At 44.8% G+C, this 72,089-nt stretch overlaps 2 protein-coding genes and 1 long non-coding RNA gene across 3 annotated transcripts; all 3 read right to left on the minus strand.

The window, feature by feature from the left end:
- Window positions 1–19,914: 19,914 nt before the first annotated feature.
- On the minus strand, window positions 19,915–20,414 carry LOC147970655 (uncharacterized). The gene is made up of 2 exons (XM_087523547.1): window positions 20,084–20,414; window positions 19,915–20,039 (listed from the first exon to the last, which is right to left on the minus strand). Exons 1-2 carry the CDS (start codon window positions 20,412–20,414, stop codon window positions 19,915–19,917), a joined length of 456 nt encoding a protein of 151 aa, XP_087379673.1.
- Window positions 20,415–21,152: 738 nt separating this feature from the next.
- Window positions 21,153–22,373, minus strand: LOC125555771 (CASP-like protein 2B1). The gene has a single exon (XM_048718626.2). The coding sequence runs from the start codon at window positions 22,356–22,358 to the stop codon at window positions 21,687–21,689; it is 672 nt and encodes a 223-aa protein (XP_048574583.1). The 5' UTR covers window positions 22,359–22,373; the 3' UTR covers window positions 21,153–21,686.
- A 12,844-nt stretch (window positions 22,374–35,217) lies between these two features.
- Window positions 35,218–38,303, minus strand: LOC147970656 (uncharacterized). The gene is made up of 3 exons (XR_015603250.1): window positions 37,914–38,303; window positions 36,838–36,912; window positions 35,218–35,539 (listed from the first exon to the last, which is right to left on the minus strand). It is a non-coding gene; the product is annotated as an uncharacterized LOC147970656 (long non-coding RNA).
- Window positions 38,304–72,089: the final 33,786 nt, after the last annotated feature.

Genomic DNA, 72,089 nt, shown 5'->3' on the forward strand with positions numbered 1-72,089 from the left:
TCTAATAACGATAACAGTGGAAGGCTTGGAAGATAAGTGAGTCCATCAACTCCAACGGCATCACTGACTATAGAACCACGACCTAAAGGCACCTTAATTGTCGTCTCAAAAGTCTGCAACATTAACGTTGCAGCCCGAAATGGGTCAGCACATGGAATATGCTAGCAATGTAACACATAGAGAGTAATGGAATGAAATAGACTATTCTATATGCATATATGGCTGGTGGAAAGCTCTATGGTTACATTTCTGCGTAAAGCCAATTTTTCCCTACTGCAAAGGAATAAATTTTATTTAACTATCATGGTAGTTGTTAAACATTGAGAATGGTTGACAACATTCTCAATCCCAATTAAGCATCATCATTAAACAAAACCGAGCAAAATTAATTTTAGAGTAACATGTTGAGATTCACATGATAATCTAGGTACTAGATACTCAAGATGTCCATAACCGGGGACACGGCTAACCATGATTAGTTTATACACTCTGCAGAGGTTTGCACACTTTTCCCCACAAGACTCGATCTCCTCCGTTGGATTTCTCGCACTACAAGGTGTTTGAGAAACGGATGACTGAGACATAGTGTTTCAGAAGCGCTAGCACCTTACGAACGAGTAGACCGTACCAACCTACATCGTCTACATCTGCTAGTCTACCACTATAAGAGTTCGCACGACTTAGTCAACTATGCTAGAGCCTTTTCTCAAAAACCGGCCGGCGGCTACCTCGGCGGCGGCAGGCGGCTACCTCGGCGGCGGCGCTCTGGCGAGGCTCCAGCAGGGCGGCGGGTGGCGCGAGGCGGCGGGGCGGCGGCTCCGGGCGGCACGGGGCGGCGGCAGGCGGCGCGTGCGGCGGCGGTGGTGTGGGGTTGCAGGGGGGCGGCGCTTATAAAGGGGCGGGGGAGGTCGACTTGGGAGAGGGGTCGACCTCGGGAGGCATGTCCTCCCCAGACACGGCGGCGGCGGCGGCCGGGACTCCGGTCCCGATCCGGCTGGAGGCGGCGGTGGCTGGCTGGGCCGGCCCGCTCGGCTGGGCCCTTGGCCCAGTCGGGCGCGGGGTTTTTTTAAACAATTTCGCTGCGCCTAAAAAAATTCTAGAGAAATAAATAAAAACCTAAAAATGCCAAAACAAATTTTCTCTGTCTAAATAAAATATTTAGAACAGGATGAACATTTTTTGGCTCTAAATGCAATTTTTGAAAACGTGCAATTTTTCCTAAATTCAAATAAAACCACGAAAAACTCCAGAATAAAACCCTATTTGATTTTTTTATTAAATCCTCAATATTTCTTTATTTTTGGGAAAGTCATTTTATTCCCTCTCTCATATTTAGATAATAGAAATAATTGAAGATAAAATAAATAAAATCAAATGATCCTATTTTCAAAATTTGAGAAAACTCAAATATGAAAATAACGAAATCCCCAACTCTCTCCGAGGGTCCTTGAGTTGCATAGAATTTCTAGGATCAACCAAAATGCAATTAAAATATGCTATGCAATGATGATCTAGTGTATAACATTCCAAATTGAAAATTTGGGATGTTACAAACCTACCCCCCTTAAGATGAATCTTGCCCTCGAGATTCGGGTTGGCTAGAAAATAGGTGAGGGTGGTCCTTCAGCAATTCTTCCTCTCGCTCCCAGGTGGCTTCATCCTCCGTGTGGTGGCTCCACTGAATTTTGCAAAACTTGATAACCTTGCTGCGGGTGACTCGACTGGCATACTGTAGAATCTTAACTGGTTTCTCCTCATAGGTCAAATCACTGTCCAACTGAATTGCTTCCAGCGGCACCGTATCTCTCAGCGGTATATCAGCCATTTCTGCGTGGCACTTTTTCAACTAGGAAACGTGGAATACGTCGTGAACTCCTGACAATCCTTCGGGCAACTCCAACTTATAGGCTACTTCTCCCATACGCTCCAAAACTTTGTATGGGCCTACAAAACGTGGCGCTAATTTTCCCTTAACTCCAAAGCGCTTAACTCCTCGAAGTGGTGATACTCGAAGATAAACTCGGTCTCCGACTTCGTAAACTGTCTCCTTGCATTTTGAATCTGCGTAGCTCTTCTGCCTGGACTGAGCTACCTTGAGCCTATCGCGAATCAATTTCACTTTCTGTTCAGACTCCTTAATCAGTTCCGGTCCAAACAACTGACAGTCTCCAACTTCATCCCACAACACTGGGGTCCTGCACCTCCTTCCATACAAGTCTTCAAAAGGGGTCATCTTCAAACTGGATTGATAACTGTTGTTGTAAGAGAACTCTGCATATGGCAAATTCTCGTCCCAACTAGATCCATAATCTAGCGCACAAGCTCTTAACATATCCTCCAAAATCTGATTGACTCTCTCGGTCTGTCCATCTGTCTGCGGATGGAAAGCTGTACTAAACTCCAGTCTGGTACCCAAAGTTTCATGCAACTGATTCCAGAACTTTGAGGTGAATTGGGTTCCTCTATCTGATACAATGCTCCTTGGAACTCCATGCAGACATACGATTCTGGTCATGTATATCCTTGCCAACTTTGCACTGGTATAGGTAGTCTTGACTGGAATGAAATGAGCTACCTTTGTCAAACGATCGACTACAACCCAAATCGAGTCATAGCCTGAATGAGTTCTGGGAAATCCGGTGATAAAATCCATGCCTAACTTATCCCACTTCCATTTGGGTATCGGCAATGGCTGTAGCAATCCTGCTGGCTTCTGATGCTCTGCCTTTACTCTCTGGCATACATCACAAACTGCTACATATTCCGCAATATCCTTCTTCATTCCGGTCCACCAGAAAGTATCCTTCAAATCCAGATACATCTTGGTATTTCCTGGGTGAATCGAATATGGTGAATTATGGGCCTCTTGCAGAATTAACTTCCTGATCTCCGAATCATTAGGCACATAAACACGGTCTTCAAACCATAAGGTATCGTGCTCATCCTCACGAAATCCCTTAGCTTTTCCTTTGCTCATTTTTTCCTTAATAGAAGCGATCTCTTTGTCAGTCCTTTGAGCTCCTCTAATCTTATCCATCAAAGTAGACTAAATCTCCAATGCTGCTACATAGCCTCTCGGAACTATCTCCAAACATAGCTCACGAAGATTCCCGGCTAACTCCCTTGGTAAATCTCCCATCATTAAGGTGTTGACATGACTTTTACGGCTCAACGCATCAGCTACTACGTTAGCTTTTTCGGGGTGATAATGCAATCTCATATCATAATCCTTGATGAGCTCCAACCATCTCCTTTGCCTGAGGTTCAAATTCTTCTCCGTGAAAATATACTTCAAACTCTTGTGATCTGTGTACACCTCACAATGGTTTCCAATGAGAAAATGTCTCCAGATTTTCAATGCATGCACTACGGCTGCTAACTCCAAATCATGCGTAGCATAATTGAACTCATGAGGCTTGAGCTGTCGTGAGGCACATGAAACAACTCTTCCTTCTAGCATAAGCACTGCTCCAAGTCCTCGACGTGAAGCGTCGCAATACACCTCATAATCCTTGGTCTGATTTGGCAAAATCAACACAGGTGATGTAACCAAACATTTCTTCAACTCCTGGAAACCGGCCTCACATTCCTCAGTCCATATGAACTTGGTATCCTTTTTCAACAACTCCGTCATAGGCTTCGCAATTTTCGAGAAATTCTCAATGAATCTCCGATAGTATCCTGCGAGTCCAAGAAAACTCCGGATCTCTCCAACTATTGTTGGGGCTTCCCAATTGGTCACGGTATCAACTTTAGTGGGATCTACTGCTATACCTTCTCCCGATATAACGTGTCCAAGAAATCCAACTTCCTTCAACCAAAACCCACATTTGCTAAACTTGGCATATAATTGATGTTCTCTGAGCTTTCCAAGAACCAAACGCAAATGCTCCTTATGCTCTTCTTCATTCTTCGAGTAAACCAGGATATCATCAATGAACACTATGACGAACTTATCCAGAAACTCCATGAACAGCTTGTTCATCATGTTCATAAAATATGCAGGTGCGTTAGTCAGACCAAATGACATAACAGTATACTCGTACAGCCCATACCTGGTAGTAAAAGCTGTCTTAGGTATATCCTGTTCTCGAATCTTCAACTGGTTGTATCCTGATCGCAGATCGATCTTGGAAAATACCTTAGCTCCTTCCAATCGATCAAACAGATCATTGATCATCGGTAGTGGGTACTTGTTCTTGATGGTTACTTCATTCAATCCTCGATAATCAACAACCATCCTTAACGATCCATCCTTCTTCTCCACTAGAAGTACTGGCGATCCCCAAGGTGAAGAACTTGGGCGAATATATCCTTTATCCAGTAACTCCTTAATCTGCTTCTTAATCTCCACCAAATCCTTTGCGGGCATCCTATATGGTCTCTTTGATATTGGCCCTGTGCCTGGCAAAAGCTCAATCAAAAACTCAATATCTCTATCCGGTGGCATGCCTGGCAATCCTCTGGAAATACATCCGGAAAATCCTTCACCACTGGTACTTCCACCTGCACAACTCCTGTTAAACAATTTACTTGAGTCTTCTTTGGCACATGCCGGGATACATATTTAATCCTTCTTCCTTCTGGGGTGGTAAGCATAATTAACTTACTGGCACATTCAATATTCCCTTCATACTTTGATAACCAATCCATGCCTAATATCACATCCAATCCATGAGATTCCAACACTATTAGGTCTGAGGGAAATATGTAGTTACCAATCCTTAATGGTAGCTGATCACACCATAGACTAGCCATATACTCTGCTCCAGGCGAGGTTACTAACATGGGTGATCTAAGGGCTTGGGTTGGTAGTTTATACTTATCCACAAATCCCGTTGATATGTAAGAATGCGATGCACCAGTATAAAAAAGAATGAGCGCGGTAAATGACTTAACCAAAAACTTACCGATTACTGCATCCGGCTACTCTTCAACCTCCTCCACGTTAACGTGGTTCACCTGTCCCCTGTTGAAAGGGTTCAGCTTCTTCCCAGAGCTTCCATTGCCATTTCCATTCTGGGATTCAGGACATTCATTGGCATAATGTCCGGTCTTCTGGCACTTAAAGCAAGTGACTTGGCTCAGGTCTTTCTTGGCTGGGGTTGATGGGTTGGTGCGGTTCTGGCCGTTGCTTCCTCCATTCCCATTACCATTCTTGGTTCCATTGTGGTTGTGCGAGCTACCTCCTCCATGGGTATGCTGAAAATGTCCCCCCGGTCTAGGGGTAAAACGTGGCTTCAGCTGAGCTCCTGAATTGTACTTTCCTTGCCCATACTTCCTCTTGCGATTCTCAATCTGCTGCTGCTTCCCTTCAACCATGAGAGCACGATCTACCAACTCCTGGTAGTTGTTGAAGGTTGCTACCATCAACTGCATGCTCAACTCATCATTCAGTCCTTCCAGAAACTTCTCCTGCTTAGCTGCATCCGTAGCAACGTCATCTGGGGCATAACGTGATAACTTACTAAAGTCCTCCACACACTGGCCAACTGTCCGTCCTCCTTGGCGCAAGTTGCGAAACTCTCGCTTCTTCATGGCCATAGCTCCTGCTGAAACATGGGCAGTACGAAAAGCCTGCTGAAACTGGTCCCACGTGACAGTGTCGACAGGGAAAGTGGCTGTGAAATTCTCCCACCATGATGCTGCGGGTCCTTCCAGCTGATGTGCGGCAAACTTCACCTTTTCCGCATCCGTGCATCCTGCTGTGCTCAACGCCCTTGTTGTCTTACAGAGCCAATCATCTGCTACTATCAGCTCGGTGCTACTGGAAAACACCGGTAGATTCAGCCTAAGAAAACGGGCTAAGTGATCAACAGGTGGTGGTGGTGGTGGGTTGTTGTTGTTGTTGTTCCCCTAATTCTGATTCTGGACTAGCAACTGCATCAATGTGTTCTGCTGCTGGATCAACTGGGTGAGCTCCGGTGGGAAGGTAAATCCGGGGTCACGTCTCGGAGGCTTCTGAGGGTTTAGAAAAGATGAGATTTAAGAATAGAGGAGGGTCTAAAGAGAAAACACTACCCATATGCACATGAGGCAAAAGCAAACAATTCACTTCATTCAATCAATCAAACAAGGGCATACAATCGACCTAACTATCGCAAAAGTGCTCGGACTACTATATTTACATGGTGGACTACTACTACTGTTGTGGTGGTCTATTAGAAATATTCTTCGGTTGCAGACTCCATGATATCTGCTCCAGCTTCATCAACATAGTCATCATCGCTATCATATGGATCTGAGTCGGTATCGTCGATGATGATGTAGTCTTACGGGCGAATCTCCTTGGGTTCTTCGTCTTCTTCTACTGGGGTAGGGTCTCCCATGAATATTCCAATCTTCTTGATCAGATCGTCATTCTTCTCCACTAATACTTCGATTTCCTCTTCATAATCTTCACGTGTAGCCTTGAGTTCTTCCTCTAGTTCCTTGATTCTTGTCCATGCCTTCTTCAGATCTATCATGTCGGCGCACATCTGGTTCTCTTGACGTCGAATGTGTTGGTTTAACTCCTGGATAAAAGCTGCAACTGATCTATCCTTCCTGGTGCTGATCATCTCCCAGTGCTCATCTCGGTGCCCACAAATCTGGTAGATAGTATCCTTGAGATCATTGCGGTAAACTTCTCCAATGCGTCCCATGGCGATGTGAGCTGCCATGCTCTTTCCGAGACTCCAAGTTGGTGCGTCAAAAGAAAACTCTATGTGCTCAGTGACTGGCATGGATGTCCTTCCTGGAACTTGAACTTGAATCATCCAGCGCTCTTCTTCAGGTAAAGTGGCGTTGTAAGTCCCGGTGAAGCTTGGTACTCCTATGTTCAGGTATCTAGTGACTTCATTCAAGTGACGTCCAAAGGGTGTATCTTCATCTGGTTGCGTGAACTTGTTCCTTGCATCCGCCATCCAAAAAGAGTAGAAAAGATGAGAAGTCAGAATGAGAAGAGAGTGAGTAGTGATCTAGGTCTTTAGCTTAGTGGTCGTGTCCTACAGTCAGCGTGTGCTCTGATACCATCTTGTAGCGACCAAACCTCAAACGGTCTAATCTCTGTGCTCAGGTGTCATCCCTGGATCAGTAATGCTGACACCACACAGTACTTGAAGGATTTATAACAGAGTAGCAATCACACACTTATTACATCGAGTGCCTCAAAAGAGAACTTATTACAATAAATATGGCTTAAGGCCATCTAATAACGATAACAGTGGAAGGCTTGGAAGATAAGTGAGTCCATCAACTCCAACGGCATCACTGAGTATAGAACCACGACCTAAAGGCACCTTAATCATCGTCTGAAAAGTCTGCAACATTAACATTGCAGCCCGAAACGGGTCAACACATGGAATATGCTGGCAATGTAACACATAGAGAGTAATGGAATGAAATAGACTATTCTATATGCATATATGGCTGGTGGAAAGCTCTATGGTTACAGTTTTGCGTAAAGCCAATTTTTCCCTAATGCAAAGGAATAAATTTTATTTAACTATCATGGTAGTTGTTAAACATTGAGAATGGTTGACAACATTCTCAATCCCAATTAAGCATCATCATTAAACAAAACCCAGCAAAATTAATTTTAGAGTAACATGTTGAGATTCACATGATAATCCAGGTACTAGATACTCAAGATGTCCATAACCGGGGACACGGCTAACCATGATTAGTTTATACACTCTGCAGAGGTTTGCGCACTTTTCCCCACAAGACTCGATCTCCTCCGTTGGATTTCTCGCACTACATGGTGTTTGAGAAACGGATGACCGAGACATAGTCTTTCAGAAGCGCTATCACCTTACAAACGGGTAGACCGTACCAACCTACATCGCCTACATCTGCTAGTCTACCACTTTAAGAGTTCGCACGACTTAGTCAACTATGCTAGAGCCCATAGTAGCTTCTGGCTGCACACGGAAGTTTCTAGCATGAATAATCTCATGATCCCTTTGAGCCTGGGTGGCGGTCCAAAAGAAAACAGGCAATCACTGGAATACCCAGGTGCCTCAATCCACCCAGATGTGTATTTAAGTTGCCACCTTAGACAAACCATTAATTTAACAATCTCACATCTGTCATGTATTTCACTCACCCAATCCACGTCTACTAGCATAGCACGGCATAATAAGCAAACGTAGAAGTAACTCCCAAAGGTTTGATAATAAACATGTAATAGGTTCTACCTCAACTACTTCCCAAACCCACAATTTAATTAGATCCTAATCATGCAATGTGTGAGGATTGATCTAATGCAATAAAACTGGGTAGTAGGAGGTATGATCAAAGTGTTACTTGCCTTGCTGATGATCCGCAAAACCTAGAGATTCGAAGTAGCAAGCGGCGCACTTCGGGTACTCTATCGCAAACAAACAAGCATACAATAAGTACTCAACTAATGCACAGGTAAAACTCGAATAAGAGATCTAACCAGAAAGTTCAACTTAAGAACTCCGGTTGGCAAAAAGAATCAAAACGAACGAAGCAACGAAAGACAAACGGCAAAAGAAACAAGCTTCATTTACTATTCTGAATCTAGAGAAATTTTTACAGTGGCAAAACTTATTTAAGTTGATTAAACGGAAAGAGGGTTTCGATACGAAACTCCAGGCGCTTGAATCGCCTGATTCCGATAAACGAGTGAAAAGTTAAACTAAAACGAACATCGGATCAGAGATCGCAGTCAGAAAAACCGCGGATTTAATCCGAGAAAAAGAAAAACGACAAACAGGTTAACGAACGAACGTTCGTTAACAGGAACTAAACGAAAAACGTGTTCATTAAAATGAACGGACAAGCGGGCGTTCGCTAAATAAATAAACCGGAGAAAAACCGATCTATTAAAAAAACGAAAACTAGGGTTTTCGAAAAAAAACTGAAACGACCTTTTCTCAAAAACCGGCCGGCGGCTACCTCGGCGGCGGCGCTCCGGCGAGGGTCCAGCAGGGCGGCGGGTGGCATGAGGCGGCGGGGCGGCGGCTCCGGGCGGCGTGCGGCGGTGGCGGGGCGTGCGGCGGCGGCGGTGGTGTGGGGTTGCAGGGGGCGCTTATAAAGGGGCGGGGTGGTCGACTTGGGGGAGGGGTCGGCCTCGGGAGGCGTGTCCTCCCTAGACACGGCGGCGGCGGCGACCGGGACTCCAGTCCCGATCCGGCTATAGGCGGCGGCGGCTGGCTGGGCCGGCCCGCTCGGCTGGGCCCTTGGCCCAGTCGGACGCGGGGTTTTTTTTAAACAATTTCACTGCGCCTAAAAAAATTCTAGAAAAATAAATAAAATTCTAAAAATGCCAAAACAAATTTTCTCCGTCTAAATAAAATATTTAGAACAGGATGAATATTTTTTGGCTCTAAATGCAATTTTTGAAAACGTGCAATTTTTCCTAAATTCAAATAAAACCACGAAAAACTCCAGAATAAAACCCTATTTGATTTTTTTATTAAATCCTCAATATTTCTTTATTTTTGGGAAAGTCATTTTATTCCCTCTCTCATATTTTGATAATAGAAATAATTGAAGATAAAATAAATAAAATCAAATGATCCTATTTTCAAAATTTGAGAAAACTCAAATATGAAAATAACGAAATCCCCAACTCTCTCCGAGGGTCCTTGAGTTGCATAGAATTTCTAGGATCAACCAAAATGCAATTAAAATATGCTATGCAATGATGATCTAGTGTATAACATTCCAAATTGAAAATTTGGGATGTTACATGATGATGCAGGTGGTGAAGGTGGAGGGTTATGATTGGGTGTCGGCAGTGTAGGGGCATTAGGTTGGGATGGTGGTGAAGAGGTATTTGGAGATTGAGATTGCAGAAGAGGAGCTGATACGTCTCCAACGTATCTATAATTTTTGATTGTTCCATGCTATATTATATCATGTTTTGGACATTATTGGGCTTTATTATACACTTTTATATTATTTCTGGGACTAACCTATTAACCGGAGGCCCAGCCCAGAATTGCTGTTTTTTGCCTATATTAGGGTTTTGCAGAAAAAGAATATCAAACGGAGTCCAAACGGAATGAAACCTTCGGGAACGTGATTTTCGGAACGAACATGATCCAGAGGACTTGGACCCTACGTCAAGCAATCAACGAGGAAGGCACGAGGTAGGGGGCGCGCCTACCCCCCAGGCGCGCCCTCCACCCTCGTCGGGCCCACGTTGCTCCACCGACGTACTCCTTCCTCCTATATATACCTACGTACCCCCAAACTACCAGGTACGGAGCCAAAACCCTAATTCCACCGATGTAACTTTCTGTATCCACGAGATCCCATCTTAGGGCCTTTTCTGGAGCTCCGCCGGAGGGGGTATCGATCACGGAGGGCTTCTACATCAACACCATAGCCTCTCCGATGAAGTGTGAGTAGTTTACTTTAGACCTACGGGTCCATAGTTATTAGCTAGATGGCTTCTTCTCTCTTTTTGGATCTCAATACAAAGTTCTCCCCCTCTCTTGTGGAGATCTATTCGATGTAATCTTCTTTTGCGGTGTGTTTGTTGAGATCGATGAATTGTGGTTTTATGATCAAGTTTATCTATGAACAATATTTGAATCTTCTCTAAATTCTTTTATGTATGATTGGTTATCTTTGCAAGTCTCTTTGAATTATCAGTTTGGTTTGGCCTACTAGATTGATCTTTCTTGCAATGGGAGAAGTGCTTAGCTTTGGGTTCAACCTTGCAATGTCCTTTCCCAGTGACAGTAGGGGCAGCAAGGCACACATTGTATTGTTGCCATCGAGGATAACAAGATGGGGTTTATATCATATTGCATGAGTTTATCCCTCTACATCATGTCATCTTGCTTAAAGCGTTACTCTATTCTTTTGAACTTAATACTCTAGATGCATGCTGGATAGCGGTCGATGTGTGGAGTAATAGTAGTAGATGCAGGCCGGAGTCGGTCTACTTGTCTCGGACGTGATGCCTATATACATGATCATACCTAGATATTCTCATAACTATGCTCAATTCTGTCAATTTCTCAACAGTATTTTGTTCACCCACCGTAATACTTATGCTCTCGAGAGAAGCCTCTAGTGAAAGTTATGGCCCCCGGGTCTATTTCCCATCATATTAATCTTCCAATACTTAGTTATTTCCTTTTCTATTTATTTTACTTGCATCTTTATTTCTCTTTACCATAAAAATACCAAAAATATTATCTTATCATATCTATCAGATCTCACTCTCGTAGGTGACCGTGAAGGGATTGAGAACCCCTTTATCGCGTTGGTTGTGAGGAGTTTATTTGTTTGTGTAGGTGTGAGGGACTCGTGCATGGCCTCCTACTGTATTGATACCTTGGTTCTCAAAAACTGAGGGAAATACTTACGCTGCTCTACTACATCACCCTTTCCTCTTCAAGGGAAAACCAACGCAGTGCTCAAGAGGTAGCAAGAAGGATTTCTGGCGCCGTTGCCGGGGAGTCTACGCAAAAGTCAACATACCAAGTACCCATCACAAACCCTTATCTCCCGCATTACATTATTTGCCATTTGCCTCTCATTTTCCTCTCCCCCACTTCACCCTTGCCGTTTTATTCGCCTCTCTCTCTCTCTCCTTCCCCCCCCTCTTTCTCTATTCGCCTCTTTTTGCTCGTTTCTTGTTTGCTTGTGTGTCAGATTGCTTGCTTGTCACGATGGCTCAAGATAATACCAAATTGTGTGACTTTACCAGTACCAACAACAATGATTTTATTAGCACTCCGATTGCTCCTCTTACCGATGTTGAATCTTGTGAAATTAATGCAGCTTTGCTGAATCTTGTCATGAAAGATCCGTTTTCCGGCCTTCCTAGTGAAGATGCGGCTACCCATCTAAACAACTTCATTGATTTGTGTGATATGCAAAAGAAGAAAGATGTGGACAATGATATTGTTAAATTGAAGCCATTTCCTTTTTCTCTTAGAGATCGTGCTAAAGCTTGGTTTTCGTCTTTGCCTAAAAATAGTATTGATTCGTGGAATAAGTGCAAATATGCTTTTATCGCTAAGTATTTTCCTTCCGCTAAGATCATCTCTCTTAGAAATGATATTATGAATTTTAAGCAACTTGATCATGAACATGGTGCACAAGCTTGGGAGAGGATGAAATTAATGATACGTAATTGCCCTACACAAGGTTTGAATTTGTGGATGATTATACAAATTTTTATGCCAGATTGAATTTTGCTTCTAGAAATCTCTTAGATTCGCCCGCGGGAGGCACTTTTATGGAAATCACTTTAGGAGAAGCTACTAAACTCCTAGATAATATTATGATTAATTATTCTCAATGTCACACTGAAAGATCTACTAATAAGAAAGTGCATGCGATAGAAGAAATTAATGTTTTGAGTGGTAATATGGATGAACTTATGAAATTATTTGCTAATAAAAGTGTTTCTTATGATCCTAATGATATGCCTTTGTCTATTTTTATTGAGAATAATAATGAATCTTTGGATGTGAATTTTGTTGGTAGGAATAATTTTGGTAACAACGCGTATAGAGGAAACTTTAATCGTAGGCCATATCCTAGTAATTCCTTTGATAATTATGGTAATTCCTACAACAATTCTTATGAAAATTTTAATAAGATACCCTCTGATTTTGAATCTAATATTAAAGAATTTATTACCTCACAAAAGAATCTCAATGCTTTGATTGAAGAAAAATTGCTTAAGATTGATGAGTTGGCTAGGAATGTTGATAGAATTTCTCTTGATGTTGATTCTTTGAAACTTAGATCTATTACTCTTAAGCATGATATCAATGAGTCTCTCAAAGCCATGAGAATTTCCATTGATGAGTGCAAAGAAAGAACCGCTAGGATGCATGCTAAGAAAGATTACTTTATAAAAGCGTGTTCTTCTAGTTTCCATGATAATAAAGATGAATATCTAAAAGTTATTGATGTGTCACCTATTAAATCTTTGTTTTGCCATATGAATATTGATAATGATGGGACTGAATATGATCCACCTTTACCTACAAGGCGTTCCAAAAATTCGGAGTCTTTAGATCTTGATGCAAAAATTGTTAAAAGTGGGATTGAAGAAGTCAAAACTTTAAATATTAATGAACCCACTATTTTGGATTTCAAGGAATTTAATTATGATAATTGCTCTTTGGTAGATTGTATTTCCTTGTTGCAATCCGTGCTAAATTCTCTCATGCTTATAGTCAAAATAAAGCCTTTACCAAACATATCGTTGATGCTTTGATGCAATATTATGAAGAAAAAATTGAGTTGGAAGTTTCTATCTCTAGAAAAATTTATGATGAGTGGGAACCTACTATTAAAATTAACATTAAATATCATGAATGCTATGCTTTGTGTGATTTGGGTGCTAGTGTTTCCACGATTCCAAATACTTTGTGTGATTTGCTAGGTTTCCGTGATTTTGATGATTGCTCTTTAAACTTGCACCTTGCGGATTCCACTATTAAGAAACCTATTGGAAGAATTAAGATGTTATTATTGTTGCAAATAGGAATTATGTGCCCGTGGATTTTATTGTTCTTGATATAGATTGCAATCCTTCATGTCATATTATTCTTGGTAGACCTTTCCTTAAAACGATTTGTGCAATTATTGATATGAAGGAAAGGAATATTACATTCCAATTTCCATTAAGGAAAGGCATGAAACACTTCCCTAGAAAGAAAATTAAATTACCTTATGAATCTATTATGAGAGCCACTTATGCATTGCCTTCCAAAGATGGCAATACCTAGATCTACCTTCGCTTTTATGCCTAACTAGGGGCGTTAAACGATAGCGCTTGTTGGGAAGCAACCCAATTTTATTTTTATTCCTTGCTTTTTGCTCCTGTTTATTAATAACTAATTTATCTAGCTTCTGTTTTGGTTGTGTTTTTTGTGTTTAATTAGTGTTTGTGCCAAGTAGAACCGTTGGGAAGACTTGGGAAAAGTCCTTTTAATCTTGCTGTAAAATACAGAAACTTCAGCGCTCACGAGAACTGCTTCCATTTTTATTTGGAAAGTGCTATTTAGTTAATTATTTTTTCATATGATTAATAGATAAATTCCTCACGTCCAGCAATTTATTTTAGAATTTTTGGGGTTCCAGATCTTGCGTTAGCTACAGATTACTACAGACTGTTCTGTTTTTGACAGATTCTGTTTTTCGTGTGTTGTTTGCTTATTTTGATGAATCTATGGCTAGTAAAATAGTTTATAAACCATAGAGAAGTTGTAATACAGTAGGTTTAACACCAATATAAATAAATAATGAGTTCATTACAGTACCTTGAAGTGGTGCTTTATTTTCTTTCATTAACGGAGCTCACGAGATTTTCTACTTTAAGTTTTGTGTTGTGAAGTTTTCAAGTTTTGGGTAAAGATTTGATGGATTATGAAACAAGAAGTGGCAAGAGCCTAAGCTTGGGGATGCCCATGTCACCCCCAAGATAATCTAAGGACACCTAAAATCCAAAGCTTGGGGATGCCCCGGAAGGCATCCCCTCTTTCGTCTACTTCTATCGGTAACTTTACTTAGAGCTATATTTTTATTTACCACATGATATGTGTTTTGCTTGGAGCGTCTTGTATTATTTGAGTCTTTATTTTTTTAGTTTTCCACAATCATAATTGCTGCACGCACCTTTTTGAGAGAGACACTCATGATTCGGAAATTGTTAGAATACTCTATGTGCTTCACTTATATCTTTTGAGTTATATAGTTTTGCTCTAGTGCATCACTTATATCTTTTAGAGCACGATGGTGGATTTGTTTTATAAAAACTTGTGTTCTCTCATGCTTCACTTAGATTATTTTGAGAGTCCTACAAAACAGCATGGTAATTTGCTTCAATTATGTTAGGCATTCAAGATTAATAAAAAAATTCTTATGAGTGTGTTGAATACTATGAGAAGTTTGAAACTTGATAATTGTTTTGAGATATGGAGATGGTGATATTAGAGTCGTGCTAGTTGAGTAGTTGTGAATTTGAGAAATGCTTGTGTTGAAGTTTGTGATTCCCGTAGCATGCACATATGGTGAACCGTTATGTTAAGAAGTCGGAGCATGATGTATTTATTGATTTTCCTCCTTATGAGTGGCGGCCGGGGACGAGCGATGGTCTTTTCCTACCAATCTACCCCCCTAGGAGCATGAGCGTAGTACTTTGCTTCGATAACTAACAAATTTTTGCAATAAGTATGTGAGTTCTTTATGACTAAGTTGAGTCCATGGATTATACGCACTCTCACCCTTCCACCATTGCTAGCCTCTCTAATACCGCCCACCTTTCGCCGGTATCATACACCCACCATATACCTTCCTCAAAACAGCCACCATACCTACCTATCATGGCATTTCCATAGCCATTCCGAGATATATTGCCATGCAACTTTCCATCGTTTCGTTTATTATGACACGCTCCATCATTGTCATATTGCTTCGCATGATCATGTAGTTGGCATTTTAGTTGTGGCAAAGCCACCGTTCATAATTCTTTCATATAATTCACTCATCCATCATTGCTATCCTGGTACACCGTCGAAGACATTCATATAGAGTCATACTTTGTTCTAGTATCGAGTTGTAATCATTGAGTTGTAAATAAATAGAAGTGTGATGATCATCATTCATAGAGTAATGTCCCAATAAAAAAAGAGAAAGGCCAAATAAAAAAAGAGAAGGCCAAAAAAAGAATAAATAAAAAGGGGCAATACTACTATCCTTTTTTCCACACTTGTGCTTCAAAGTAGCACCATGATCTTCATGATAGAGAGTCTCTTATGCTATCACTTTCATATAATAGTGGGAATTTTTCATTATAGAACTTGGCTTGTATTCCAACGATGGGCTTCCTCAAAATGCCCTAGGTCTTCGTGAGCAAGCAAGTTGGATGCACACCCACTTAGTTTCTTTTGTTGAGCTTTCATAAATTTATAGCTCCAGTGCATCCGTTGCATGGCAATCCCTACTCACTCACATTGATATCTATTGATGGGCATCTCCATAGCCCGTTGATACGCCTAGTTGATGTGAGACTATCTTCTCCATTTTTGTCTTCTCCACAACCACCATTCTATTCCACTTATAGTGCTATGTCCATGGCTCCCGCTCATGTATTGCATGAAGATTGAAAAAGTTTGAGAACACCAAAAGTATGAAACAATTGCTTGGCTTGTCATTGGGGTTGTGCGTGATTTGAATACTTTGTGTGGTGAAGATGGAGCATAGCCAGACTATATGATTTTGTAGGGATAACTTTCTTCTGCCATGTTATTTTGAAGAGACATAATTGCTTAGTTAGTATGTTTGAAGTATCATTATTTCTATGTCAATATTAAACTTTTGTCTTGAATCTTTCGGATCTGAATATTCATACCACAATTAAGAGAATTACATTGAAATTATGCCAAGTAGCATTCCACATCAAAAAATCTGTTTTTATCATTTACCTCCTCGAGGACGACCAGGAATTAAGCTTGGGGATGCTTGATACGTCTCCAATGTATCTATAATTTTTTATTGTTCCATGCTATATTATATCCTGTTTTGGACATTATTGGGCTTTATTATACACTTTTATATTATTTTTGGGACTAACCTATTAACCGGAGGCCCAGCCCAGAATTGCTGTTTTTTGCCTATTTTAGAGTTTCACAGAAAAAGAATATCAAACGGAGTCCAAACGGAATGAAACCTTCGGGAATGTGATTTTCGGAACGAACATGATCTAGAGGACTTGGATCCTACGTCAAGCAATAAACGAGGAAGGCATGAGGTAGGGGGGCGTGCCTACCCCCCAGGCGCGCCCTCCACCCTCGTGGGGCCCACGTTGCTCCACCGACGTACTCCTTCCTCCTATATATACTTACGTACCCCCAAACTACCAGATACGGATCCAAAACCCTAATTCCACGGCCGTAACTTTCTGTATCCATGAGATCCTATCTTGGGGCCTTTTCCGGAGCTCCGCCGGAGGGGGTATCGATCACGGAGGGCTTCTACATCAACACCATAGCCTCTCCAATGAAGTGTGAGTAATTTACTTCAGACCTACGGGTCCATAGTTATTAGCTAGATGGCTTCTTCTCTCTTTTTGGATCTCAATACAAAGTTCTCCCCCTCTCTTGTGGAGATCTATTCGATGTAATCTTCTTTTGCGGTGTGTTTGTTGAGATCGATGAATTGTGGGTTTATGATCAAGTTTATCTATGAACAATATTTGGATCTTCTCTGAATTCTTTTATGTATGATTGGTTATGTTTGCAAGTCTCTTCGAATTATCAGTTTGGTTTGGCCTACTAGATTGATCTTTTCTTGCAATGGGAGAAGTGCTTAGCTGTGGGTTCAATCTTGCGGTGTCCTTTCCCAGTGACAGTAGGGGCAGCACGGCACGTATTGTATTGTTGCCATCGAGGATAACAAGATGGGGTTTATATCATATTGCATGAGTTTATCCCACTACATCATGTCATCTTGCTTAAAGCGTTACTCTGTTCTCTTGAACTTAATACTCTAGATGCATGCTGGATAGCGGTCGATGTGTGGAGTAATAGTAGTAGATGCAGGCAGGAGTCGGTCTACTTGTCTCGGACATGATGCCTATATACATGATCATACCTAGATATTCTCATAACTATGCTCAATTCTGTCAATTGCTCAACAGTAATTTGTTCACCCACCGTAATACTTATGCTCTCGAGAGAAGCCTCTAGTGAAACCTATGGCCCCCGGGTCTATTTTCCATCATATTAATCTTCCAATACTTAGTTATTTCCTTTGCTATTTATTTTACTTGCATCTTTATTTCTCTTTATTATAAAAATACCAAAAATATTATCTTATCATATCTATCAAATCTCACTCTCGTAGGTGACCGTGAAGGGATTGACAACCCCTTTATCGCGTTGGTTGCGAGGAGTTTATTTGTTTGTGTAGGTGCGAGGGACTCGTGTGTGGCCTCCTACTGGATTGATACCTTGGTTCTCAAAAACTGAGGGAAATACTTACGCTGCTCTACTGCATCACCCTTTCCTCTTCAAGAAAAAACCAACGCAGTGCTCAAGAGGTAGCAGGAGCATAAAAAGGGAAATGAGTGGGAGGGTGGTTAGGTGGGGAAGTAGTGAGTTGTGATGGAGAAGTATGTTGAGCAAATGGAAAGATATGTTCGGCAAAGGTGACATGCCGAGATACAAGAACCCGACAGGTGTATAAGTCAAGGCAGCGATAGCCTTTGCGTTCATCCGAAAAACCGAGGAGAACACACGGGAGAGAGCGGGGAGAGATCTTATGAGCGGTGGTAGCGAAAGTGTTAGGAAAGCAGAGGCAACCAAAAACATGAATGTCGGAGTAGTTTGGATGACACAGAAACAGAGAAAAGTAGGGGGTGACGTTGGGATTGGCTTTTGTGGGACAGATATTAAGAAGATATGTAGCGGTGTGGAGAGCCTCAGCCTAGTATTGGGAAGGCATGGAAGATTTTAGAAAAAGGGTACAATTAATATCATTTATTGTACGAAGAGAACATTCAGCTTTGCCGTTTTGAGGAGAAGTGTAGGGACAAGAAAAACGGAGAAGAATGTCGTGGTTAAGAAAGAAGGTATAATTTTTAACATTATCAAATTCACGACCATTATCACATTGTATGAAACGAATAGGGAGAAAGAAGTGCACGAAGACGTATCGCTGAAAATTGAGAAAGAGAACGTGAACATCGGATTTGTTGCAGAGAGGTAAGGTCCAGACAAAGTGTGTAAAATCATCTAATATAACAAGATAGTATTTAAAACCAGAGACACTAGCAATGGGCGATGTCCAGAGATCACAATGTATTAATTCAAAGGGTTAAGTGCTTGATGCGCTAGACGAACTAAAAGGAAGACGCACATGCTTGCCTAATTGGCATGACTCACAAACGAAGGAATCATGAGAATCTCTATTACAAGGTACAGTAAATTCACTAAGAACAGATGCTAAAACTGCAGGGTTGGGATGCCCTAGACGCCTATGCGAGAGATCAACAGATGCCATCATGGAGGTTGGAGAGGCAACGACAAGAACACCATTGAGAGAGTATAAGTCACCGGAGCTATTGAACCGCGTGATCTCGACCTTGGTCTAGTAATCCTTCACAGATAAGCCAAAGGGGTCAAATTCGACAGAAACAAGATTGTCACATGTGAATTGACGAACAGAGATTAAATTTTTGATAAGGGCAGGAGCAACAAGTACATCACGAAGAATAAGAGTTTTGGTGGTGGAGGGAAGTTGAGCCTGACCAACACAATAGATGGGTATAGAAGAACCATCACCGAGGGTGATGGATTTAAAAGTGGTGAAGTGCAAGAGGAGAGAAACGTACTAGATGCAGACATATGACTAGAAGCACCGGAATCGAAAATCCAAGCCATAACTGTGTTGCCTTGGGAGGCAAAATTGTTCGGCCTGGATGAAGGCGGCTTGGTCCCAGCTTGGTGGTGTAGCAGATGTCGGTGTAGGCAGCAGGGCCGGCTGGTACGGCGGCAAGGGCAGTAGAACCGACGGTGGAGGTGATGGCAGCAGGGCCGGCTGGTACGACAGCGATGGCAACAGGGCCGGCTGTGGGGTGTAGTAGTGGCCGCCGTCAGCATAGTAGGAGCGCCATATGATGGAGCAGCATGGTAGGCGTGAGTCGGCGGGCAAGGCGTGAGGAGTCCTGGGGTACCAGTATGGGGCCGCACGCCGGGATGCCAGGCACCGGTGTAAGCCGGTGGGGCGCCGAGGGGAGCCGGAGAGGACCATGGCATGTGCCAAGCTTGGACGAGCCCCGTCCAGGGATCATGTGGAGGACGCCAAGGCGTAGCTGCTGGTGGATTAGCTATTGTTGGCGCACTTGGGGCCGGCGAAGGTAAAGGAGTGAGCACCGATCGCGTCGTAGGCGGTCGGTAGACGGGGTTCTTGCCGCGATAATTAGGTCTGGGACGCCAGCCTGGCGGTGGAGCGGGCGCGGCCGAGGAAGAAGGCACCGCTGGTGAAGGGGGCGTCGCGGGTGCTGGACCGCGCGGAACAGTGGCAAAGAGCTGAGGGCGAGCGTCCTTGTTGGTTTGAGCACGGTCGGCCCAATGAGGATGGATCGCACCTCGGCAAAGGTTGGCTGGGGGCGCATCATGGGTATGAAAAGAAGCCTGCTTGTCGAACTGTTCACTGAGCTCGATGAGGAGGATGTTGATAAGCTGCCGGTCTTCAACGGGATCACCAAGTTCACGTAGTTCGTCGGCGATGGACCTGAGGCGTTGGCAATAGACACTGAGGGAGGAGTCGCCTTGCACCGTATTCCTGAGCTCGGTATGGATTAGATTGGTGCGAGCATCGACGTTGTCTTGGAACAACTGCTGAAGGGCCGCCCAGAGACCGGCGGCGGTGGCGGCTTCCCGAAAGACGAGATTGAAGATCTCGGTGGAGACACGCATGTAGATCTATTGGATGATAGCGAGGTCATCCTTGACCCATTGGGGATCATGGGATTGCGGCACGGCGGTGGCGTCGACGTGGGAGCGAAGATTGCAGCGCCCGAGGTGAACTTCGAAGAGGTGGCGCCAATGGTAATAGTTGTGGGAGGTGAGATCGAGGGTAATGGGGATATAGGGACTAATATTGGAGATTGTATCGGTGAAGGAGAGCACCGGAGACATGTGTGGTGGTGGTGGTAGAACTAGGGCAGAGGAGGAGGAAGCCGCGGCAGCGGCGCGGGCGTGGGTAGCGGCCAGGAGCTCGAAGTAGCCAGACGGTGGCAGCGGTGGTGGGGTGGGCGGCGGAGCCATACCCTAGGACCAGAAACTCTAAGATACCATGTAAGATTGAATAAAACTATTGTTGATTGATTATTGCAGCCGCATAGAACAGTATATATAAAAGATTTACAAGTCAACTAGATCTATTACAATACGACTAGGACTAGATAACTTGAGAGGCAAGTAATAATCTAACACACGCGTCCGTTTGCATTGAGTTGCTCTAACCCCTCCCCGGCAGTCGCAACCGCTTGTACACGCGACGCCGCCGCAGACGTTGGCGTGACTAGACACGGGGCCACGGGAGGAGCGACATTCTAATCGCTGAAATGATATACAACCCCGCCGCAGACGTTCTGCCTGCTCATGACATCCCAATCTACGCCTTCTAGTGTTCGTACTTTGGGCATGCAACAATGAAACTCTGTAACTCTCTTTTCCCTATCAATAAAATGATACACAATGTCGCCTATTAAACCTTTCGCTGCGATTTACATCATGATCTTCTTTTCCCGAAGGGTCAGTGGACTACCAGCACGCGTGTCTTGCGGTAGTGCACTAGTGCGTGCTCTACGAAAAGTGGGCCCTTTCACATATACACGAGCTTCACGCCAACACCATATTTTGATTCTAATTGGAAAGGGAACTACGTATTTTGGTGCAGAACACCAGGGTCCGAAGTCCTAACCTAGGAGCCCCAATGCTTTAGGATCGATGTCTTCAGTTCAGCTTGTTGAAATCAAACCAGGAAAAGTTAAGAAGGATTCACCGATCGATCTCATGATCCACTCTACATTCTGAAATCGGAAGTACTCCCTTCGTCCACTTTTATAAAATTTTGAAGACATTTTAGACTAGATGTAAAATAGCTTATTTTTAGTTGTGTGAGACCACTTATAAAAGTGAACGGTAGCTGAGATCGATTTATCTTCACTGACTTGACTCTCTATCCTAATACCACGTTGCGCGGTTTCTAGTACTACTGCTTCCCTTGTTGCCGCCGTAGAGGCGGAACAGGTTGAACGCGGAGAAGGATGCGAGGAGCACGGCGGCGAGCCCCGCGACGACGGCGCACGCGATGCCCGCGCCGACCTGCCTACAGAAGGCGCCGTAGAGGCCGCAGATCCCCATCCACTGCAGCTCCGGCTGGCCGAGCTTCCCGAGGAGCGACGACTGCAGCGCCGCCGCCGTCGCGGCCAGCATCGCGTACGCCAGCAGCTGGTCGCCGGAGAAGACCGACCAGGCGAGCGCCCTGCTGCTCATGACCAGCGCGCCGCCTCCCCTCGCCATCGCCACGGCGCAGCGCGCCGCCTGCAGCAGACTGTACCCGACGGCAGCGCCGTTGGCGGCCACCAGGAGCACCAGCGCCTTCATGTCGGTGTACTTGGCCCTCCGCTCGAGGGAGAAGAAGTTCCTGGTCTGGCTGTCGGTGACCACCAGCGCCGCCGCCACCGCGCCGAAGCCGCCGACCAGGCACCGCAGCACCAGCTCCCACACCTTTATCTTCCTCTCCGCCGGACCCGCCATGGCTGCCATGACACCCACGTCTAGAAGTGCGCGCGTGTGGAGGTTCGTTGTCGTCGAGACGAGTGCTGGCTCCACGAAGTTCTTCTCCATGGCCATTTTATTTATAGGGGAAGAGTTCCACTGAACAAGTAGTGGGAATGTGGGATCCTCCGTGGCGCTAAGATTTCCTCCGGCTACTTAGGCCAACTCCACCCTTGGATCCCAAAACGAATGTTGGGTCTGACCGAATTTTGTCTCTTTAAGGTGACAATGGATTCGTTTGTGTCCGCGTCTATTCGATAAATCGTGGGTGCGTTCAGCACGTGGCTGCACCTCAAATCTTGTTCACGTGGACGTGTTTAAAAAAACATAAAAACTTAAATAAAATGACTTTAAAAAGTAAATAAACGCAGTTTAAAAAATTTAAAAGGGTCTGGCCACAAAACGGCCTAATTTTACGTCCAACTTAATATAATTAAACTAAAAAAGAAAATAAAAAACGGCCGCCGCCAGCACGCTCCTGCCCGTGCCTGTTGATGCCGTCGCCGTCGCCGTCTTCAGTGGCCGCCGGCGTTGTCGTCGTCGCTCCTGCCCGTGCCCGTCGATGCCGTTGCGCCACCATCTCCAGCTCGGGGATGGCTACCTCACCGGCGGCGGAGCAGGCCATCGTCTCCTCCAGGCCCTCCCACTGGCGCTCATTGTGCGTTGACATGGAGTCTTTCATGACACACGCCATGCGACGAGCCTCCTCCTCCTCTGTCATGCGAGGAGGTGGTGGTGGAGACGGCGAAGGCGACGACGACGGCGTGGGCGTGAGACCGCGCACCCGCCTATGCCCGCGCTCCTGGGGAGCGGGCGCCGCGCGCTCCCGACATGGCCGCCGCGGCCCAGACGCCGTGCCGGCGAAGAAGCAGGCACGCCGCACGCCGTGCTCGTCCTTGAGCCAGGTATCCCAGAGGGAGGAGTCCGGGGCGTACCTGTCGTTGTAGTACAGGTCGTCGGGGAGGAGGCGGCGGCGGCGCTTGGTCTCTTCACGACACGCATGGCCGCTCGCCGGGACGGGCGAGATCGGCACACGGTCGTCGGACAAGTGCCAGTTGTTGGGGAGGTGGACGTCGCTCCAGGGGAGCGGCGTCCTCGTCTCCCAATAACGGCGGCACACCGACGCACGGATGTAATGCCGGTCGTGCTCGCCGGCGGATGTGGGGGCGATGAAAAACGCGGGCGGCGCGGGTGCCCGGCGTGGTGGTGATGCGGGCTCCTCCTTCACGAGCCGGCGCGGCGCCTCGACGAGGAGCCGGCCTCGCGGTCGTGCTTTCCCTTACGGTTCCAGAAGCCCATGGCTTCGAGGTGGCTGGCAAGCGAGCTCGAGGACGGAGGAGGCTAGGGTTTTCGCGCTGTCGGGTTTCGAGAAGGCCGCGAGATAGAGTGGGGCAGTATGGACGACGACCGGTCCACTGGTTCCCCATTTAAGAAAGACGGCGACCTTCCACTGGGCCGATGACAGGTGGAGCTAGCCGCCCGTGTGCATTGATGTTGGCGGGTGGGAGGTAGGTGGCCGCCTTGTCACGCGGCCAGACGCGGACGAGCGGCGCATCCGTTCAGGTGTCCGCGGCGACCCAAACCCGGCGCAAATTTGCGTGCGAAATGAGTTGATCCAGACACAAAACAAACCAAATGAGTCTGGACCGTTGCGTGCTGGACCACCTCGTTTGTCTGTTTTATATTAAACGGACGAGGCCGAACAGAATAAGACCGCGTGATGAAGTTGGCCTTATTACTGCCATCATTCCTGGAGTGCTTTCGGAGCAGCAAGTGCGTCGTCTTTCAGGTGTGCATGCCACGACCCACTTTGCCGATATGGGTTCACATACCATCCCAACAAACTCTAGGGACACGTATATAGGTTGCCATTTTTTGATAAACTGGTAGTGGTTTTTAAGCTCACCCAGAAATAAGATGACCAAACTAGTAGTCACCATGACCACGCGCGCCGTTACCTTTCGGTGCGGCGACTAGCATGCGTCACCACTCACTTGTAGCGGTGTAGGCAAAGAAATAGAAACTCTAGGTCACTTCAAAGAAGATGATGGCATGTCATCAAAGATTACCACATTTCAAAAAGAAAATGTTTTGGCACAATTCGTAAACAACAAAAGGTTCCTTTGTCAATTCGTAACCGGTCTTCATAGTTACTTTTGTTTTCGCGGAAGAATTCTTGTATTACTCAATTAAAACACATGTAGAGTCACGCTTAACAGCATTCAAAACGACCTCCGGTGCAGACCCAAGTCATACAGCAGTTCGGCCTCAAGTCCTCCCAAAATTTACAAAACATGACTAGAATTATTACAACTTCGTCGAATATGAGTAATACAAGAACTATATTCGATCATACTATCTTTAATTTCTCTAACAAGAAAGGCGTATTTCGATCTGTTTGTACCTTCACTTTTCACCATGTTGGCTGTCTCCAAACTGCCGCTTCCAATATCAATTGGTAGATTGCTTCATTGTAGAGCTAGCAATAGTCCTTCTTGGATCGCTAAGATCTAAACCTCCAATACATCATCGCAAGAAAAAAGATACTTGGAAGAACTGAATATGATAGTTACTAGCAGGTTGAGGCGCGGCAGCACGCCGCGCCCGTGGTGACGCCCATGTGTGTGGCTTCATTATTTTTCTTGTAAAAGAATAAGAGACAGTGGGTAAGCGAGGTAACAATTGGTAATGTACAAGCCAATTTAAGTTAGATAAATGCCAAAAGATACCAAAAAACAACAACTCATCCATGGTTACAAACATTCAACTATATATCTAAAATTTCTAGGCAAAGCTGTTCCTACCAAGATAGTCACAGTTTGAAAATCGTCGAGTGCAACCAAAAGTTGTACAAAATGAAGCTCCTGCCAACCAAAGGAAAATTGCTCCAGTATACATATTAGAGATCAGAATTTTACAAATAATAACCCATCCTGCAACAGATGGAAATTTATATTAGTGAACGAAGCAAAATACATAAGAAGGAAAAACAACATAAAAGGTGAATTAAAAATAGGAAGGATTAACCTTTATACAAAGGTCCACTATTTTAGGCTCGGTGTCTGCAGCTCAGTCAAAAACCCAACAATGTCATTGTTTCATGTAATGCATACAAATTTTAGTTCACAAAACAACATAAATTGAAGGAAATACTCTAGTAAAACGATAGAACCTTTGAAATTAAAGTGCATTGACAATTTCTTTATACATGATATTTTGAGTAATATCTGTTGCATCTCGTTACCCTTAGTCGTGAAAAATAGTATGCATGAGCAACGGAATTAGAGATGCATCATCAATCAAAATCAAGCCTAATTGTCATAGTCTAAATGGTACAAACATGGATACTCTAAGCAAATAATTTTCTTTGATTTCCTTATCATGTGGTGTCCCACAAAAAAGAAGTTGCTAGGTATCGCGTCATAATTAACCTAACTTTATTTAGAAGGTAGAATGAGTAAAAATGATAAGTTGTGTATTATTCATAGTCTTATAGGGATAGAGAGTGTGTGTGCGTTCATAGAGATGAGTGTATATGCGTATATGTGAGCATCTGCGTTGTACTATTTTGGCGCTCGTGCTCGCATTTTTCTGGACTTATTTCAGACTCTGTAGCGACATTTGTTCAGTTGGAGGAGACGTTCATGTCGACTACGAAGGCGTCTGCGGTGACTTTCTCAATCTCAAGATGTTGTGTCGACTCAATATCTTGAAGATTCTCATAAAGGTAGAGTGTGCCTTCATAGGTGTGTGTGTGTAAGCATATGCATGCATTGTTGATTTCTTTATACAAGATATTTTGAGTAATATGTGTTGCATCTCGTAACTCTTAGTCGTTAAAAATAGCACGCATGCGGATTGGAATTAGAGATGTGTCATTAATCAAAATCCTAACTCTCATGGTCTAAATGGTACTAACCTGGATACTCTAAGGCACATAATTTTCTTTGATTTGCTTGTCCTATGGTGGACTGTATAAAATAAATCTGGATATCGCTTCATAATTAACCTAACTTTATATAGAAGGTAAAATGAGCAAAAAATGATATGCTTTATACTACTCACAACGTTATAGGGGTAGGGTTTGCACGCGTGCGTTCATAGGGATGAATGTATGTGTGTATATAGGAGCATCTGCGTTGACTGTGTTAACACTAGTGCTCACATTTTTTTGAATTTATTTCATGCTCTCCGACAATATTCGTTCAGTGGGAGAAGACTTTCCTGTCGACTACAGAGGCGCCTAAGGTGACTTCGTCAATCTTAAGTTGTTGTGCTGGCTCGGTATCTCGAAGGTTATCATAAAGACAGGATGTGTGTGAGTGTGTATTCATAGAGATACCGTGTTAAGAAAAGATAACGAACACAATAGAAAAGGCCAGTAGTGAACCAATTAAAAAGCGAACGCGCATCAACTAGGAAGCACTCACGCAAAAGTACTTCAAACACATGGCAGCAACGCTAGCTTAGCAGCTTTAGTTCTTTTATATATGGTCGCAACGATGAGAACCCTCATAACTGAAACCTACTAGATTTGCTTTGATGTTTTTTGTATTAATCGATTTATAACAAAAACAAGTCCATTTTATTCCCTGAACAAAATCGATGGTTCACATAACCTCCTAAAGTATAAAATGGTTCACTTAACCACTTGACAAAACCAACTCATTCGGTACTCACCCAAAGTGGATTTGGTTGGGTGGTTTTGTTGAGTTGGAATCGGTCGAGGCTGTTTCGCTAACCGTGGGGTCTCCTCCTCCTTACTTGTGAAGCCTCGGGGCTCTCCGGCTGGCGAGGCACGTGGCATGGCCACCGGCGTTGACAGATGCGGGGAGCCTGGACCAGTGGCGGCGATCTGTATGTTGGGTTGGGGCTGAACAACATGTGCTCCGATGCCGACCTCAAGGTTGCGTTCCGAAAGCTCACCATGGTGAGCAAGAATCAAGGTCTCCTTTCCCCTTCCTCCGGTGTGCAAATTACCACGTTTGCCTGAAATCTTCGTCTGCATCCGTTGGCGGTGGCAGCATACAACACCGACAGCACCCATGGAAGCGCATGTCTCCTTTCCCCATATTACGCGTATGAGTACAACTCGTTTATTTATCCTTCAAGGACTTTTATATATTACCCTCATATATACCCCATGTAATCGTATCTAAAAACAGTTTGTCATATCATGCTTGTAATACTACTTCACATCGTGAATTGCGCCTTCGTGCGTCCTTGTTTTTTTCCTGATAGCATTTTTCACGTTAAATCTGTGTCTCTAGTGTCTCATTTAATTTGTTTTATCTAACAAGTGGTATTAGAGCAAGGTTTGTATATGAGATCGAGTTCAAAAGAAGTTAGGGTTGCGCGTCCATGCAGCGACGATCTGTCAATCACAGGTTTCACCGAGGCGGACACAAACTTCCGCTGTGCCACCGCCGTCAAATCGCTAGTACACAGGCCATAAAGACATCAACGTGTACCATGTGTACACGCGCGTCAGTTTCGAACCAGCCGTTGCTCCGCTGCTGGGTGTTTCATCGCGACCACGTCTTCCTGTCCACATACATGATCAAGTCCTGAGGAGATTACAGGTTGTTGCTGCTACTAGCAATTACAATTTTTTTGAGCCGAAACCGTAGAACAATCGTTTTACTGTATTTTCTATATTAATAAATAAAACAAAGTACAATTACAAAGGCTAAAAACAGTCAAACTAAAGTGTATCAACCAACACCAGTTTTGGGAATCATGGAAGAAATTAAAGATTTTGTACTATCCAACTGGTAATAACATCAGCTTTCTTCTGCTTTGCTCAAAGTCTAGAAGTTTCAAGTCCTTCTCTGAGGTAATGCTTCCATGTTCCATAGTGAGTCACTGCCTTTCTGAAGATTTTGTCATTCCTGGTCATCCAGATGCTCCAACAACCCATAATCACCACTTCCATAGCAATATCATTTGAAATTTCACGAAGAATGAATATGATCTCATCATACATAGATGTACCTTATGACGCCCCCGGTTTGACCGTACACTAATCATACACGCAAACATGTACGATTAAGATCAGGGCCTCACAGGAAGATATCACAACACAACTCTACAAATAAAATAAGTCATACAAGCATCATATTACAAGCCAGGGCCCTCGAGGGCTCGAATACAAGAGTTCGATCATAGACGAGTCAGCGGAAGCAACAATATCTGAGTACAGACATAAGTTAAACAAGTTTGCCTTAAGAAGGCTAGCACAACTGGGATACAGATGGAAAGAGGCGCAGGCCTCCTGCCTGAGATCCTCCTAAACTACTCCTGGTCGTCGTCAGCGGGCTGCACGTAGTAGTAGGCACCTCCCGAGTAGTAGTAATCGTCGTCGACGGTGGCGTCTGGCTCCTGGGTTCCAACGTCTGGTCGCAGAAATCGAGTATAGAAAGGGGAAAAAGGGGAGCAAAGCAACCGTGAGTACTCATCCAAAGTACTCGCAAGCAAGGAGCTACACTACATATTTATGCATTGGTATCAAATGGAAAAGGCTATCATATGTGGACTGAATTGCAGAATGCCGGAATAAGAGGGGGATAGCTAGTACTATCGAAGACTACGCTTCTGGTAACCTCCATCTTGCAGCAGGAGAAGAGAGTAGATGGCAAGTTCACCAAGTAGCACCGTGTAGCATAATCCTAACCGATGATCCTCCCTTCGTCGCCCTGTGAGAGAGCGATCATCGGTTGTATCTGGCACTTGGAAGGGTGTGTTCTATTAAGTATCCGGTTCTAGTTGTCATAAGGTCAAGGTACAACTCCGGGTCGTCCTTTTACCGAGGGACACGGCTATTCGAATAGATCAACTTCCCTGCAGGGGTGCACCACATAACCCAACACGCTCGATCCCATTTGGCCGGACACACTTTTCTGGGTCATGCCCGGCCTCGGAAGATCAACACGTCGCAGCCCTACCTAGGCACAACAGAGAGGTCAGCACGCCGGTCTAAATCCTATGGCGCAGGGGTCTGGGCCCATCGCCCATTGAACACCTGCACGTTGCGAGGGCGGCCGGAAGCAGACCTAGCCTAGCAGGCGTTCCAGTCCAATCCGGCGCGCGTCGCTCAGTCGCTGACGTCACGAAGGCTTCGGCTGATACCACGACGTCGAGTGCCCATAACTGTCCCCGCGTAGATGGTTAGTGCGTATAGGCCAGTGGCCAGACTCAGATCAAATACCAAGATCTCGTTAAACGTGTTATCTTGAATAGTGCAAGTGGGTCCCGTGTGTCATAGACAGTTCCTTTTAACAGGGTTTTAATTTAGGTTTAATTAACGAGGGACCCACTGTCAGTGTCTGATTAATTAACAGGTTAATTTTAACTTATAAAACAGTTTAATTAAGCGCGGGGCCTACATGTCAATGAGAGTTTTAGGGTTAGGCTTAGTGGCTAGTTAGCTGGTTAATGACCTGGGCCCACCGGTCAGTGGCCCAGGCGACAGTTTAGACCGCTCGGGTCCAGCGAGGCAGGGTGTGGCGGTGTGCTACAGGGGCGCAGGCGACCCACCGGAATGCGCCCCCGGCGACCAAATGGGCCTCTACGACCACCCGCGGAACCAACGCGGCGCGGCAAGCGCAGGGGTGCGAGTCGTTCATGTGGAGACGGCCGAAGGTGGCCATGATGACGACATCAGACGGCGGTGACGATGTGGCCTCGGCTACATCCGAGCTACGGGGTGAGGGGAGAAGGGGGAGAGGCCACACAGGACCGGGAGCTCACAGTGAGCACGGGAGCACGCCCGACGAAGATGGAGAAGCAGTGGTGGTGGTGGGTCGTCGATGACGACCGGCGGGGCAGAGGAGGTAGACGCGACCGATCAGGCGTGGTAGGGGTTCGGGGAGCCCCGACGAGGTCCGGCGATGAAGAGGTGGCCGGGATGAGCGACGACCGACGAGCGCCGAGGCGGCGAGCCTGGCCCCTGCGCGGCCAGGCGCGCAGGCAAGGGGGAGGCCAGGGTGCGCGAGGTCACCGGCTTGGGTGCGGCATCGAGGTGGCGGGCCGGCGTCGGGGATGAGCGACCGCAGGGCGCGGGGTCGTTGACGGCGAAGGGGTTGGGTGGCGTCAGGGGGGCTACGATCTGGGGCGATCCAGATCGGGCGGGGGAAGGGGATCGAGGGAGTGTGGATAGAGATTAGGGTTTCGGGTGCGGGGCTTAGTAGGCCAGGGGCGTGCGGGGCTGGGCCGACAGGCCGCTCGGCCACACGGCCAACTGGGCCAAGGCCCGGTCGGGGTGGGGGAGTTGTTTTCCTTTTACTTTTTTTGTTTCAGTTTTATTTTTTATTTACAAAAGCTAATGACTTTTAGTTAAGTATGAGAGTTGGCCTAAATTAGGATAGCCATTTTAGGCACTGCCACAAAAAGGTTTGATGAGCATTTGAATTGTGCATAAATGAAAGTGGATTAATGAGGTTGTTTTGGTCACCGCTTTAATTGTTTTAGGGTAATTAAATATTTTATATAATGTTGGATGCTATTTGATAATTAGTTAGTCCCCTTTGAACATTTTTAATTCATTTTTTTAAACTATAATTTGACTTGTTATTTGAATTTGTATTTGAACTAAGTTTTGAAACATGTGAGGTTTAGCAAAATTTAATCACGATGACCTGGCATCATTAACAAAGGTTTACTGTAGCTTAATTACCCGGGCGTCACAATTCTCCACTACAAGAAATCTCGTCCCGAGATTTAGGAGGGGAGTAAGGGGGGAGGGATTGGGTTACGAAAAATCTAACGGATCTTCTCGGTCTAGGTTGCTCTTCGAAGAGGTCGACCCATTACATTGATGTCTTCATTTCTCTTCTTCAGGTCATCGTGATGAAGTTGGCATCCTTTCTTCGGGAACTCCATCGTACTTACTAAAGAATAAGGGGTATACCGAAAGAATGGAACTCTGCACGGTTGACTATCTGGTAGCTAACATCGGGGAAGGAGGCGGAAAGTAACTCTCGAATTAAACCCTTCGAAAATATCGAGAGCAAAGTAAGGAGGTATTATGGGAATTTTCGAGCGGCCAGGCAAGCGTTCGATGCCTGAAACAGGGCGTGAAAGGGGCTCAAAGCAACAGGAATAAGTATTGTGTCTGATAGCACAATTGATGATCTCTTGGAAGGTGGCTCGTGAATTACATATGAGACCACGCGCGAGGAATAACTATGGAAACAGGGGTGTACAGGAGAGTCAGGTTTCGATCCTGTGGAACTATGGGTTATGGGCCCACGATGTGGTTAAAAGTAGGAAGGGCGTTGACATCTTGCACGGTCATGATAGCAAGACATGTCAGAGTGTAGCCTATCAGTTATGTCGGCAACAATGTCGTTACGAAGGGCGAGGGACGAAGAGAACCATTTTCCTGCTCGTTGAACAAGGCGGACCAATAGGCAAAGTTCTCGTCCATCGGTGGTTACCGGAATGTCATCAACAATAGTAATAGGGTCTTACTGACCGCGTGGTACAACAAGGTGCTTACCTAAGCAGGGAATTATCACTGCTAAGTTAAGTCAGATTACAAGAAAGGTTCAAACCAAACAATGGAAAGGAAAATGTGATTTAACACATATTTGAAGGGAGTATATCCTTCCCAAGGACAAGCAGAGCATGATATCCATGAAAGGATATAATGTAGAAAACTCTTTAGGTAAGGTGAGAGGAATTTAATGACATTACCCATACAATGGTGTTTGGATAATTGAGCGAGAACCATTTAGCATTGGGCTTCAAATGTTCCTTGTTGAAAAATGGAGTACCATAGACATGCTTCGAGATAGCGTTGGCGTGGTATTCAAGCAAAGTTCAGACTTTGGATACACAAAGGATTCATCAGGAACAACTGGCAGAATAAGTCTTACAATTTCCTCATGGAAGAGTGTTTAACCTAGCTGAAAAGGAAAACTATAACAATAGAGCCTTCGGCCAGGTGTGCTAGGCATGACATCACCTTACCGGGTCATATAAAGACCAATGTTATAACTCTTGAAAATATATTTCGACCATCATACCTGACCAAGATTCAGATCTGATTAGTGTCAGGATACCTCAGACTCTGGATGCCTGAGCAGAAAAAGGTGCGACACAAATTGACGAGATGACATTATAAGATCATCGGGAAATGAACTATGGAAGCAAGTTCGAAACAAGAGTCCATCATTAAAACCAAGAAGAGGATGAGGAGGTGGCTGATGGACTCAGTGACAATTCATTGGGATTTCCAAAAAGATGGATGGCCACAATTATGTGAAGAAGGAGGTAACATTTGTCATATCAAGTGATATAATAATGTATGCTCAAGGAAAACATACACAACTGATAATTGGTTGAAAGGTGCACCCGAGATATGGGCTTAGGTAGCAAGATCAATGATAGAAGGGTGATTCGATATCCAAAACACAAAGAAGGTAACTATCATTTATTAGCTTACAAGCAATAGGGTTGCTAGAAGTTTTGAATTTTTCACATCACAGTCCATTTGTCGGTATTCCGGTTGGAACACGGGGGCCATGAAAAGAATGGTGATGGTGAGAAGCATCACCTACATCAATAATTCATAAGAGGTGGTGAAATTCTCATGACATTCCTGACATAAAAGATGGTAATACTCCAAGGTAAAGAAGAACAATTTGCTGGATAGCAAGGAACTCAAAGTATAACACAAAACACGGACAAGTTTGTGTTGAACGGAAGGTAATAAAGTGGTCGATGATAACACAAATCATTGAGGGCAAAGGATGGTATTTCTCATCAAGAATTCAATAGATATCTTGGAAGGCCTCAGAAGCTGATGATGATCACGACACATGTGTCGAGAGATTTCATGAAGATTTAATCGATTGGTGATGACATCAAGTTAAAGGAATGATGAAGCGCAAGGTTATTGGAACCACGGGTACGACACAAACTCGAAATCAAGCTTGCTATTCAAGGCGAGATGATATGACAAGGAAGATTGGCGTAAGCTTAGCTCATCGTCGAAAGCTGTGCTTTGGGAATAAGGACCAGGTGGCACAGTTTAAAATTTAGCACAAGGTGATAGCCGATCAGGCTAGGATTGACATGCTCGAGTACAAACTCACGAGTAAAGGAGATTACTAAGAGTTGTTTAATCGTGGTGCGGACCCGATTTAGTTATCGGTGTCCTCGAGTGACTAACAACTCGGAACCAGGAAACATTGGAATCGTTGAGGAATAATACTCGATGAAGGCTCACAATAAGCAACATGGTTCGATGATATTATCAAGATACCAGAGGGTAATACTCGGAGGTAGAGAAAAATAGAGGGTTGACAAGTGTATTGATCTGCAAAAGACAAGTACTTTAAATTGTCTGAGAAAAGGAATCAAGGAATATCAATATGGCCGAAACTATAGTTGCAAGGGATCCAATTCAAAGACACCGGAAGAATTATACAACTAATTGAAAGTTTTTCAAGAAGCTTCCATGATAAGTTCCACATCGGGTCCATGGGCATGAACACAAAGTTCAAGGTTGACTCCCATTTCCTCAATGCATAATCTTTCATTCACTTCTCATCCTCGAAGAAGTTGTATGGTAGAAAATTATCTGGTAAAACACCAGAAGGGTATGACTTGTGAAAATAGTCAGGTTCATACGGTTTTTTTGGGAAGGTATAGGTTCAACCCATCGGGGCATCTTAGCAACATATACCTCATGCTTCAAGAGTAAATATCACCAGCTCGAAAGTAGAGCATGGTTGGCCAAATCAGAGAATAGGATTTACCAATGTCATTATGTAACAAGGAAAGAACTCATTGAGGTTTTTGCACGAAGGACGCTAGCGGATGATAATTCAATGAAGGATCTGACGGTCCATAACGGGTCTGATGTGAGCATCGGCACACGATCAGAGGACGAAACAAAGCAAAGGCTTTGGATTATAGAAACAACTGAGTAATTCAAATCTCAAAGGAAAAGGGATTAAGATTTCTAACTCAAGGGATCAGGAGCAAGGCCTCTAATTAAGGATATATAAGTCGAGTAGGCTTAGGGGAATAACTGATGTCAATTAGATTGCTCGAGATCCAGCTCATCTTTAAAATGACGTCTGAGCTAGAAGGATGAATTCTAGGACCTTATTGAGGATTGCGAGTATTCGCAACATACTGAATTAGCGGACTCAAAATGATAATGGCCAAGGATGCCAATAAGATTACCAGACTTATGAGATTATTCATAATGCCAACAAGCAAGAATTTCAAAAGAAATAGGCTGCGGAGGATTTTTGGAAGAACGAATGGTATATCGAAGTCCTTTGTGAAACACATGAACAACTGGGGATGAGCGAATACTCGGTAAGTGCGAGGAATTATCCATAGGGGTACTCATGTGGCAAGGAATGCAGTAGGCACAAAGTATTCTCTGATCAATAGAGAGAATTTCAGGGTATCTTTTAATAACAAGATCGACGAAGAATGATTGTATGAACGACTAGTGTATGTCGTTATCCATATGGGTATACCTGTAATACGAAATTGAAAAAGGCAGAGGGTATAAGGGTCTCGAGAAGCATCGAAGAGTATCTTCAAAATCTTCTGGGCAGCATGTGATCATCTGTAGTAAGGGGCTCTCCGGCAGGAAGTGGTTATGAGATCCTAGAATTAGAATTAGTAAAATCATTTAACCCGAATAGAAGAGAGTTCAGAGTCCCAGAGTAAAGATCGAGGAGTAAAAGATCCTAATACCACCCAAATGGTGATGTGAGCCCATAAGACACACGGCCATGTTAGTAAAAAGTTTTGCAATATCTAGACTCGACTTCGGCCAAGGAGTGTGGAAGGGGGATTCCTACAGGCAGTCGGCTCTGATACCAACTTGTGACGCCCCTGATTTGACCGTACACTAATCATACACGCAAACATGTACGATCAAGATCAGGGACTCACAGGAAGATATCACAACATAACTCTACAAATAAAATAAGTCATACAAGCATCATATTACAAGCCAGGGGCCTCGAGGGCTCGAATACAAGAGCTCGATCATAGACGAGTCAGCGGAAGCAACAATATCTGAGTACAGACATAAGTTAAACAAGTTTGCCTTAAGAAGGCTAGCACAACTGGGATACAGATCGAAAGAGGCGCAGGCCTCCTGCCTGGGATCCTCCTAAACTACTCCTGGTCGTCGTCAGCGGGCTGCACGTAGTAGTAGGCACATCCCGAGTAGTAGTAGTCGTCATCGACGGTGGCGTCTGGCTCCTGGGTTCCAACGTCTGGTCGCAGCAATCGAGTATAGAAAGGGGGAAAGGGGGGATCAAAGCAACCGTGAGTAATCATCCAAAGTACACGCAAGTAAGCAGCTACACTACATATGTATGCATTGGTATCAAATGGAAAAGGCTACCATATGTGGACTGAACTGCAGAATGCCGGAATAAGAGGGGGATAGCTAGTACTATCAAAGACTACGCTTCTGGTAACCTCCATCTTGCAGCAGGAGAAGAGAGTAGATGGCAAGTTCACCAAGTAGCATCGTTTAGCATAATCCTAACCGATGATCCTCCCTTCGTCGCCCTGTGAGAGAGCGATCACCGGTTGTATCTGGCACTTGGAAGGGTGTGTTTTATTAAGTATCCGGTTCTAGTTGTCATAAGGTCAAGGTACAACTCCGGGTCATCCTTTTACCGAGGGACACGGCTATTTGAATAGATCAACTTCCCTGCAGGGGTGCACCACATAACCCAACACGCTCGATCCCATTTGGCCGGACACACTTTTCTGGGTCATGCCCGGCCTCGGAAGATCAACACGTCGCAACCCTACCTAGGCACAACAGAGAGGTCAGCACGCCGGTCTAAATCCTATGGCGCAGGGGTCTGGGCCCATCGCCCATTGCACACCTGCACGTTGCGAGGGCGGCCGGAAGCAGACCTAGCCTAGCAGGCGTTCCAGTCCAATCCGGCGCGCGCCGCTCAGTCGCTGACGTCACGAAGGCTTCGGCTGATACCACAACGTCGAGTGCCCATAACTGTCCCCACGTAGATGGTTAGTGCGTATAGGCCAGTGGCCAGACTCAGATCAAATACTAAGATCTCGTTAAATGTGTTATCTTGAAATAACCGCGAACACCGACCAGGGCCAGGCCCACCTCTCTCCTAGGTGGTCTCAACCTGCCATGTCGCTCCGCCACAAAGTAATAGTCGTGGGCCGTCGGGAACCCAGGCCCACCTCTACCGGGATGGAGCCACCTGCCCCTTTAGCCCCCAACTCCGAACAGTATCATAAGTAATGTAACAGTATAAAGTATATCACATATGCCCGTGATCACCTCCCGAAGTGATCACGACCCAGTAGTATAGCATGGCAGACGGACAAGAGTGTAGGGCCACTGATGGAACACTAGCATCCTATACTAAGCATTTAGGATTGTAGGTAAAGGTAACAACAGTAGTAGCAAGGACAGGCTATGCATCAGGATAGGATAACGGAAAGCAGTAACATGCTACACTACTCTAATGCAAGAAGTAGAGAAGAATAGGCGATATCTGGTGATCATGGGGGGGGGGCTTGCCTGGTTGCTCTGGCAATACAGAGGGGTCGTCAACACCGTGGTCGTACTGGGTAGCAACGGCGTCGATCTCGGTGTCTAGCAAGAGAATAAGGGGGAAGAAACAATAAATATTGAGCAAACATATGCATAGCAATGCATGACATGACAAGTAGCGGTTCTAGGGGTGCCCTAACGCGGTACGAGGTGGTACCTGTGAAGGGGGAAAACATCCGGGAAAGTATTCCCGGTGTTTCGCGTTTTCGGACAGATGAACCGGAGGGGGAAAGTTGCGTGTTCGCTATGCTAGGGATGCGTGGCGGACGAACGGGCTGCGTATCCGGACTCGTCTCGTCGTTCTGAGCAACTTTCATGTACAAAGTATTTTCATTCGAGTTACAGATTATTTTATATTGATTTTCAAAGTTTTAATTTATTTTCTAGAATCACAAATTTAATTTAATTAATAATTTCAAATATAAATAATGAAACACTTTTGCACTTAGACTGAGCCAGCCACAGTCAATGACATGTGGGGCCAGTCAAAGTGAACAGCACAGTCAGCTATTGACTTGGTCATCGAGTGAATAGTGCAAGTGGGTCCCGTGTGTCATAGACAGTTCCTTTTAACATGGTTTTAATTTAGGTTTAATTAACGAGGGACCCACTGTTAGTGTCTGATTAATTAACATGTTAATTTTAACTTATAAAACGGTTTAATTAAGTGCGGGGCCTACATGTCAATGAGAGTTTTAGGGTTAGGTTTAGTGGCTAGTTAGCTGGTTAATGACCTGGGCCCACCGGTCAGTGGCCCAGGCGACAGTTTAGACCGCTCGGGTCCAGTGAGGCAGGTTGTGGCGGTGTGCTACAGGGGCGCAGCCGACCCACCGGAATGCGCCCCGGCGACCAAATGGGCCTCTACGACCACCCACAGAACCAACGCGGCGCGGCAAGCGCAGGAGTGCGAGTCGTTCATGTGGAGACGGCCGAAGATGGCCATGATGATGACATCGGACGGTGGTGACGATGCGGCCTCGGCTACATCCGAGCTACGGGGCGAGGGGAGAAGGGGGAGAGGCCACACAGGACCGGGAGCTCACAGTGAGCACAGGAGCGCGCCCGATGAAGACGGAGAAGCAGTGGTGGTGGTGGTGGGTCGTCGATGACGACCGGCGGGGCAAAGGAGGTAGACGCGGACGATCCGGCGTGGTAGGGGTTCGGGGGAGCCCCGACGAGGTCCGGCGATGAAGAGGCGGTCGGGATGAGCGACGACCGACGAGCGCCGAGGCGGTGAGCCTGGCCCCTGCGCGGCCAGGCGCGAGGGCAAGGGGGAGGCTAGGGTGCGCGAGGTCACTGGCTCGGGTGCGGCATCGAGGTGGCGGGCCGACGTCGGGGATGAGCGACCGCTGGGCGCGGGCTCGTTGACGGCGAAGGGGTTGGGTGGCATCAGGGGGGCTACGATCTGGGGCGATCCAGATCGGGCAGGGGAAGGGGATCGAGGGAGTGTGGATAGCGATTAGGGTTTTGGGTGCGGGGCTTAGTAGGCCAGGGGCGCGCGGGGCTGGGCCGACAGGCCGCTCGGCCACACGGCCAACTGGGCCAAGGCCCAGTCGGGAGGGGGGGAGTTGTTTTCCTTTTACTTTTTTTCAGTTTTATTTTTTATTTACAAAAGCTAATGACTTTTAGTTTAGTATGAGAGTTGGCCTAAATTAGGATAGCCATTTTAGGCACTGCCACAAAAAGGTTTGATGAGCATTTGAATTGTGCATAAATGAAAGTGGATTAATGAGGTTGTTTTGGTCACCGCTTTAATTGTTTTAGGGCAATGAAATATTTTATATAATATTGGAGCTATTTGCTAATTAGTTAGTGAATATTTATAACCCTTTGAACATTTTTAAATCATTTTTTCGAAACTATAATTTGACTTGTTATTTGAATTTGTATTTGAACTAAGTTTTGAAACACGTGAGGTATAGCAAAATTTAATCATGATGACCTGACATCACTAACAAAGGTTTACTGTACCTTAATTACCCGGGCGTCACATACCTCTATGTTTATTCGGAACAATTCTATCCCGGCAGTACCTCGCAAACTGATAGTCCCAAAATAGATGGATGCTTGGTTCCTCCATCGGCTTAGCATAGAGTGCACAATTATAATCCTCCAAATTCATGTTTCCGCATTTGATCATGTGTCTTGTGCTTAATCTGTCATGAAGCAGTAACCAAAAGAATATTTTGTATCTTAGCCTGCATGCAATTTTCCAGACCATCTGAAAGATACTATGTGCTTGACTTGGGCCAGAAACAACTTTATACATGGCCATAGAGGAAAAATTTTGTGTGGAGCCACCCATAATCCATGAGTCTCTGTCTATTGAGATCTCCCTGTTTGTGATTATCTCTTGAAGTTCATTGAATTAATTGAATGCCTGGAGTAGCAGAGGTCTATGGAAAATGTGACTTAGGTCCTCATGCTGTTGTGCCTGGAACAAGGTAATGTCTTGATTGATATCAAAAGAGTGTAGTTCAGGGAACAGTGTGATCAGGGGGCTGTTCATCCACTTATCTGTCCAGAGCATTATATTATCTCATCTCCCAGCTTTGCACTTTGTATGCTCTTTGAATGTGGGCAACAGTTTCAGAACAGATTTCCACCAGAATGAGCCAATCAACTTATCTCCTGGTAAACTCTCCTGGTAATATGTCTCCCAAATAATATTAACCCATGGTATGTCTTCTTTATTGAAGAATTTGTGCAGAAATTTTATGAGCAGGGCTTGATTATGAACCTGAAGATCTGAAACTCCCAGGCCTCCATGGGATTTAGGTAGACAAACTTTATTCCATGAGATCAGTACCATGCCTCTGTCCTGAGATCCATATTTCCTCCAAAAGCAGTTCATCAGGTAGGAGTTGATTTGTTTAAGCACAGTCTTTGGGATCATGAGAGTACACATGGAAAATGTTGGCATGCTTGTAAAGACTGGCTTGAGTAGAGTGAGCTTATCTCCAGTAGATAACATTGTGGAGCAGCTAAGCAATATGTTTTCAATTCTCTTCAACATTGGCATATAGTCTTCAACTTTTGGTTTGGTGGAGCCCAGAGGAAGTCCCTAATAAGTGTGAGGCCAACATCCAATCTTACACCCAAGCAGAGTAGATAGTTCCAGCATTTTCTCTTGTGGAGTATTAATAGAGATAATTATGAATTTCGAGTAATTGATCTGCAAACCAGAGAATTCAGCAAAGTGCAAGAGCAAATTTTTGATATGATGTACTTGCCTGTGGTCATCCTGGACCGCAAGCATAGTATCATCAGCATACTGGATAATGGGGAAATCAGAATAAGAGTTGTGTTGCAGAGGTGGGTGCACCATAGCATTTCTCATGGCTTCATTCAACATACTTTGTAGAATATCAACTGCAATCACAAAAATCAAAGTGGATAGGGGATCTCCTTGTCTGACTCCCTTCATGCACAAGAATTGCTTGCGAGGAACACCATTAAGAAGGATAGAAGAGTATCCTGTGCCATAAATCATCTTAATACAGTTTATCCATCTCTCTCCAAATCCCTTGGCCTTCAGTGTCTGAATAATTGTGTCATGGCTAAGCATGTCAAATGCCTTCTCAAAATCCAATTTCAGCATAATGAGTTCTTGCTTACTCTGATAACACTGATGGATATACTCATATGCCCATGTAGACAATCTTGGATGCATCTCTTGTTCATAAAACCATATTGATTACTATGAACCATATTAAGAATATACCCTTGTAATCTGTTTGCCAGCAACTTTGTGATTATCTTGAGTGTATAGTTCAATAGGGAGATGGGTCTAAAATCATATGGTCTATCTGTTGAGTCCTTCTTGGGGATGAGAGTGATGAAGGAGTAGTTAATACTTTGGAGATTCACTTTGCCAGAGTGGAAGTCCTCAATTAACTTATAGAAATCAAAAGCAATAATATCCCAACAGTGTTTCAAAAAAGCAGCATCGAAACCATCAGGTCCTGGAGATTTGTCTGTAGGCATGTTATGTATCACTTTGTCAATCTCCTCTTTTGTGAATGGGCTTTCAAGTGCAGATAGATCCTCCATGGGGTACATAAGCTGATGAATATGTAGTGGATTACTAGTTCTTGCCTTAGTGCCCATTCGGGCCTTAAAAGCCCTGAGTAGGACGGCTGCTTTGGCCTGATGATCATACTGCTCAAAACCATCTTCATCTTTTAACACAAAAATACAATTATTTCTCAATTTGATGGTTGCCTTTTCTTAGAAATATTTGGTGTTAGCTTCTCCCACCTTGATATTTCTAATTGTGGCTCTTTGTTTCCAATAAAGTCTTTGATGTTCCAATATAACTTGCAGATGTTCCTTGATTGCATCTCTTCCCATTGCTTCATCATTAGATAAGTTTCTGCACTCCTCAAAGTAATCATAGCATAGAATTAGGAAATTAGAGTTTTCAATGAGCTTCTTTAAATCTGAGAGGTCTCTAGCCCAGTTCTTCAATCCTTTCCTCAATCTTTTAAATTTGGTGACAATCACCTTAGCACTGTCTTGTACATCCACTGGTTGAGCCCAAATACCTTGTACAACATCCCTGAACTGGTGATGTTCTAACCAATAGTTTTCAAGTCTAAAAATCTTGGACTTGGGAATGTTGGTACCAATAGATATCATGATTGGGATATGATTAGAGGTTTTCTTTGCTAGTGGGTGAGCAAGAGTGATATGATATTTAAGTGTCCAGGCTTCTTAAGTGAAGCACCAGTCCAACTTCTCCAGGAGTAGAGCATCTTGCATATTACTCCAGGTAAAATTCCTTCCCTTAAGGGGGATTTCTATCAAAGCTTGCCTATTAATAGCTTCATTGAAAGAGAGCATATCATTTATGCTCCCCTCTTCTCTGCTTCTATTGAGGGGGTATCTGGTATAGTTAAAATCTCCCATATAATCCAGCGTGCCTCATCTGCCATAGAAAAGTTCTGAAACCAGTTAATGAAATCTGCTCTCTCATTGGGTTGACAGGGCCCATAAACATTTGTGAGGAACCATGTATCACCATCAATATTGGAAGTAAATTGCATAGTCATGAAGAACTCATTGATGTGATGCAGCTGCCCAGAGAAGATGTTCTCATTCCATGCAATTAAAAGACCTCCTGAAGCACCCACTAATGGTAAGTAAGCAAATTTTGAGATTCTTCTAGGCTAGAAGTTTTTAAGACAGGTAGACTCAATTGTTTCTCTCTTAGTTTCCTATAAACATAGGATGGAACATTTGGGCTCCTCCACTTTATTTGATATAGCAGCACACTTTTTAGGATCATTAAGTCCACGAATGTTCCAATTTAGTATATTCCAATTTTTGTTCATTAAGTGGATATAGAGGAGTACCGAACATCACTGAACTTGCATGAAATGAGGGTAACGAACTGATGAGTAGAACAAGAGGTAAAGATAGATCTTGTTGTGGACTATACCACTGAGTCTGAACCAAAAGAGCATAGATACCCAAATAAAGAGAGATCCAATTACTATCCACACTTAACAGAAACTACAGATACATGTGACACATTGCATACATAGTGGGATCTGATACAAAAGATGATATCTAAGTGGTCTCCAGAATGACTTAAAGCCACTTCTTGTTCTTCTCTTTGATGACCTTGCCTCCTTCCATCACATGTCCTTCTCCTCTGTTCTTCTTGGCTCTCTTGCTAAGGAGTTCTTCAGAAGTGCCTTTCTCAGGTACCTTATAGAAAGAAGTATTCAGACTCTTAACTACAATTTTTATCTCTACATGATGCTCTCTTAAAACCTTTGGACAGCTTTTGCAATCTGTAGCTTCTCCTTACCTCAGTTTCCACTAGAGGAATGTTGTTCTTCCTCTTCTTGGTTTTCTGCAGGGCAGAAGTGGAAGATGCTGATATAGATTCATATGGACACTTCTCCTCTGATGCCTCAATCCTTGTTCATGTGATTCCTGTGATGGAGTAGAGACAAGACATGCCAATACAACATTATTATGGCAGGTCTCAGGGACAGAGAAAGGAAGGGTAGAATTAAAAGAAGATGCTTGCTTGATGATGTCCCATACCGTGGAAGACATGAATTTTTTTAGCCCAAGAGAATTTCTCTGGATTCAGAAAGTTAACTAATAGAAAGTTAATCCAGTTAGCACGTACCTGAATGACATTGACACTATCAGTTTTTGGGGAAAATTGTTTCTTCCAGATCTTAGCTCCTTCTTTCCCAAGAAGAACCTCCTCGTTGATTAATTGCACCACCTCTTGATCTTTTTCCAGAGTGGATGAATCTGGGAAAAAGGTGTGAGCCTGATTAACAGAGGCTAGGAAAGGGAAGCCAGGTGGAGCTGATAATCCTGAAAAGTTGTCAGTACATGTGATAACAGTTTCCATCTGTAGATCTCTGACAGTGACTTGAGGGTCCAGATCTATGGTCTTGCTTTCCCCTCCAACTATCTCCTCTGTTTTACCAGTTTCTTCAGTTATCATGAGTGGCAGAAGTAGGTCATGTTGAGAAGTAGTAATCTGTCTGCTAGTATTAGCAAGGATTTCTGAGAGCATAGGGTCATCTTGAGAATCTCTGTAATCAGTGTCCGTAGTTATGTTGAGAGCTTCTAGTGTTGGGTCAATCATTTGTGCCAGGGGAAAAACTGGTATAAAAGCTGGAATTTCCATAATGGGTAGAATTGGCTGGGTCTCAGGCACTTGCATCTCTTGCTGGGCCTCAGGCACTTGCATCTCTTGTTGGGCCAACTCAGGCACAAGTTCAGGCCCATTGGGTTGCAGAGTCTCATTCAAATCTGGTATGAAGGCATGCATTGGTGCCAAAGGGCCATTAGCAGATGCATCAGTACTAACACTGTTATCAGGAGGAACCAATGATACAGTGAGGCTACTATTGGCTGCATGCTCCACATTTCCCTCTTCCTCAAGTGGTTCCATAAGATCATTGAGTGCCATAAATTCCCCAGCATGAAGTTCAATATCTGCATTTTGAGGCAGAGCCCAATGTCCCCACCCTGGCATTTCCTCCTCTTCCTCCTCTACTTCATCTTGATTCTGCTCAACAAACTGGTCATGTATTGGGTTGAGTGCAAGTTGGAGATTTAGCTACAGTTCATGTTGTTGAATTGGGACATGAATATGACCATGTTCATGCTGCTATAGAGGCCCAACTAAGTGGTTATGTTGATTGGGATGAAAGTTCAGTTGGGTAGGAACAGGATGGGGATTCCCAAATGGTTCAATTGGATCTTCATCAGGTGCCTCAATGCCCAAGATCTGATGTTGTAAGATGACCATAGGGTCAGTAAGAGAATCTGTCTGAAAATCCTATCCTTCTCCAAATACTAAGCTGGCAGGAATATCACTCAGGTGTTCCACTCTCACTTTAAGCAGAAGATTAGCTCTTGTCCTATCCGAGCTAAGGAAATTGCGAAACTTGCTAACCGCATTGTTTAATTCTTGAATGTCTCTCATATCAAAAGGATACCCGCAAAGCAAGATCCACACATCTTTGTTCATAACCAGCCGCCTCCAATTTAGAGCCTTGTTATGTGGTTGGAAAACCACATGAACATCAGTGAACTGATGAGGGCTATCAGTAACCAGAGCATCTCGATCGAAAATACTAGCCATCTTGATGTAGGCTTTCCCAAATGGGCATGGCTCAATCTCAGAAATCCCTATCTGCTTGTCATTGAGGAAATCAGTGAGTACCTCTCTGAATGTGTTGAAGGCCGTATGCAGATTTGGCATGGGGACAATAGATGCTATGGCCCATTCCTTGTGGGTCGCCGGTGACATTCCATTGATGATCTTAATTCTCGCCAGTCACCCCTCCACCTTGATGCACTGGTGATCCGAAGGAAGGAAGGGTGTGGGATTGAATGGAAAGGTGGCCATCACGCCGGCTCTGCTACTCTGCTGCAATGGTAATGGGATAGCTATAGAGGATGGATTGGGAGAGATGGTGGCTGCGAGGTGCCGCTATGCTATTGAAGTTTGGAAGGAGCTGCGATGAAGGCTACCAACCTAGCATAGAGGCAGGGCATTAACTTGATTTGCCTGGGTGGTCGGCGGTGTGACAACCCGATTAGTCACAATCGCGGGAACAGTGGCCAGTTGCCTCGGAAACTCGACCGTTGGGCGACTCTATGGATTGGGCTCGTTGACTGGGTCGTAATGGGCTCGGGAATAACAATCACGCCCAATATGGCCCCATTTCTTACATTTGTGGCATTTGATACGATTCGTGTAGCTGGGCCTGCTATGGCTCGGGAGGAGACAATGGACGCAGTAATCTCTCTATGGGCTTTTTTGAAAACGCATGGATCCTGCCTCCTAGTTAGTAACTGTAGCATTATGAGCATTAACTCCCTGGGAATGAGCTGCATGCGGTGAAGGCGCCAATCGTGATTGATCATGGCTTGGACGATCTACCGGAAGATTTTTGTTTCTTGAATCCAAGAAAGTAGCTGGACATCTAAGAGCTTGAAGATATGTTTCTAGGATGATTTCTGAAGATATGAGTCCATGCATCTTCTTTTTCTTGGAAATATTGATCAAGCTCCCAACTAGAATTAGGACCCCCATTACCCTAGAGAAAGAAATTGATATTGATCAGTGGGAGAGAGACATTACCATCTTTGATGATCGAGAAACCAACTTCTTTAGAGGATACTAAGAATTTGAACGACCAATTTTGTAGACAAGAGACCTTAAAGAGCGATGCACGTCCACCGAAGCAAGATAGGAGGATGGTGCTTAGTGATTCCTCCGTTAGTCTGATACGAGATCTGGTGAAATCTACAACGAGGATAAACTCCTCCATATCCTTGCCTTCCTCGTAGTTGATAGTAACTCCCCATTTTCTCCAACTTCGGTCGTGAAGTCTTGGCCTCTGTCAAAGTTTAGATCTTCAAGTGACATGGTGAGAATACAATTGGTAGATCACCTGATATGGGAAATCGGATCCAGTGGGTTGCAGAAAGGCGGCGTGGAGGTGGACGCCGGGGCCGGAGTGGCCACCGGCGGCGTCCGGAGCGGGGGGTTAGGAGCTGGGGGCTAGGAGCGGGTTCGTATGGACCTGGTGTGGCCATGTCTAAAGACACTAGCAAGTACAATAGTGAGCTTAATAGTACAATAGTGAGCTTATAGCCCGCTTACATGGCATTTTTGCCTATGTGAAGGAAAGAGATTTGAAAAAATAAGGAAAGTGAGCTCTTATGCAAGAGTATAGCTATATGCGTATTCTAAGACAAGTACAATAAATATTAAGAAAGAGAAAGAGAGAAGAGAGAAGATAGAAAAAAATACTAATGTAATAGCCAATCTTATAGCCCATACTATTGTATGAATGACTATTGATGATGGCTATAGATGACATGGTTGTTTCATATAGCCAGCAGCTGGCTATATTATTAACCATCCTCTAATCGATTGCTACTGCTACTAGTACTTCCCACGACCGAAGTCGAATTCATCTATAGAGTACTACTAGTTGGGTGTTCACGTGAAGGCCTACTTGAGTACTAGGTCATACTAGTTTTTTCACCTTCAAGTGCTATGTTCACCCAACGGTACTACCAGGTGCTATTTATCCTATTTTTCGTCTGATCTGCAAATTTATTCTGTCTATAATTTTTTACTTCAGACTTGTACTACTTTGTGTGCACAGTTTTATCTACTCATGGCATCCATGAAATATGATCTTCCACTACTGGACCGTGACACAAGGTTTACCCTATGGCAAGTCAAGATGCGGGTGTTGTTGGGACAACTCGACTATGATGATGCACTGGATAGTTTTGGGAAGAATCGAATTCAAGATTTGACTGGTGAGGAGAAAAGAAGGGATCGTAAGGCGTTGTCACAAATTCAACTCTAGTTGCACAATAAATTTTTGCAGGAAGTTTTGAGCGAGAAAATTGCCGCCACTCTATGGTTAAAGCTGGAAGAGATTTGCATGAAAAAAGATCTCATCAGCAAGATGCATCTGAAGCAAAAAATATTCCTGCATAGGTTACCCGAGGGAGGTAATGCTTTGAATCGTATTTCAGAATTTAAAGAGATCATATATGATCTAGCTGCAATGGATGTTAAGTATGAATAGGAAGAGACTGCTTTAATGTTATTATGTTCACTGCCAAGTTCTTATATACCAATTTTAGAGATACCATATTATACAGTCATGATACTCTCACGCTTAATGAAGTTTGCGATGCTTTGGACTCTAAGAAGAAGATGAAATAAATGCTACCTCATGATGGTTCAAGTTTATCCCAAGTTGAGGATTATCTTTTCGTGGTAGGACAAAGGAGAAGAACTCACATAATGGAAATAGGGGCAAAATTAAAAACGGCTACATGGGCCGGCCGCAATCCAGAGACAATAAATAGTATTGCAGATATTGCAAGAGAGACGGGCATGACATCTCAGAATGTTTCAAGTTGCAGAATATGGAAAAGAGGAATGGTACATATAAATCGAATGGTAACAAACAAGGTGAAATTTCTGCTAATGTTGGTCGTGATAATAGTTCTGATAATGCTCTTGTTGTTATTGTTGGATGTGCTAAGACCAATGATGAGTGGGTACTTGACACTGCATGTACTTTTCATATGTGCCCGCATACAGATTGGATTACTACTTTTGATTCTACTACCGCTGGTGGTTTCGTTTTGGGGATAATTCACCATGCAAGATTGAAGGCATTGGTTTTGTTCAAATCAAGATGTTCGATGGCACAACCATACCTTTGACAGATGTTCAGTATATTCCGAAGATGAAGAGAAATCGTATCTCTATTAGTGCCCTTGATGCAAAGGGGTACCTGTATTTAGGTGGATATAGCGTTTTGAAAGTCACCAAAGATTCTATTATTGTGATGAAAGGTGACTTAAGTTCAACCAATGGTCTTTATTACCTTCGAGGTTCTACCGTTTCAAGTAATGCTGCAGTTATTTCAAAGAATTCTAATTGTGATGCTGCTAACCTTTGGCATATGTATCTTGGACATATGAGTGAACTTGGTTTGGCAAAGTTAAATAAGAGAGGTCTTCTTGATGGATATGAAACTGGTAAATTGAATCCTATGAGCATTGTATCTTCAGCAAGCACAGGAGGGTAAAGTTCAATAGTTTGGTACATACACCTGAAGCTATTCTTGATTATGTTCATTCTGATTTATGGGGACCATCTTGCACAAAGTCGCTAGGTGGTGCTAGTTACATGCTGACTATTATTGATGATTATTTGAGAAAAGTTTGGCCTTATTTATTGAAGCATACATATCAAGCATTCTCGGCATTTAAGGAATGGAAGATTATGATTGAAAGGCAAACTGAAAAGAAGGTAAAATTACTTTGCACTAATAATGTTATGGAATTCAGTTCTAAGCAATTTGAGAATTGTTGCAAGTCTGAAGGCATTGTCAGACATTACATAGTTCCTTATACTCAACAAAACGGTGTTGCTGAGCGTATGAACATGACCATTATTTCCAGAGCCTGTTGCATGTTGTCCAATGCAGGTTTGCGTAGGTGTTTTTGGGCTGAGGCCGCTTCCACTGCCTATTATCTCATTAACCGTTCACCATCTATTGCTCTTAATAAGAAAACTCCAATTGAGGTATGGTCTGGTTCACCTACTGATTATTCATAGTTGAGAGTTTTTGCTTGCGCTGCTTATGCTCATGTTGACAATGGAAAGTTGGAGCCTAGGGCTGTTAAGTGCATCTTTTTTGGTTATAAGTCTGGTGTGAAAGGTTTTAAATTGTGGAATCCTGAAACACAAAAGATTGTTATTTGAATAAATGTTATCTTCAATGAATCTGCTATGTTACATGATGTTCCATCTACTAATGTTCCTATTGAGGCTCAACAATAGCCTATTGTTCAGGTGGAGCATGTTATTAATTCAGGTGATACATCTAGTAAGGAAAATGTTGATGCACATGATGAACCCGTCGTTGATGATGAACATTTCACTCCAAATCAGCCTATTGTTCCACCTAGTTGGAATCTCGTACGTGACAGAGTTAGTGTTGGGGAACGTAGCATGCAATTTCAAAAAAAAATCTACGCTCACGCAACACTACAAAAAAATACACTTCCGTGATGATACATGTTTGTCACAGTAGGTCACGTTTTCTGTCATGCATGTACATCCATGACAAATTTATGACAGAATCAAGATAGTCATACCTGTGCTGTTGTAGAAGTGTTCCATGACATTACGAAAATTATCATCATGGAAGTGTCCACTTCCATGACGATAAATCGCGCATCACAGAAGTGCTTTCGTCAAGGGTGACCGACACATGGCATCCACCATAACGGAACGCCGTTAAGCTATGGGGTCCGGTTTTGGATCCGATAACCTGTTGCTACCTCTTTTAGCACTGCGTTGGTTTTCCCCAAAGAGGAAGGGATGATGCAGAAAAGTAGCGTAAGTATTTCCCTCAGTTTTTGAGAACCAATGTGTCGGTGGGAACGACACATATGGGATCACAAGAATCCCTACTACGGTTGCGGGGCGCGGGGTCGTGAGAAGAGCGGATCAAACAGATAGCACACGGTTCGTTTATCCAGGTTCGGGCTGCGGGGATGCGTAAAATCCTACTCCTGCTTTGGTGGATTGTATATCTGTGTTCTTGAGCTAGCTATGGGGCGTGAGGAGCTCCAAAAAGCCGAATCCTCCTCCTGGTCGCCCCGGGCCTCCTTTTATAGGAAAGGGGGTGCCACAGTAGCACCAAGGGGTGGAAAGGGAACAGTGATGCGAGGTTATCCCTCGCATTACATGACAAGGCACATTTAATGCGTCTTGCCCAGGTGTCCTTGCTTTATCAGGGATGGGGGAGAGCCCTGTCTCGTCCGTCGCCGCTCCCTCTTGCGTCGACACGCGCCCTGGCCAGCGGCGCCCGCGGTGCCATGTAGGTAGGCAGGCAGCTGAGGTGGCACAGTGGTGGGTCTCCACGAAGATCTGCATGCCGCCACGCAGGTGCCTGCCTAGCTGGTTGGGTCGACAGCTGCATCCGAACGGCGGTGGAGGTTTGACTGGCGTGGGCCTGATGGTGGCCCAACGGGTGTTTTTGGCAAGGGCCTTGCCGGGGCCCCGGCAAGGGTCTTGCCATGGCGCCTGCTGTCATCCCCGGCAAGGCTCTTGCCGGGGGGCCTTGTGGTCCTCCTTGGCTGGGATCCCGCCAAGGATCATCATCTTCTGAATGGTGTATCTGATCTCGAATGTCTTCACAAAGATCTGCATGCCACCACGGGGATGTCTCCCGAATCCTTGCCCCATGGGGGCAGTGGACTCAAGGGTGACTCATTCCGTAGGTGTGGGGCGAGCTGCCATGGCAAGGGTCTTGCCGGGTTTGCTAAAACCGCCTCCTGGCAAGGATCTTGCCGGGGGGGTCCGCTTCGTCCCCTTTGCTCTTTGTGGTCTTGGTCTTTGCGTCGTTCTGCTTCTCTTGAGCTCCGGCCTTACCTTGGCTCACCTCCCTTGCCTTGCTCAGTGTGGTGGTGCCCGTGGCTCAGACTGCCCATGCACAGTTATAGGGGTACAAAAAGTGTACCCCTCTTTTTGTACACCGACAGGAGCCCCTGGGCCTGGGCCACACGTAAGCGCAATCGCGTCGTTGGGCTAGGCCCAAAAACTGTGCGCGGGCAGGCGGGGCGGTTTTTACCGCGGTAAGTCTCTTCGCGTGCTGCGCTTCCCATGCTTCCCACGCGTGGCGCAGCATGGGGAGGCGTGTGTGACGTGGGCGGCATGCGTGGGGTTGTTTCCCACGGGCATGCGTCACATCACAGTTAATGTGAAAGGAGGCGGCCCGCGTTTTCCCCCCATAAGAAGGAATAACCGTGGGCACGCTGCTCACTTTCCCCTCTCCCCTCGTGCCTTTTCCGATCTCAGAGCCGTCGTTCCCTTTCTTCCTTCCTTCCTAAGCTTTCGCTGTCGCCCGCCGCCGCTGCCTTGCCATCCCCCTTCCTCAGCCCTCTGAACTTCTTGGCCACCATGGCTCCCAAATTCGCCAAGGTCAAGGGGGTGGCTAAGGGCGCCGGGACGGTGGAGCCGCCGGAGAGCGCGCTGTCGGGGGACCGGACGAAGTCCGCCTTCTTCTTCCCCTCAACGGTTGATGTTCAAGAGCTCCGGGCCTCCTTCAAGCCCCTATGGGGAGTGAAGACGGGGGGAGAGGATTCGGGACACCCGGCGACGCGCATCATTCCTGCTGCTTGCGCTGATCCTGCCTCAAATTGGTACCCCTTCTTCATTGATTACTTTTCTTGCGGGTTATGCCCTCCTTTCTCCGATTTCTTCTGCGACGTTATGCGCACCTTCGGCTTTCGTCTCTTGGATTTTACTCCGAATGCGGTGGCGTGCATGGCTTTCTTCGCGCATCTTTGTGAAGGCTTTGCCGGGGTGCAGCCCAACATGGCGCTCTTCCGCCATTACTTCTTCCCTTGAATCCAGCCGGGAGGAGCCGTCTCCGGTTGCGTCACCTGGATCCCAAGATCCAAGGGGGCGTACCCGGACGGTGCCGTGAAGGAGAGGTGGGAGGAATGGCGTGGCCGATGGTGCTGGATTGAAGATGAAACCCCGCCAGAATCCTGCAAGGTCCGCCGAGTGCCGCCGGTCCACGGCAGCGATTGGAGCAATGTCGACGCCGCCGATGGGAGGCTCACCGTCGCCACCACCAGGATTCTCCAGCTCACCCAGGCTGGACTCACCCTTGAGATGATCGGGGCGGACTTCATTCGCTGCCGGATCGCCCCGTTGCACAACAAGGGGAGGCCAGCTTGGCTCTTCACGAACCCGGCTGACATTATGCGACTCCGCCCCGGCCTCGATCACAACTTCACAGTGCTGGCGCATGCCCACTTCTGCCAGCGGCTTTTCCAGCTTGATGTGTGTCGCGATGGCAAGGTCGAGCGGACCGGCAAGGCCGCGAGGGCTGCCGCAAAGGTTGGCAAGGCCCTCAAGGGGCCATTTTTCAAGCTGCCAGCGGGGGTGGTCCCATTGTGCAACAATTCGCGTCGGTCTGAGATCATCGCCATGATGCCAGACTGTAATGCGCACGGCCCTATCCCGAGCTGGAAGGAGCCGAAGGTCGAGGATGTGCAGCAATTCTTCGACAGCCTGATCGAGGTGTACGTCAATGCCGACGCCGAGCAGTGGCTTATCATGGACACCACCCAGGTAGAGCTGGACTACATCGCCACCAGGGCGAGGGAGGCACAGCTTGCCATGGAGGACGGCAGCGCCGGGGGCGTGGAGGACATGGCTGCAACGGCGGCGGAGGAAGAGGAGCTCTCCCGGTGGGCGGCGGCCTCCAGGGAGGTCAACAACGCCAACACTGGATCTTCGCTTGTCGAAGACGCGGCCGACGAGTCGTCGGGGGAGGAGGAGGACGCGGCGGCGGGCTCGACTCCAACCAGGGGAAGAGGGCGAGTCCTGCGGCGGGCTGGCTCCGGTGAGCCGGTCCGGCCCGGCAGGGCTGCGCGGCCTCAATTGACCCTGGAGGGGTCTGGGCGCCACACGAGGGCCACGGCAGCCAAGAGGCTGATGAAGGCCGCTGAGAAGAAGAAGATGACAGCCCCTTCCTCATCCGGGCGCGCACAAACCCCGCCGCCTCCTTCGCCTCCTCCGGCAGGCGTCGACTCGGATGATGATGCGGAGCTCCCTTTTGATCTCGGGCCTCTCAGCCCGGAGAGGAAAAGGAAACTGGTGGAAGAGGAGGAGATGGATGACGAGTAAGTTCTCCGTTCCTTACTGTCATTTCCATTTCCTCGAATTGGGTCGCTTATATTTATCCATTTTTTTGCTTCCGTAGGGAGACAGAGACGTTGGCCCAGAGGGTGAAGAGGGCGAGGACCTCGGCGAGCAGCTAGCCCCCGGCTGGGGCTTCAAAGACACCACTGGTGGTGTTGAGCAGCCCGGACAGCAGCCCCCAGCACGGCCCCCAGCGTAAGTTCGTCACCCTCTTCTTACTCGACATGTGGTAGGTGCTCGATGCCATGATGCTGACCTTGCCGGGTTTGCAGGAGGGGAGCGGCAGCAGGAGGAGCCATAGGGGGCTACTCCTAACACACCACCCCCATCGACTACGCCACCGCGGGGGGCGTCCCCGGCAAGGGCATCACGCACGGAGCCCACACTCATGGAGGAAGAGGGGAACTTGGGCACCGGTGGCTCTGCCACGGCGCCAAATGCTGGCAGAGAGGGGAATTCTGCTTCACAGCCTGGCACTGGTGAGTCGCCTGTCCTTCGTCTCTATTTTTCCCTTATTCTTTTCTTGGCTTCATTGCTCCCGTTGCTGCCCAGGACCTCCTTCAACAGGTACGGAGGACGTGGATACCGTTGCTGGGAACATTGCTGAGGAGGCCGCCAAGGATGCTGCCGAGGTCACTGCGGCGGGGGCCGCCAAGGTGACCGGCGAGGCTTCTGCCGAGGGCACCAGCGGTGGACCTGCCGGCGGGGCCGGCAAGTCCTCCGCCGAGGAAGAGGTGGTGGGTGACCAGCCTCCCTCCTCCTCAACCTCGGGCCCCGGCAGGTATCTGAGGGTGGGCGACGATCTCTTTGTCCACCTCCCAGGGGCGTCAAGCCAGGCGCCCGCCGAAGGGGAAGTTTTTGACGGCGAGGTGCTTGCCGCCACCGGGCTCGAGGTGGTTGATGAGCCAGGCGTTGGTGGCGACGGTTCTCCAGAAGAGCAGCTTTTCCGTGCCATGGGGGCCAATTTCCGGAAGCTCCAAGTGCTCTACTCTGCTCGCCTAGACAAGGTCAGGTCCAGGATGGCAACGGTGGACAACGCGGAGGTGGACTTCAAGGCGCGCGTTGCCGAGACGCAGACCTGGTTCCACCAGGCTCGCAAGGAGCAGAGGGCCTTTCAGGAGAAATTGGCCGAGCGTGATGTGGAGCTCACCATGAAGATGGCCAACATCGAGAAGGCCCAGGAAAAGGCGGCGAACTTGGCTGCCGCGGCCGAGGCCGCCCGGAACCAGCATCAAGCCGCCTTGAATTCCCAGGAAGAGGACCTCACCGCGCGTGAGGTGAAGCTTGCCGCAGCGCTCCGTGGCAAGGATGAGGAGCTCGAGGCCCTTGTCGCGCGGCAGACTTGTGAGCTGGAGCAGAGGCACAAGGAGGCACTCGATGCCCAGGCTCTGGCCCATGCCGACAAGGTAAGGGAGTTGGAGGTGGCGCAGGACGAGCTGAAGGAGCAGGCCCTCAAGCTGTCCAACGAGAAGAGCATGCTCAACAGCGCCTTGGTGGAGGCGCAAGGAGCGGTCATCCGCAGGGCTGGGGAGCTCTCCGAAGCGCAAAACTCTATCAGAGACCTCAAGCTAAAGCTGGAGGATCTCGAGAAGATGCTGCCGGAGAGCAGGGCTCGGGAGGAGACCTTGACCAGGAGCCTGGCGGAGGAGAAGCAGCTGCGGGCGAACGAGGCCGCCTCCCACCAGGATTATGTGGTGGGCGAGAACAGATGGATCAGCCGCCTGGAAGAGGTTGCCGGCAGGGTCACCTCGCAGTTGGCCACCATGGGGATGCCACACGTGAGGTACACCCCTGAGCGCAACGGGACCGTCAACACCAAGTTGACCCTGTTCTTCGAGGGCGTCCTCGGAGCCTTGGCGTATCTTCACTCCAACAGGACAGCCACGCTGACCGAGGAGGCCCGGCGACTTTGCCGGAGGGTCGTGACCAAGGTCCTCACCAAGACGACGTACTGGAATCCCGATCTTGACTTCGCGACCGCGATGAAGAGCTTGCCGGATGGTGCTGACCTCACGATGCTCAAGGAGCACATCAAGCCCATCACCGACTGCATCGACGAAATCAAGAGGGTGGAAGGCCAGCGCCGGGATTAGGCATCCCGTTCTTCTTCGCCGCTGCGGGTTCCCGACCAAGACAAATTTTATCTTTAGTTAGAACCGCAACTATGATGTGATGTAATATAACTTTGAAGTACTCTTAATTTTCATGCATGTTATTTCCCCGTTTGATTCCTCTTTGTATGCGTGCCCTACGTTGATCGGGAAGGCTTGCCGGCGTGGAAGCACCTAGCGGCGTTTTGGGGACGGATCCCCATGGCCAGCCGGGTACGCGTGCTGCCGGACGAGCCACCTTTCCGTTCTGAATGCGGCCGCTCAAACTGTCGAGCTTGACTCGAGTCAGAATCAGGGGCGTTGCAGATCGCTAAAGGCTACTCTGCCATTCTTGATGCAGCCACTTGAGCTGTTGAGCGGACTCGAAACAGGGCAAGGGCGTTGCCGATCGTGGTAGAGCCCCCTGGCGTGCAGGTTTCTCATACAAAGCAAATATCTCCGGGGGGGAATAACCTCAAATAAGAAGTGTAGCACAAATAAGGGTTCAGTGCAACTTAGCTTCTGTTTGCGATCGCTCGAGTGTCGATCTTCTGGCCTCCTTTCTTCTTCAAGGGTCACGAAGATGAAGGAGCGTCGGGCTAACTGCTAGAGCCGATTCTCACAATTGCGCCCCCTACTTGGCGCGCACAAGATGTCGGTGGGAACGACACCTATGGGATCACAAGAATCCCTACTACGGTTGCGGGGCGCGGGGTCGTGAGAAGAGCGGATCAAACAAATAGCACACGGTTTGTTTATCCAGGTTCGGGCCGCGGGGATGCGTAAAACCCTACTCCTGCTTTGGTGGATTGTATATCTGTGTTCTTGAGCTAGCTATGGGGCGTGAGGAGCTCCAAAAAGCCGAATCCTCCTCCTGGTCGCCTCGGGCCTCCTTTTATAGGAAAGGGGGTGCCACAGTAGCACCAGGGGGTGGAAAGGGAATAGTGATGCGAGGTTATCCCTCGCATTACATGACAAGGCGCATTTAATGCGTCTTGCCCAGGTGTCCTTGCTTTATCGATGATGGGGGAGAGCCCTGTCTCGTCCGTCGCCGCTCCCTCTTGCGTCGACATGCGCCCTGGCCAGCGGCGCCCGCGGTGCCATGTAGGCAGGCAGGCAGCTAAGGTGGCGTAGTGGTGGGTCTCCACGAAGATCTGCATGCCACCATGCAGGTGCCTGCCCAGCTGGTTGGGTCGGCAGCTGCATGCGAACGGCGGTGGAGGTTTGACTGGTGTGGGCCTGATGGTGGCCCAACGGGTGTTTTTGGCAAGTGCCTTGCCGGGGCCCTGACAAGGGTCTTGCCGTGGCGCCTGTTGTCATCCCCGGCAAGGCTCTTGCCGGGGGCCTTGTGGTCCTCCTTGGCTGGGATCCCGCCAAGGATCATCATCTTCTGAAGGGTGTATCTGATCTCGAATGACTTCACAAAGATCTGCATGCCACCACGGGGATGTCTCCCGAATCCTTGCCCCATGGGGGTAGTGGACTCAAGGGTGACTCAGTCCGTAGGTGTGGGGCGAGCTGCCACAGTAAGGGTCTTGCCGGGTTTGCTAAAACCGCCTCCTGGCAAGGATCTTGCCGGGGGGGTCCGCTTCGTCCCCTTTGCTCTTTGTGGTCTTGGTCTTGGCGTCGTTCTGCTTCTCTTGAGCTCCGGCCTTACCTTGGCTCACCTCCCTTGCCTTGCTCAGTGTGGTGGTGCCCGTGGCTTAGACTGCCCGTGCACAGTTATAGGGGTACAAAAAGTGTACCCCTCATTTTGTACACCGACACAATGTATCAATCCAGTAGGAGGCTACGCGCGAGTCCCTCGCACCTGCACAAAACAAATAAATCCTCGGAACCAACGCAAATAGGGGTTGTCAATCCCCATAGGGCCACTTATGAGAGTGAGATCTGATAGATATGATAAGATAATATTTTTGGTATTTTTATGATAAAGATGCAAAGTAAAATAAAGGCAAAGTACATAACAAAGTACATAACTAAGTAGTAGGAGATTGATATGATAAAGATAGACCCAGGGGCCATAGGTTTCACTAGTGGCTTCTCTCAAGAGCATAAGATTACTGTTGAGCAATTGACACAATTGAGCATAGTTATGAGAATATCTAGGTATGATCGTGTATATAGGCATCACGTCCGACACAAGTAGACCGACTCCTGCCCGCATCTACTACTATTACTCCACTCATCGACCGCTATCCAGCATGCATCTAGAGTATTAAGTTAAAAACAGAGTAACACCTTAAGCAAGATGACATGATGTAGAGGGATAGACTCATGCAATATGAAGAAAACCCCATTTTGTTATCCTCGATGGCAACAATACAATACGTGCCTTGCTGCCCTTACTGTCACCGGGAAAGGACACCGCAAGATTGAACCCAAAGCTAAGCACTTCTCCCATTGCAAGAAAGATCAATCTAGTAGGCCAAACCAAACTGATAATTCGAAGAGACTTGCAAAGATAACCAATCATACATAAAAGAATTCAGAGAAGATTCAAATATTATTCATAGCTAGACTTGATCATAAACCCACAATTCATCGGTCTCAACAAACACACCGCAAAAAGAAGATTACATCGAGTAGTTCTCCACAAGAGAGGGGGATAACATTGTATTGAGATCCAAAAAGAGAGAAGAAGCCATCTAGCTACTAACTATGGACCCGTAGGTCTGAGATAAACTACTCACACTTCATCGGAGGGGCTATGGTGTTGATGAAGAAGCCCTCCGTGATCGATGCCCCTTCCGGAGGAGCTCCGGAACAGGCCCCAAGATGGGATCTTGTGGATACAGAAAGTTGCGGCGGTGGAATTAGGGTTTTGGCTCCGTATCTGATCGTTTGGGGTACGTGGGTATATATAGGAGGAAGTATGTCGGTGGAGCAACAGGGGGCCCACGAGGGTGGAGGGCACGCCTGGGGGGGGGGGGGGGTAGGCGCGCCCCTACCTCGTGGCCTCCTGTTACGTGTCTTGATGTAGGGTCAAAGTCTCCTGAGTTGTATTCGATGAGAAAATCACGTTCCCAAAGGTTTCATTCCATTTGGACTCCGTTTGATATTCCTTTTCTTCGAAACCCTAAAACAAGCAAAAACAACAATTCTGGGCTGGGCCTCCGGTTAATAGGTTAGTCTCAAAAATAATATAAAAGTGGATAATAAAGCCCAATAATGTCCAAAACAGTAGATAATATAGCATGGAGCAATCAAAAATTATAGATACGTTGGAGACGTATCAAGCATCTCCAAGCTTAATTCCCGCTCGTCCTCGAGTAGGTAAATGATAAAAACAGAATTTTTGATGCGGAGTGCTACTTGGCATAATTTTAATGTAATTCTTCTTAATTGTGGTATGAATATTCAGATCCTAAAGATTCAATACAAAAGTTCATATTGGCATAAAAATGATAATACTTCAAGCATACTAATAAAGCAATTATGTCTTCTCAAAATAACATGGCTAAAGAAAGTTATCCCTACAAAATCATATAGTCTAGCTATGCTCTATCTTCACCACACGAAATATTTAAATCTTGCACAACCCCGATGACAAGCCAAGCAATTTTTTCATACTTTTGACATTCTCAAAACTTTTTCAATCTTCACGCAATATATGAGCGTGAGCCATGCATATAGCACTATAGGTGGAATAGAGTGGTGGTTGTGGAGAAGACAAAAAAGGAGAAGATAGTCTCACATCAACTAGGCGTATCAACGGGCTATGGAGATGCCCATCAATAGATATCAATGTGAGTGAGTAGGGATTGCCATGCAACATATGCACTGGAGCTATAAGTATATGAAAGCTCAAAAAGAAACTAAGTGGGTGTGCATCCAACTTGCTTGCTCATGAAGACCTAGGGCAATTTGAGGAATCCCATCATTGGAATATACAAGCCAAGTTCTATAATGAAAAATTCCCACTAGTATATGAAAGTGATCACATGAGAGACTCTCTACTATGAAGATCATGGTGCTACTTTGAAGCACAAGTGTGGTAAAAGGATAGTAGCATTGTCCCTTCTCTCTTTTTCTCTCATTTTTTTATTTGGGCCTTTTCTCTTTTTTTATGGCCTCTTTTTTTTTCGTCCGGAGTCTCATCCTGACTTGTGGGGGAATCATAGTCTCCATCATCCTTTCCTCACTAGGACAATGCTCTAATAATGATGATCATCACACTTTTATTTTTCTTACAACTCAACAATTACAACTCGATACTTAGAACAAAATATGACTCTATGTGAATGCCTCTGGCAGTGTACCGGGATATGCAATGATGCATGAGTGACAAGTATGAAAGAATTATGAACAGTGGCCTTGCCACAAATACTATGTCAACTACATGGTCATGCTAAGCAATATGACAATGATGGAGTGTGTCATAAACGGAACGGTGGAAAGTTGCATGGCAATATATCTCGGAATGGCTATGGAAATGCCATAATAGGTAGGTATGGTGGATGTTTTGAGGAAGGTATATGGTGGGTGTATGATACCGGCTAAAGGTGCGCAGTATTAGAGAGGCTAGCAAAGGTGGAAAGGTGAGAGTGCGTATAATCCATGGACTCAACATTAGTCATAAAGAACTCATATACTTATTGCAAAAATCTACAAGTTATCAAAGCAAAGTATTACTCCCATGCACCTAGGGGGATAGATTGGTAGGAAAAGACCATCGCTCGTCCCCGACCGCCACTCATAAGGAAGACAATCAATAAATAAATCATGCTCCGACTTCATCACATAACGGTTCACCATACGTGCATGCTACGAGAATCACAAGCTTCAACACAAGTATTTCTCAAATTCACAACTACTCAACTAGCACAACTTTAATATTACCATCTCCACATCTCAAAACAATTATCAAGTATCAAACTTATCATAGTATTCAACACACTCATAAGAAAGTTTTATTATTAATCTTGTATACCAAGCATATTAGGATTTTAAGCAAATTACCATGCTATTTAAGACTCTCAAAATAATCTAAGTGAAGCATGAGAGATCAATAGTTTCTATAAAACAAATCCACCACCGTGCTCTAAAAGATATAAGTGAAGCACTAGAGAAAAATTATATAACTCAAAATATATAAGTGAAGCACATAGAGTATTCTAAAAAATTCCAAATCATGTATGGCTCTCTCAAAAGGTGTGTACAGCAAGGATTATTGTGGTAAACTAACAATTAAATATTCAAATAATACAAGACGCTCCAAGCAAAACACATATCATGTGGCGAATAAAAATATAGCTCCAAGTAAAGTTACCGATAGAAGTAGACGAAAGAGGGGATGCCTTCCGGGGCATACCCAAGCTTTGGCTTTTAGGTGTCCTTAGATTATCTTGGGGGTTCCATGGGCATCCCCAAGCTTAGGCTCTTGCCACTCCTTGTCCCATAATCCGTCAAATCTTTACCCAAAACTTGAAAACTTCACAACACAAAACTTAAAGTAGAAAATCTTGTGAGCTCTGTTAGCGAAAGAAAACAAAAGACCACTTCAAGGTACTGTAATGAACTCATTATTTATTTATATGGGTGTTATACCTACTGTATTCCAACTTCTCTATGGTTTATAAACTATTTTACTAGCCATAGATTCATCAAAATAAGCAAACAACACACGAAAAACAGAATCTGTCAAAAACAGAACAGTCTGTAGTAATATGTAGCTAGCACAATATCTGGAACCCCAAAAATTCTAAAATAAATTGCTGGACGTGAGGAATTTATTTATTAATCATCTTAAAAAATAATTAACTAAATATCACTTTCCAAATAAAAATAGCAGCAGTTCTCGTGAGTGCTAAAGTTTCTGTTTTTTACAGCAAGTTCAATAAGACTTTCCCCAAGTCTTCCCAACGGTTCTACTTGGCACAAACACTAATTAAACACAAAAAACACAAAAAAAACAGAGTCTAGATAAATTATTTATTACTAAACAGGAGAAAAAAGCAAGGAATAAAAATAAAATTGGGTTGCCTCCCAACAAGCGCTATCGTTTAACGCCCCTAGCTAGGCATAACAAGCAAGAATAGATCTAGGTATTGCCATATTTGGTAGGCAATCCATAAGTGGCTCTCATAATAGATTAATAAGGTAATTTAATTTTCTTTCTACGAAAGTGTTCCATGCCTTTCCTTAATGGAAACTGGAATCTAATATTTCCTTCCTTCATATCAATAATTGCACCAATCGTTCTAAGGAAAGGTCTACCAAGAATAATAGGACATGAAGGATTGCAATCTATGTCAAGAACAACAAAATCTACGGGCACATAATTCCTATTTGCAACAATAAGAACATCATTAATTCTTCCCATAGGTTTCTTAATAGTGGAATCCGCAAGGTGCAAGTTTAGAGAGCAATCATCAAAATCACGGAAACCTAACAAATCACACAAAGTCTTTGGAATCATGGAAACACTAGCACCCAAATCACATAAAGCATAGCATTCATGATATTTAATTTTAATTTTAATAGTTGGTTCCCACTCATTATTAAGTTTTCTAGGGATAGAAACTTCCAATTCAAGTTTTTCTTCATAAGATTGCATCAAGGCATCAACGATATGTTTAGTAAACGCTTTATTTTGACTATAAGCGTGAGGAGAATTTAGCACGCATTGCAACAAGGAAATACAATCAATAAAAAAAGAGCAATTTTCCTAGTTAAATTCATTGAAATCCATAATAGTGGGTTTAGCAACATCTAGAGTTTTAATTTCTTCAATCCCACTTTTATCAAATTTAGCATCAAGATCAAAAGATTCAGAATTCTTGGAACGCCTTCTAGGTAAAGGTGAATCATATTCAGTCCCATCATTATCAAGATTCATATTCCAAAACAAGTATTTAATAGGGGACACATCAATAACTTTTAGATCTTCATCATTATTTTCATAGGAACTAGAAGAACACACTTTTATAAAGGCATCTTTCTTAGCACGCCTCCTAGCGGTTCTTTCTTTGCAATCATCAATGGAAATTCTCATGGCTTTGAGAGACTCAATGATATCATGCATAGGTGGAATATATCTAAGTTTCAAAGAATCAACATCAAGAGCAATTCTATCAACGTTCCTAGCCAAATCATCAATCTTAAGCAATTTTTATTCAATCATAGCATTAAAATTCTTTTGCGAAGTAATAAATTCTTTAATATTAGAATCAAAATCAGTGGGCATCTTATTGTAATTTCCATAAGAATTGTTGTAGGAATTACCATAATTATTAGAGGGATTACTAGGATAAGGCCTAGGATTGAAATTTCCTCTATACGCGTTGTTACCAAAATTGTTCCTACCAACAAAATTCACATCCATAGATTCATTATTATTCTCAATCAAAGTAGACAAGGGCATATCATTATGATTAGAAGAAACACTCTTATTAGCAAATAATTTCATAAGTTCATCCATCTTTCCACTCAAAACTTTAATTTGTTCTATCGCATGCACCTTTTTATTAGTAGATCTTTCAATATGCCATTGAAAATAATTAAGCATAATATTATATAGGAGTTTAGTAGCTTCTCCTAAAGTGATTTCCATAAAAGTGCCTCCCGCGGCCGAATCTAAAAGATTTCTAGAAGCAAAACTCAATCCGGCATAAAATTTTTGTATAATCATCCATAAATTTAAACCATGAGTAGGGCAATTACGTATCATTAATTTCATTCTCTCCCAAGCTTGTGCAACATGTTCATGATCAAGTTGCTTAAAATTCATAATATCGCATGATCTTAGCAGGAGGAAAATACTTAGAGATAAAAGCATCTTTGCACTTGTTCCATGAATCAATACTATTTTTAGGCAAAGACGAAAACCAAGCTTTAGCACGATCTCTAAGCGAAAAAGGAAATAGCTTAAATTTAACAATATCATTATCCACATATTTTTTCTTTTGCATGTCACACAAATCAACGAAACTATTTAGATGGGTAGAGGCATCTTCACTAGGAAGGCCGGAGAACAGATCTTTCATAACAAGATTCAGCAAAGCATCATTAATTTCATAAGATTCAGCATCGGTAAGAGGAGCAATCAGAGTGCTAATAAAATCATTGTTGTTGGTATTGGTGAAGTCACACAATTTAGTATTATCTTGAGCCATCGTTACAAGCAAGCAAACTAACACAAGAGCAAACAAAAAGCAAGTGGGCAAAAAGAGGCAAATAGAGGGTGGATAGAGAGAGAGGGCAAATAAAACGGCAAGGGTGAAGTGGGGGGAGAGGAAAATGGAAAATAATGTAATGCGGGAGATAAGGGTATGTGATGGGTACTTGGTATGTTGACTTTTGCGTAGACCTCCCCGGCAACGGCGCCAGAAATGGCTCGTTGTCGGGAGTCAAATCTTGACTTGCGCGAACCTCCCTGGCAACGATGCCAGAAATCCTTCTGGCTACCTCTTTTAGCACTACGTTGGTTTTCCCCGAAGAGGAAGGGATGATGTAGCAAAGTAGCGTAAGTATTTCCCTCAGTTTTTGAGAACCAAGGTATCAATCCAGTAGGAGGCTACGCGCGAGTCCCTCGCACCTGCACAAAACAAATAAATCCTTGCAACCAACGCAAATAGGGGTTGTCAATCCCCACTTACGAGAGTGAGATCTGATAGATATGATAAGATAAGATTTTTGGTATTTTTATGATAAAGATGCAAAGTAAAATAAAGGCAAAGTAAATAACAAAGTAAATAACTAAGTACTAGGAGATTGATATGATAAAGATAGACCCGGGGCCATAGGTTTCACTAGTGGCTTCTCTCGAGAGCATAAGTATTCTACGGTGGGTGAACAAATTACTGTTGAGCAATTGACAGAATTGAGCATAGTTATGAGAATATCTAGGTATGATCATGTATATAGGTATCACGTTCGAGACAAGTAGACTGACTCCTGCCTGCATCTACTACTATTACTCCACTCATCGACCGCTATCCAGCATGCATCTAGAGTATTAAGTTAAAAACAGAGTAACGCCTTAAGCAAGATGACATGATGTAGAGGGATAGACTCATGCAATATGAAGAAAACCCCATCTTGTTATCCTCGATGGCAACAATACAATACATGCCTTGCTGCCCTTACTGTCACCGGGAAAGGACACCGCAAGATTGATCCCAAAGCTAAGCACTTCTCCCATTGCAAGAAAGATCAATCTAGTAGGCCAAACCAAACTGATAATTCGAAGAGACTTGCAAAGATAACCAATCATACATAAAAGAATTCAGAGAAGATTCAAATATTATTCATAGATAGACTTGATCATAAACCCACAATTCATCGGTCTCAACAAACACACCGCAAAAAGAAGATTACATCGAATAGTTCTCCACAAGAGAGGGGGAGAACATTGTATTGAGATCCAAAAAGAGAGAAGAAGCCATCTAGCTACTAACTATGGACCCATAGGTCTGAGGTAAACTACTCACACTTCATCGGAGGGGCTATGGTGTTGATGAAGAAGCCCTCCATGATCGATGCCCGCTCCGGTGGAGTTCCGGAACAGGCCCCAAGATGGAATATCGTGGATACAGAAAGTTGCGGCGGTTGGATTAGGGTTTTGGCTTCATATCTGATCGTTTGGGGGTACGTGGGTATATATAGGAGGAAGAAGTACGTCGGTGGAGCAACAAGGGCCCACGAGGGTGGAGGGCGTGCCTGGGGGGGGGGGGGGGTTAGGCGCGCCCCCTACCTCGTGGCCTCCTGTTACGTGTCTTGACATAGGGTCCAAGTCTCCTGAGTTGTATTCGATGAGAAAATCACGTTCCCGAAGGTTTCATTCCGTTTGGACTCCGTTTGATATTCCTTTTCTTCAAAACCCTAAAACAGGCAAAAAATAGCAATTCTGGGCTGGGCCTCCGATTAATAGGTTAGTCCCAAAAATAATATAGAAGTGGATAATAAAGCCCAATAATGTCCAAAACGTAGATAATATAGCATGGAGCAATCAAAAATTATAGATACGTTGGAGACGTATCACCCGTTAACAGCCCGGGCCAATGGGGATTTTCCACGTGTAAAATTCTGATTGGCTGACGGAAACATGTGCCAGCTCCGTGTTGGCACAAGTGCCACTCCCATGGGCGAGATGCGCCTATGATATGTTGACACGTGGACCAGCCTAAAAGTGGCCCATAAAGTTTAAATGGGCCGGCCCATCTAAAGGCCCACAAGATTTTGCGGTCCATAATGGGCCGGCCCAGCAAAAGGCCCATGAGATTTTGCGTATCATAATGGGCTGGCCCAGCTAAAGGCCCACGAGATTTTGCGGGCCATAATGGGCCGGCCCAGCTAAAGGCCCATAAGATTTTGCAGACCATAATGGGCCGGCCCAGCTAAAGGCCCAACATTCTCAGGTAAGGCCCGTACGGCTAGTGTCAAATTGGCCCGTCAACGGCCCGTCCTAAACTTGTGAATATCGCGGCCCATAGTCACTTCTGGCCCGTTAACAGTTCGCTAAGTATATGGGCCGAATTACGGCCCGGTGTATTTCCGGCCTGTTAAAGGTCCTGCTTCATTTGGGCCCATTTACAGGCCATTGAAACTTTCGGCCCATACACGACCATGAAGGATTTGGGTCATATTCGGCCATGTCTGACATTCGGCTTGTTAGAGGCCCACTATAGATTTGGGCCACTTTCGGCCTGTTGTGATTTTTGGCCTGTTAACATCAGACGAAATCCATGGGCCATATGTGGCCCAATACCACATCGGGCCCATTAACGGCCCATATAAAAATGACGATATTCTAGCCCGACCGAACTTCTGGCCCGTTGAAGGCCCGTGTATTAGGTCGACGCATTTACGGCCCGTCCGAATTTCGGCCTGTGAAAGATCTGCATCGTAAATGGGCCACCATTTCGGCCTGCTAAGACTAGTGGGTTATTTGGCACAATCAGGGCCCAATCTCACTTTCGGTCTTTTAAAGGCCCATGTTTTTTATGGGCTCGATATATTTACACCTGTAAACGGCCTATTGTTACTGAGGGCCCAAATTATGTTTAGGCTTGTTAAAGGCCCATTATGGGCACAGGCCTACTAGAAAAATATGAAATATTATGCTAATTTAGGCCCAGATATTTTTAGTGGGCTACATGCAAATTTTGGCCCATAATCATTTTTATCCCAATTGGAATGGGCCCGACGAATGTTGGCATGTTGGGCTCCTACGAAGCTTTCGGCCGAATACATTACTAAGATAAACCTACACTATACAAAAATAGCATCGTAATTATTGCAGCCTTTGGCAGCATCATAAATGCTGTATCACAACAAAATAAATTCCAACCATACAACAAAAGGCCTGTTGGCATAAAGTTTACAGTGCTTGCAGATAAAAGCACCATCAGATGTATAGAAGCACATATCATTTGACCTAAGTGCTAATGTTTCAGGCTGTAGAATCTGATGGAGCAGCATGATCTTCACCTTTTTTCCGCCATTGCTCTTGAACAACGAAGCGAATGTCTGATAGTCTGGTTTCAAAACCATTCATATCTTGACGACATTTGTCAACCACTATTCTTGTTTCCAAAACGACGTCCATTAGGGATTGGACTTGTGTCTGGAGCATAGATATATCACTCTGTCTAGCAGGAAGATTTTGTTCAGTAGGCGATTTGGACGAGGTTACCTTGACAACCAACACAAAATTACACAGGAAGGTGCCTTTTGCACTGTTAGTGGAGAGATACTGATGCACTGCAGCAAGAGGTGACATTGTGCCTGTGGTACCCTCGTCACCTTCAGGTGGTTGTGGCTGTTCCATCATTTTTTCCATATCTTCTTGAAAGTTTGAACTTGTAGATTAGTGTACCAGATAAGTTACTAATGAGACAAAAACAAACAAAGTAGGTTACATGTTTATACATAACTTATTTTGGTGAACTACTATAATACATTAGCATGTATTGTAGTGCCAACTACATAATAAAATCACTTTCGGAAACATATGTCCATGTAGCATGCCTACCGTATTGTCTATTCCCTCACATTCGTTGACATCTAAGGATAAAGAGACATGGTTTAAAGTAGGATGAACATAGTATGACATCATTCATATCATGGGCAAACAAATATAAAACAAACATGCTATTTTATCATTGTGTGCGCACGTGAACATAACAACTAGAATACAAATCAAGACCAAAAGAATATCCTTCATCTCTTTTAAACCATGTAAGGTGAAATGATACGTTAAGAAAACTGTGTATAAAAGTTAACAGAGTAACTGACATTGGCTACAAACCAAGTAGTTAAATGAACACATCACAGTACCAATCAGTTCAAAGGAAGGAGGAGTAAGGACTTACAACAACGGCTTGAACTGGTGTGCTCATGCCCTTCATCTTGCTGGTGTGGCAATCCTTGAAGATTTGCACTGCATTCGGTTCAGGTTATTTTTGGTGCGCATAGGCTTTCCTCTGTATTTGGAACAAGTCAATATAGATACGATAATATGGCACAGAAAAAAGAAGGAAGTAGCAGCTATTTACAAGAGCCTCGCAATGTGCAATATAGCTACAAGATCCCGTTGTCTTTTAGAATTTCACTTTAGAATAGTTGGTCTTGTTCTTCAAACAGTTAGCCTAGAAGAAGATACACTTGTAAGGCACATACATAAATACATGTTTAATATGTGGTCTGATCAAATACATATAGCCTACCTGATACTTTGGATCAGATGAGTGTTTAACGAGGGCTGTCCAGTCTTCATCTATAATATATTCCACTGGAGATGTTTGGGAGATTTCATTGTTAGCCTTGCCTTCAAAGTGATATTTTCTAAGGTGGTACCGATACTGTCACAGAGCAGACTGAAAAACATGAGTGCATGCTTGTTTGGTTGCATCATCTTTCAGATCCAACTTGAACCTCATCTGTTGAAAAAAGAATGTGAGTCTTATTAGGAGGAAGCTAGAAAGTATGGGACAGAGCAAGACAATATTACTAATTGTGATGAATAACATTACTTACGGATAAATGGTCAAGGAAGGTGTTAAACTGGGTATTGTCTTTCTCATTCCTGTACTGGATCCACGTTGGGAGGATACATGCATGACACCTAACGGTAATGGCTGCCTCTGATACTAACTTGGCTGACTCTGTAGCATCACGTGGCCTTTTTAAACCTGCCTCAAAATGGATCTCCATTCTTCCTCCTTTAGATTTTGTTAATCTGTCAAGCATTATCCCTGATGTCTGTTTCCGCTTGCGTCGTGGTGCTAGTTCAACAACGAATATGGAAAGTGTTAGTGTACATCAAATTGTGAGAGTACATATAAAGGAGCATGCAACTGCAACTTGACTCGGTCAGGTACCGTCTTGGTGTTGATGCTCATGAGGTTCATCTGATCTTGCCAAGTCCTGTTGTGTCAGTAGTGCTTCGGAAGTAGTGTTAGGTGTGAAGGCAGCTTGGGAACTGGCCAATTCCGGAGCAAACGAACGAGTAACTCGTTGAGATGTTGGTATAGTTGAAGCGGATGCTGCAGCTGGTGGAGTAGGTGATACTGTGTTTGTAGATTTAGCCGGTGGACTTGGACCTTCTACTGCACTATAAGTACCAGCAGAATCTTGACAGCAGATCCTTTTCCGTTTCACCCGACGAGTAACACCACTCCCTACTATATTATTTTCCTTGCTCTTTTTTGACTTTGCCATGTCAAGCCGTACCCACAACACAAAAGAATAAAATCACTCTTCAGAACTCATTGATGCATGATACAGACAAGCAATACTTTGATGTAAGACAACCATATGAGGATGGAATATGTAAGAAAAATAGGACTGCATGACCTATTCACAGCTACGATGTGTAAACTAAGCAGAAGGATTTTCAAGAAAATAGAAGTAATGCAAGCTAGACACCATATGAAAGATGCAACCAATATTACTCTGCCAAGTTAAAAGTGTCTTGTCATAAGTGGCAATTTGAAAAATTAGAAGCAGTACAATGTAGAAATCAACGCAAGATGCAACCACTATCAAACTGCCATGTTAAAAGTGTCCAATCATGAGTGACTGATGCAGGATACACAACAACAGTACTTTGATGTAAGAACATGGCATGATAGACAGATGTAGTGTATTCTAGACACAGAACGCCATGTCATATGCACATGTATAACGTATGAACTCAGCAGGTGCAATTTAATCAAAATAGAAGAAATACATGCTAGACAACATATGTAACATGAAACCAATTATCACACTGTCAACTTAGAGCAAGCACCTGCAATGGTGGAGTACGGGAGATGAACTCATCATGTAGACTTGGGACTTCAACTTCATTAGCAGTAGCAGTGGCAAATCTAGAGAGTCTCTGTTTGCGTCGGTGCGGAGGACCACCAACATCCCCTAACTTACTCTTTTCCTTCCTATTTTCTGATATTGCCTTATGAAGTCAAAACCACAAGAAGATGAATAAAATTAGCTCTGCATAACTGGTTGCTGCATGATATAGACAAACACTACTTTGATGTAAGGCAAGCGCATGATAGGAGGATGGAATATATACAAAAAAGACAACGTTTTATATTCACACGTACAATAGGAGGATGGAATATGTATGAAAAAATAGTAAGCGGAAGGCATTTCAACAAAATTAGAAGAAATGAAAGCTAGGAACCATATGAACATGCAACCGATATCACTCTATCAGGTAAAAAGTGCCTCGTTGTAAGTGCCATTTCACGAAATTAGAAGCAGTACAAGCTAGAAGACAATGCAAGATGCAACCTACATCACAGTCCCAAGTTAAATGTGTCTTATGGGTAAGTGATCATTGCAGGTATAATTTGTAAGCTACGCAGATGCAATTCAACATAATCAGAAGCAATACAAACTAGACATCATACGGAAAACACAACCACATATAACAGTTCCAAGTTAGAGTAAGCACCTGTGATGGTGGGGTAGGGAAGATGTGCTCATCATCTACACAGCTACATTAACTGTCTAGCCTTGTGTTATCTTGCGAATCTTGTTCGGAGGATGGCGGAGTAGAATCTGTAGCGAACCACCATTTCAGTTGCTCAGAAGGACCACCATCATACAATGCCTTGCCAATTTCCTTCAGCTTTATTGATTTTGCATTGTGAGGTCAAACCAACAAGAAAAAGGAATATAATTCGCTCTTCAGAACTCATTCATGCATGATACTGACGAACACTACTCTGATGAAAGGCAAAGTCATGATACGAGGATGGAATATGTGCGAAAAAATGGACGGCTTGACATATTCACACCTATGATGTGGTAACTAAGCAGAAGGCACTTCAACAAATTAGAAGCACTACAAACTAGACACCATATGAAAGGTGCAATCTATATCACTCTGCCAAGTTAAGACTGTCTCGTCATAGATGGCATTCATCAAACTAGAAGCAATACATGCTATAAATCATATTCAATACGCAAACCAATATCACACTGCCAACTTAAAGGTGTTCCATCATAAGTGACTAATGCAGGATACACAAGAAGAGTAGTTTCATGTAAGAACATGGTGTGATAGAAAGATATAGTATGCACCAAAAACAGGAAAGCGTGTCATATTCACACGTATCATGTGTAAGCTAAGCAGATGCAGTTTACACTAAATAGGAGCAATACAAGCTAGACACCATATGCAACATGCAACCAGATATCACACTGCCAAGTTAGAGAAAGCACCTTGGATGGTGGAGTAGGGGAGCGGAGACTTGGACCTTGTAATGCACTATCAGTACTAGGAGAATCGATACAGATGCTCCGTTTATGTTGCTGCAGAGGACCAGCATCATCGCCTTCCTTACTCTTTTCCTTCCTCTTTCTTGATTTTGCCTTGTCAAGTCAAACCAACAAGAAAAAGGAATAAAATTTGCTCTTCAGGACTCATTGATGCATGATACTGACGAACACTACTTTCATGTAAGGCAGCCGCATGATAAGAGGATGGAATATGTATGAAAAACACGACGGCGTGACATTTGACATGTATGATGTATGAAGTGTAAACTAAGCACAAGGTGCTTGAACTTGTTAGAATCAATGCAAGCTAGAAAACATATGAAAGATGAAACCAATATCACTTTGCCAAATTAAAAGGGTGCCCTAACAAATGTATTTGACCAAATTAAAAGCAATACATGGCAAAAGGTGACTCATCGTAAGTGATTGATGCAGGATACAGAAGAGAGGTAGTTTCATGTAAGAATAAGGTTAACACATAGATGTAGTGTGTACCAAAAATAGGAAGGCATGTCATATTCAGAGGTATAATGTGTAAACTAAGCAGATGCAATTTACCCTAATTAGAAGCATTACAAGCTAGACTCCGTATGCAACATGCAACCACATATCACACTGCGATGTTAGAGCAAGCACCTGATACGTCCATTTTGCATCATGCTTTTATATCGATATTTATTGCATTATGGGCTATTATTACACATTATGTCAAAATACTTATGCCTATTCTCTCTTATTTTACAAGGTTTACATAAAGAGGGAGAATGCCGGCAGCTGGGATTCTAGGCTAGAAAAGGAGCAAATATTAGAGACCTATTCTGCACAACTCCAAAAGTCCTGAAACTTCATGGAAGACGTTTTCAAAATATATAAAAACATCGAGCGCAAGAAGTTCACCAGGGGGGCCACACCTTGCCCACGAGGGTGGGGGGCGCGCCCTACCCCCCTGGGCGCCCCCCTACCTCGTGGTCCCCCTGGTGGCCCTCCGATGACCATCTTCTGCTATATCAGGTCTTTTGATGAGAAAAAAATAAGAAGCCATCTTCTCGGACGAAACTCTGCCGCCACGAGGTGGAACCTTGGCGGAACCAATCTAGGGCTCTAGCGGAGCTGTTTTGCCGGGGAAACTTCCCTCCGAGAGGGGGAAATCATCGCCATCGTCATCACCAACGCTCCTCTCATCGGGAGAGGGCAATCTCCATCAACATCTTCACCAGCATCATCTCCTCTCAAAACCCTAGTTCATCTCTTGTATCCAATTCTTGTCTCCAAGTCCGGTATTGGTACCTGTGGGTTGCTAGTAGTGTTAAGTACTCCTTGTAGTTGATGCTAGTTGGTTTATTTGGTGGAAGATCATATGTTCAGATCCTATATGCATATTAATACCCCTCTGATTATGAACATGAATATGCTTTGTGAGTAGTTACGTTTGTTCCCGAGGACATGGGAGAAGTCTTGCTATTAGTAGTCATGTGAATTTGGTCTTCATTCGATATTTTGATGAGATGTATGTTGTCTCTCCTCTAGTGGGGTTATGCGAACGTAGACTACATAACACTTCACCATTATTTGGGCCTAGAGGAAGGCATTGGGAAGTAATAAGTAGATGATGGGTTGCTAGAGTGACAGAAGCT

The sequence above is a fragment of the Triticum urartu genome, chromosome 5A (assembly GCF_056163025.1).
Source record: "Triticum urartu cultivar PI428250 chromosome 5A, HENAU_Tu73, whole genome shotgun sequence".
Taxonomy (NCBI): domain Eukaryota; kingdom Viridiplantae; phylum Streptophyta; class Magnoliopsida; order Poales; family Poaceae; genus Triticum; species Triticum urartu.

What these genes read in the sequence shown, in the direction of transcription:
- LOC125555771 (XM_048718626.2), bottom strand. Translation starts at nt 22,358, where the DNA reads ATGGCCATGGAGAAGAACTTCGTGGAGCCAGCACTCGTCTCGACGACA.
- LOC147970655 (XM_087523547.1), bottom strand. Translation starts at nt 20,414, where the DNA reads ATGCGTGTCTCCACCGAGATCTTCAATCTCGTCTTTCGGGAAGCCGCC. An exon ending in CCCAGCCAACCTTTGCCGAG is followed by an intron (nt 20,040 to 20,083) that starts GTGCGATCCATC and finishes CAAACCAACAAG; the next exon opens with GACGCTCGCCCTCAGCTCTT.